Source organism: Beta vulgaris, chromosome 6, assembly GCF_026745355.1.
Source record: "Beta vulgaris subsp. vulgaris cultivar EL10 chromosome 6, EL10.2, whole genome shotgun sequence".
NCBI classification, from domain to species: domain Eukaryota; kingdom Viridiplantae; phylum Streptophyta; class Magnoliopsida; order Caryophyllales; family Amaranthaceae; genus Beta; species Beta vulgaris.
In genome coordinates this window covers 6,481,512-6,539,441 of record NC_079207.1, presented here as the reverse complement: position 1 = coordinate 6,539,441, position 57,930 = coordinate 6,481,512, and the positions used below count along the sequence as shown (strand labels likewise).

The 57,930-nt window shown below is 35.8% G+C and overlaps 3 protein-coding genes across 10 annotated transcripts; 1 reads left to right on the top strand and 2 right to left on the bottom strand.

Moving 5' to 3' along the window:
• The first annotated feature begins 1,093 nt into the window (after positions 1-1,093).
• Positions 1,094-18,444, top strand: LOC104895281 (protein ACCUMULATION AND REPLICATION OF CHLOROPLASTS 3, chloroplastic). 4 transcript variants are annotated; one of them, XM_010681745.4, is made up of 16 exons: positions 1,096-1,632; positions 1,973-2,031; positions 2,532-2,596; positions 3,258-3,392; positions 6,712-6,760; positions 11,429-11,541; positions 11,627-11,698; positions 11,952-12,062; positions 12,752-12,933; positions 14,324-14,524; positions 14,630-14,715; positions 14,815-15,215; positions 16,536-16,640; positions 16,738-16,875; positions 17,234-17,400; positions 18,088-18,444. In XM_010681745.4, the coding sequence occupies exons 1-16, from the start codon at positions 1,292-1,294 to the stop codon at positions 18,143-18,145; spliced, it is 2,283 nt and encodes a 760-aa protein (XP_010680047.3). In that variant the 5' UTR covers positions 1,096-1,291; the 3' UTR covers positions 18,146-18,444. The 4 variants fall into 4 exon arrangements, 2 of the variants coding, with proteins under 2 accessions (XP_019105666.3, XP_010680047.3); XR_790288.4 differs by lacking the exons at positions 17,234-17,400; positions 18,088-18,444 and having other exon boundaries at positions 1,094-1,632; positions 16,528-16,635; positions 16,738-16,848; XR_790287.4 differs by lacking the exons at positions 17,234-17,400; positions 18,088-18,444 and having other exon boundaries at positions 1,094-1,632; positions 16,528-16,640; positions 16,738-16,848.
• A 9,387-nt stretch (positions 18,445-27,831) lies between these two features.
• On the bottom strand, positions 27,832-35,249 carry LOC104895280 (uncharacterized protein At4g15970). 4 transcript variants are annotated; one of them, XR_790283.4, is made up of 5 exons: positions 34,793-35,249; positions 33,476-33,841; positions 29,012-29,493; positions 28,570-28,702; positions 27,832-28,427 (listed from the first exon to the last, which is right to left on the bottom strand). XR_790283.4 is itself a non-coding variant. In XM_010681744.4 (4 exons), the coding sequence occupies exons 1-4, from the start codon at positions 35,132-35,134 to the stop codon at positions 28,642-28,644; spliced, it is 1,251 nt and encodes a 416-aa protein (XP_010680046.1). In that variant the 5' UTR covers positions 35,135-35,249; the 3' UTR covers positions 27,832-28,641. The 4 variants fall into 4 exon arrangements, 1 of the variants encoding a protein (XP_010680046.1); XR_790284.4 differs by having other exon boundaries at positions 27,832-28,417; XR_007275093.2 differs by having other exon boundaries at positions 27,832-28,258.
• Positions 35,250-39,139: 3,890 nt separating this feature from the next.
• On the bottom strand, positions 39,140-56,668 carry LOC104895278 (protein indeterminate-domain 5, chloroplastic). Of its 2 annotated transcripts, none has more exons than XM_048646091.2 (4): positions 55,920-56,668; positions 54,875-55,274; positions 47,754-49,041; positions 39,140-39,551 (listed from the first exon to the last, which is right to left on the bottom strand). In XM_048646091.2, the coding sequence occupies exons 1-3, from the start codon at positions 56,158-56,160 to the stop codon at positions 47,811-47,813; spliced, it is 1,872 nt and encodes a 623-aa protein (XP_048502048.1). In that variant the 5' UTR covers positions 56,161-56,668; the 3' UTR covers positions 39,140-39,551; positions 47,754-47,810. The 2 variants fall into 2 exon arrangements, with proteins under 2 accessions (XP_048502048.1, XP_010680044.2); XM_010681742.4 differs by having other exon boundaries at positions 55,914-56,667.
• Between the last annotated feature and the right edge of the window lie 1,262 nt (positions 56,669-57,930).

Genomic DNA, 57,930 nt, shown 5'->3' with positions numbered 1-57,930 from the left:
AAAGTAGCGATCTTATAAAACGTGAATCGTGACTACGATGTGATATGTAGAACCGCCACTTGATGTAATGGTTTAAACAAAAGAATACTTGGAGTATCGGTTAGTAAACGTAAGCCTTAACTCATTCACATAAGGTGTAATCTTAGCAAAATAGTTTTTCTTTTTTTTCTTTTTGGGGTTTGTTGAGATTACTGTTTGATTTTAAAGGTAAGATTTATGGAGGAGGGCGATGAAAGAAGGAGAAAGAGAACATAATGCCGGAGAGTGGAGAGATGATGCATGGGAAAAACAACAAACTAGACAGGTAATTAGAGGTCCGTTTGGTATTATCGTAGTTTTCAGTTTTTTTTTTTTTGATTTTCAAAGTCATATGAAATGTGTCCTATAATGAATAAAAAATTAATCAGATGATTTTGAAAATTGACAACTAAAAAGTGAAAACCACTTATTTTGGTTTTCTATTTATGATTTTTTAGTTTTTAAAAAAACTTAAAACAAAATTAATAACACGGGACCTAGGTTAGCGATTATGTTTTGTGAGCCGCTATTTTAATTTAACAGTTCGTTTAAGCAACCTCGATTATAAACTTAGCAGTTTATCTAAGGTAACTGCGACTTCAGTTAGCGGTTTTGCTTAATACTAAAAAGAAGAAACAAATTCCACTTACGGTCCTACATGAACGGTACTATAGATTTTTTTTTTTGTCAAAACTATAGAAATAATTTTGATTGTAGTGGAAAGTAGGAAATAGTACCTCTGTTTTTATTTAGTTGCAACGTTTTGACTTTCACGCTTGCCAATGTACAATTTCAAATCGTTTTATCTCTAATTGTATATAAGTAAAAATTATAAAATTTTGATATTATGAAAGCTTACATCGAAACGAATCAAACAAGACCCCATATGACTATATTTTGTTTAACATATAAATCAATAAATGTGGTCAAATAAGAGAATATGAATAGTGCAATTTGTCAAACATTGCAACTAAAAAATAACGGAGGTAGTAGTAATTAGCATGTTAACATTATTTGGGGAAAAAAATCCTACATATAACGGGATTAGTTGTATTACATTATCTACGAAATCCTTCACAAAATTCCACGAAGCATAACTGCATAACTTGTCTTTCTTCTCCCCCCTAAAACGCCATGCTTTTTTCTCCCCTCTATTCTACTGCAAATTAATATCCATTCGCGAACAATCTTCACAACCACATTCTCTCGAACACTTTCATAAACCCTAATTTCCAACCCTAATTCTTCAATTTCACCTCATCTATCTACACTAATGGCGAATTTATCGACACTCTACTCTCCAACCTACAGAAAAGCTTCTTTATACTCCCTAAAACCTTCGAATTACCCCTTCAATTGCTCCTCCTTCCTCCATAATCATATTAGGTTTTTGAAATCATCAACAAGATTTAAACGGAAAACCTTCAGAATCATCTGTTCTAGCTCATCTTCATTGAAGGATTGCAGTAATACCGGCGCTAATAGTAATAGCGATATCACCGACATATGGACTGATTCTCACTTTGTCGAAGTTGTCGGCATTGGTAGTAGAGTTGATTCTATTCTTGATTTTTGCCTTAGTTCCTCTTCAACTCCGCAATCATTGAGATTTTGGTACGTCCTATCATTTTATGCGATAATTACTTGTTATTCAACAGTTTCTTAATTGATTGAATTTGCAAGTTGTCACTAATTTGTTTCTCTGAATTCTACTTATTGTTCGGCTTATCTGTCTCGGAAATTTTAAATTATAAGTTACACCTACGTATTGTTCGGTTTAATTTCAGTATCATGTTGAATTTTTTGGTCTTTGAATATGGACTATGGTTGTCATTGTTGCTACTTCATAAAGCCTGCGTGTATTTTTTCGTCTGTGTGAATGCATTCGTGTAATTCTGGTTATTAGTAATCATATAGCGCCGAGAGCTAACAATTTTGTTGTATGATTATGCAGGAATGTTATCAAGAGAGAATCGTCGCGAGGACAATTACGTCAAAGAGTTCTTGATAAAGGTTTAGACATTGTTAAGAGCTTTTGTAATCTATCGCAAGTTGTCTATTTGGCATGACTTGTTATTCTTTTTCATTTTTTGGTTGAAGCGTCTAGTTTCTGTTACCTCTTTGCGAATGATTTGGCATGGCTTGTTGTTCTTTGTATTTTTTGGAAGTGTCTAATTTCTGTTACGCCTTTGCGAATGAGTTAAATTGTTGATTGGATGTGATGCACGTGGCACTATCTTAAACTCTTCTGTTATTACTGCTTTGTGAACTTTCTTCTGGCTGTAAATAGGCTCTGATACTCTGTTATTGTGATGCTGATTACATTAGTTAATTGTGGAAAGTTTGACTTGTTTCGAAACACTTAACTTTGTTTATTGTTCTACCTTAATTCTCTTTGGTGATATTTTGAATGGTTGGTGCTCGATTTTCTTATATCGGTTTATTTGGAAGATGCCTTTTCCTCCATTTTTTCAGTACTTTGGTTTTCTTATAGTTAATAATTCTTCCTGCAGATGACTATTCAAGCATTGCGGAGGTGCCACTAAATCAGCAATTACGTTCGAAGGCTGTTGTTCTTGTTTGTACATTCTTGTCCTTTCTCCGTTCAGTTCTTTCCATTGCAATGTCTGCTAATTTAAAGAAAATCAACAGATATACAAATTTTCTGAGAACTTTAGCTGAGATTCATGCAGTTGCTTTTTGTTACAAGATTTCACTTCTGAGTATTCTGTAATGTTACTCAGAACTTTATGTTTAGAGATCCAAAATCTGTCTGGTTTAAAAGTCAGTAGGAGCCTAGGAGGTTAAAATAAATGTATGGTGATTTACTAATACTTCTTGGTACCATAGGACGGAAAAGTAGAAATGACAAAAAGAAGCAACTTTGTAAAATCAGCCTATTAGATATATAAGCTTGTTGAGCTATTTAACCTCGAAATTCTGGAGAGGAAGATGCTTTCCCACTGTCAACTCTTTTATCTTTCTCAATCTTAAAATGAAATACATGTAAGAGAGTAGTTCAGAGAGAGAATTTCCATCAGAAGTGTTGCTTTTGCTCAAGGGTATGCTGCTTATTTTATATCATGCATTGACTTCCTGTGAGTCTTTAGTCAAATGTTTTTCGTGTGCACAGTTGTAGAATAGAGATAAAACTGTTTCTTACTCATATTTTATTCTCTTTAAAAGATGTTGATGTGGATTTTCATTTGACGTAATTTACGTTTTTTTTTCTTGTACAGGTGGCAAGTGCAGGCTACGGTGATGATTATGTTACGGCTACTGATATCCTTAGGACAATTAGATCCAGTGGTGGCCTAGTTGTTGCTGTTATAGTGAAGCCTTTTAGTTTTGAAGGGCAGAGACGCCAAGACGAGGTAGATTATATTATTTGTCTTGATATAGAAGTTTCTTTTAGCTTTTGCAAGCTACAGATCTTAGACCTTACACCAAACTTAGAACTTCTTAAAACTAGTTTATTGTTTTTGAGAGTTCCATTGCAACGTGGTTCTCTTGATCTGGAAACGGATTTCGGACGCAACTTATGAGGTGTCCCTCTCACAGCGAGGTACTTGCTCACCCTCATCCTTAGAAAAGCAGAATGTAATGATAGATGCTGATGAGTTGGAAAGAACATGTAATCCTTATCTCAAGAAAGGAATTCTATTAGAAGTAGTGACCACTAATATGTAGTCTGCATTTTCTAACTTAACACAGTAGCAAAAATCAAGAAAATGTATGATGACTTTCCATCATCAAATGTAAATACTTGCCATAATGATTAATTCCGATGAGGAAAAATTTACGTAGGCTCAGATAGTTACTTAGGCATCTTCTTGGATTATCAGAATTATATTTGGCCTCCAAGAGTTTGATTGCACTGCGAAACCGTACCAATTAGTTCTACATACATGTTTTCGATTATTATCTAATAATTTTTCTTTATCAATGCAAACATGAAGGACTGTTTGCTGAGATATTTTAATCTGTTGACACTGAGATTAAGTTTAACTTCGGCTCTATTCTCCTCAGAATAAAACAACTTACTGGAAAAATAAGCTCAAATTAGCTTAAAGTTAAGTTCATGGCTTGGAAGGTTACAGAAGTTATGATTGTACAAGGTTATATAGGGCCTTCAGTTATAGAGCGAATGTGGGGATTGGTCCCAAATTTTTTGTGAAGAAGAAACCAAGGTCTTAATCAGTTTAGGTTATAAGTTCAGTTTATGTCTTTCTCTCCCTCTCTCTCATATCTTCCCCTATCTCTCTTGATTGGAGCTGTAAGTTTTGCCGATGAAGCAATTAAAAGAGAATTTAAGGATCTGCTACCACGGGACCAATGGAGAAGAATGTGAGAATCTCATGCCAAGAATTGCAAATGCTGCCATTGCTATTGTTTAAGTCTGCTCGTGCTCTCTATGGCCTTTTTACAATTTTATAGTAATTTTGTGGTGTTAAGATCAAATAATCTGAATTAAGCTAGGATTATACTTAATTTCTTAATTGAACTTTGAAAGGATCTAAATAGTCTGTGCTGAAACCTATTTCAATTGTTAGTGGCTTCAAATTTGATGCTGTCTTTTTCTCTAAGTATCATGGGAATTAATTTTCTGTGGGGTTACCATCTTCATAGTACTTTGCTAAATGAACAAAAATTTGTGCTTTTCTCTACAAATAGATGCTTCCTACCTGTGAAGTTGTGATACCTCATTTAGATTGGACTTGGAGTTAGACTTGACTCGGACTTGTCCCACTATTGACCCTCTCCATTCTAACAGGTCTAGTTACTATACACGAGGTCTATCAAAGACCCACAAGGAAAAACTTTTTTCTTAGTTTGCTTGGTCAATATTGACTCTTTAATTGCAACCTAGGAATTAGATGATATTTTTTTTGAATATAGTACACCGTCATGGCTCCTTAGGCCTCGATAATGCATGATGGTAATTGTAAAGAATTTAATATGTAATCTTGTTCGAGAAAAAGTCTCCAACCAATGCATGTGGTAATGGAACTCCATCTTCAACATCTTCTTGTCCACCTTTTGTACTGGGAAGCTTAGACTCGACCACCACTCCCGCCGCACTGGTGTTGACACGACATGAGGCGGGTGCCGACATGAAATTGGGGTCGGACCTTTGGGTGGACTCGACACCCATACTTGAGTCCAGACACCCATACCCGAGTCGAGCATCCTAGCTTTTGTACATGGGAGATGTGTTAGTATTAGTTATATTCTATGTTTTCAACTTCTTTGCTTTATGTTTCCAGCTCTAATGTATAGGATTTTCATCCATTATCATATTATTATCGTAAATAATGTGTTTAATGGGTAGAATAGCTATCTCACAGGTAAGCCTCTTTGCAGAACATCAATGGATACATATATGAAGATACATATTGGGACTGATCGAATTCAATTAATTGTGTATCTTTATTTAAGCTTACAGTACAACTACCTAACCTAAGTTCGTTGTTTTCCGTTACTTTCATTTGGTCTTGCAATTTACTTTAGGGTGCCCCTTCCCCACCAAAGTCCCAGCTTCACCACTCGATATCTGGTTGACATTTTTTTCACCAATAGGCAAGAGTTGTCCCTTTCTTTGGAGAGCATATCGCTTGTGCCTCTTGTTATTTGTGACTTGAAATCTTGTGAAAATGGCATAAGGCTGACTTTGAATGCACATATATTTCAATCTATAAGTTGTCTTGATGTGATTCAAATTGGAGGTGATAGCTTGTTCCAAAAGCTTTCCAATGACAGATCGTATGCTCAATTCTGCTGTGAAACGAGAAAGTTATGACTGTTTTACGAAGAACTGACGAAACTGGAATTTCGTCCTACACTCGACCAGGCAGCGTCGCCCGACAGAGCGACGCGTTTTTCACGGGTTTTATATTGTTTTTAACCCTAAGTTTTTAAGTCGTCATTAGAGTTATACTAGGAGATTTTTCTAGAGTTTATTAGGGTTTCCTTATGTTATGAAAGGACCCTATTGGTAATCATTGTTTGACACACAATTTTAGCTATCTAGAATTTTAGAACTTGTAATTACTCTCTTTGTTTTTCTCCATTATAGTGAAGAAGCTCTCGAATCCCCCATCAGTGGATGTTTGTCTAATTTGACCGAATTACGTAAATTCTTGTGCTCTTCTTGTTTATCTTGTTTATCGTTTTTCTCATTCTTATTATTTCATTGACTTGTTTTGCATTAATCAGACACTACACCACCCGTTTCCTAACACCTCTTGTACCTGCTACGCACACACAAGCTCCTTTCCGCACAAAGCTTGCACCCTTGCCGCCAAATAGGCAAGCGTGCACCACACCTCCGGGCGTCAAAACACTGACCCTTACGCTATCCCCTGTTGGTATCTTTATAATCTAATTCTTTATTACTTGTAAAAAAAAAACTCCAAACATGTGTTTCTCTTTATAAATTTTCATTGCCATTCAATACAATGTGTAAATGGATAATGGATGATAATATAAAATTATAAAGAAGAGGAATTTGGGATGGGCAAGCATTATGGTGAACAATGGCGTGAGACTTCTTTCACAAATTGGCTATAGATTCATTATTATTGTTACCACGTACTAGACTAGCTGGAAGTTTTTTCTCTGTATTCTTGTGTTTGAAACTTTCTACTATATGTCATATGCATCACCAAATATTAATTTTGGTTGGACTGACAGGTCAAGAATTTGGTGGATAGACTGCGGGGTTCTGTGAATTTCTGTATAGGTGAGTGTTCTGCTTATTGGTATTTTACAATTTTTTTTGTTCTTCTCTTTTTCCTTCTTTTCCTTTTCGTTGCTGTTGCTGAAATTTGCGAGGTTTGCTGAATTTACTTTTGATCTTTCCAAGATCCTTTCAGATCAAAATCTATGTTCTCTTTAGTTATCATGTGTTGGCAATTGGTCTTCTAGCTGAGAGTTGCTTATCTTATGCAGTTATGCTAGACACAAACTGTAAGATTATGCAGGTCTTCCTGCACATTGCATTTTCCTTTCCTAACAAATACTGCAATTAATTAATCTTATATTTTCGAAAGTCTTCAAATATGAGTTCTAGCTCCATTTTCCTACTTTCTTTGGGTTAAGAATAGGAGATGGTATCTGTGAGCATGGGCAGATTTAGGGGTGGCGAGGGTGCTTTGGCCTGTCCCATCAACAGAGGACTTTAAGTGCTACTTTTAGTGTTTTTATGAAGCAAAAATTGTAAAGTTATCCTAGGGCCTAGGGGAGAGTGTAGCTACTAGCTACTCAATATAGACTACTAGTTTGCATAAAGACAATTTTAAGAAGAAATAAATATCCAGTGCTCCAAGAATAAGATGGTGGAGTCTCAAAGAGGGGAATGCTAAAGTTTTCACTTTTCACCAATAGAGTGAGTGGCTCAAGAAAAATAAGTTGGCTAAAGATGAAAATATGTTTTTCTTGAGTGGACAAATATGTCCTAAGAAAATTGAAGGGAAAAATATCAAAGCACAGGGATACAACACAACAGAAAGCTACTTAGCCTTAGGAAAATGTGGGATTGAAGAAAATTTTACACATTCTAATGGGAGAGGGAGAAAAAAGTACCTTGGTAACAATTTTAAAACAAAGGAGTTCCCCAAGATTGCTCAAAGTATCAGGGGAGAAATGGATAATACTTACTGAGTCATACCATAATGTGCAAGAGAGTAATCGAGTACCGATTGAGGAAATGTACGAACATCTCAAAGAACCATATTGGGTTTATGGTGGACTATCTACTATAAAGGTTATTCATCCTAAGAGATAGATTATAGGATATTGTAGGGTGATTAAGGGAAGGACGAAGGATGTGCACATGTTATTCACCTGGAAAAGACTTATGATAAAGTTTTGAGAGACGTGTTTTAGTGGGCAATGTTGAAGAAGGGTATACCATTTAAATATATTGCTTTAATTTTTTTTTATAAGCAATTTATTGCTTTAGTTAAGTTAATGTATTGGGAAAGGAAGCCAAAGACGTGTGGAGGATTAACAATAAGACATTAAGTTATTACCTCTTTGAGACAGTGATAGGTAAAATAATACGACTTATCCATGATGAGATACCATTGTGTGTGTTATATGTAGATGATATTGAATTGATGGATGCGACTAAAGATGTGGTCAATACTAAGTTGAGGCAATGGAGGCAAACATTAGAATCTAAGGGTCTAGGCTAGAGTTAGAGCATAATGAAGTATATGGAGTGCTCGTTTCATAATAAGAGGGAGTCAATCAAGGATGTGATCACACCGGATGAAAGAGAGTTACCCATAAGTGAGTGTTTTAAGTATCTTTGGCCATTATTACTCAGGACGGGAGATATTGATCAAGACATGACTCATAGGATACAAGGTCACTATAATGGAGTGGGACACTCAAATTATCCAATCTTACTGTATATTTAAGATTAAAAGGAAAATATTATTGGAAACCTATTAGACCGGCGTTGTTACATGAGTCTGAGTGTTGCGCATGCAGGAAAGATCATAATAGGAAGACGAGGGTAGCTGAGATGCACATGTGGAAATATATTAAGAGATAGAATTGGGAAGAAGATATATGAAAAAGTGTTGAGGTTGTAGATATTGATGTCAGATAGGAGAGATCCAATCATAGTGGTGTGGGCATGTAAGACGTTGACTAAATGATGCACCAATTAGTTAGAGCAGTGAAAAGTTGGTATATTGGAGGTTTTAGAAGAAGTTGGGGTAGGCCAAATGTGACTTGGAGAAATAGCATTTGAAACGATATGAAATAATTTAATGGAGTAAGTATACCCCGTTTAGTGCTTAAACAATTGAAGCACTAAATTGGAACACCCAAAAATAGGAATTGTTGCAATTAAAAGAGAATGGAGGAAGACCGGAAGTACACTCTTACACTGTTGCACATAACGGTTAAAAATTTGAAGCCAGGTGGAACTCTTTGAGCATAGATGACTAAGATAGACATAACTAAAAGTCAAGCAAAGGAGTACTATGAAGAAGCATTAGAATGCTGGGTGGGATTCCATTGCGGTTGGAGGGAAGGCAGTCATGGTACTGGTAAATCTGCTATTGGAATCTTCCTTTCAGTACTAATAAATCCAATGTCCTCTATTTACATGTCAGCTGCATTACCTTTTGGAACAGTATGAAAGCCAATACTCTTCTTTTCTACACCAGCTTCTTCCATCGAATTAGGTTATTCAGATTTCCGTCTAGTTGTATCTCTTTCACTCATATTAATAAAGGGATTTTGCTAATATTGTGATGGCTTCCTAAGTTGTACTCTATACTCTTTTCCCTTTTTTTAGCATTTTTTTTTTGGGTGGTGGGGGTGGTGGGGGAGGGAAGTAATGAAATAATTTATCCATTTGTTGCTGAAGAAACCAGATATCACTTACTGTTAGGAACACTCAAGTATCAAAGGCATTTACATAGAAAGACCCTATTATAACATTTGTGAATTTTCCAGGGGCTTAGAGGAGCTTCCATACACTTGCCATCTTTGTCGCGACTCATGAGACAAAGAGTTCTCCCCACAGTCTATTACATCTACTGTAACATATTTATACACTTGGCCTTTTACTTGAATACACTGGTATTAGAGTCGCTTTACTTCGCTGGGAAAACTTTCTGTGCCTCCATTTTTAGAAGAGAAGTATTTTCCACCAGCCAATATTTTTCAGCTGCTAAACTTTTCTTTGTCACTGACTAGATGACAATCAATATTTGTAAACTGAGATCCAGTCATCCAGAGCAAACTTACAGCCATGGTAGTATCAATTTAGTAAGAGTACTCAGTAGTGTCCTTGAAGAGGCTTCAGGAGTTGTATCAGTTGTTGAAATCAAGGTGTAAATCACAATTTGAAAATTTTCAACTTTTTTCTGTAGCTCAGTGTGTAGAGTATCATTTCAATGTGTTGCTTCAAAGATTATCTGCCAGCACTGTGTTTAATTTTTGAAGTAGTAAAGGTTATAAGCATCTGCAAAGACTATGCATCCTATTTTTTCTTATATGAGGAATCCAATATTATTGCAAAAGTGCAATGGCTTTTATTATGGAATGTAAGGAATTTACAACTGGTAAGATTATGTAACAATTATCAACCACCAGCAAACCACATGATTTTATAAATCACTTTTATCTATTGAGTAAAAACTTTCAGAATAATATTTATAGTAAGCTGTATATTCTTGATGCTGCTTTGTAATATAAGAGCTACAGCTAGATGAGCTAAGGTTAGGGAATTTATCTACAGAGACTCCTTAAGAAAAGAAGACTTTTGGAAAGCATATCTGATTTGTCCCTCTTGAGTGCCGACAAAACCTGTCGTCCATCAAAAAATTGATACGAATTCCCCAGGGATTGCCTTGCTCGAGTCCCATAACCCCGATGAGACTCCTGTGGAACAATTTATCCTATGGCTATGGATTAGCTGGATGGTTAGAACACCCAGTTCTCCACTTGAACAAAAGGGAAAAAAATTCCTTCATGCATGCGTCTCCTCCTGGAAGCACACAGGTTTGAGGAACGGAGTGCCTTTCTTTCACTTAAATTAGGGCTGGAAAGGGGCTCGTAAGTTTTGCAAATTGAGGTCTACCCTAGAATGAAAGATGGATACGTCTAGTTACAAAGGGTCCATTTCAAGAGAACAGCTTGCCCGTGGCAGTACCTTGACCAACTCCAGGTCCAGTAGGTGCTACCTTGTTGGTGGCTTGTCATCTGAATTCCTGTTCTGATGTGTGAATTTGGTATCCTTAGTAACCATGATAAAATGTCATTATGTGACCCTTTAGATATAATAGAATGTCTACACACTTTAATGGCTGCAATTTTTTTTATGCGGATAGACCTCTACTTGCTACCTTATGGTCCAAGATTGACAGAAGTCACTTTTAGTCTTTCTAAATTCAACAAGATTCCAGTGACTCAAAGTAATGTGTTTTCTTGCATGGCTACATTTTTCTCTGTTTAGAAAGGATATACTCGTGGCCTCATAATGTAGATAGACACAAATTTTATTTGGGGTGAATAATGAATTCTCTTTCGTGTAATTAGTCGTACAAATTCTTCCTCCTCCTTGGAGGATTTCTTTTCTTCGTACCCTCCACCCCCTTTGATTATTCAGCACTTTTGCCACTTCATTATGCTTCGTGTGAGTAGACTTTTAAATTTAAGCACCTCTGCTCCGGTATCAAGTATAGCATAAGGCTGTGCTTGTATCTGTGAAAGTGAAACAAAGAGCTTGTTTTCTTTAGGAGTGATGATCTTTGAACACAAATCATTATTTTCTTTGGTACAAAGATGATTGTAAGCAAGCAGAGCATTGTTCGTGATTTCTTTAAAGTAGACGAGTTTTTTCTATAAACTTCACCTAAAGAGACCTCTTTTCTTTTCTGCTCAGATATTGACATTGACACCTTGCTGAAGATGGATTTGGTCACTCTAGATGAAGCTCTGAAGACTGCATATCAAGCTGTTCTGTCAGCTATTAGTGCGGTTTCCATTCTTGTATCTGTAAGCAGATTTTGGATCTCATAATTGTGTTAATTTTTCTTTTGTTCATCTTAATGACAGTCTAACCTTAATCTCATATTTGCAGGACACACACAAAAAGCACATGTACTCTTTGCATGATAATGTGACAGACATTACCATTGGTGAAGTTATAAAAGTGAGGTTCCTTTAGCATTGTGTTGGCCACTTGGCCTGAATAGCTTGAGTATGTCAGTTTTGTGTAATGTAATTATTGCAGTTTTGACGTTACGTTCTCTTCTTTCGCATGCTCATAATTTCTCTTGAGGTGTATATGCTTTGACCCTCCTACAATCTCTCTTTCTTTTTTTAATCCCCTGTTCCCCATGTCCCTCCAAGTGTTGTGGCTTAGAAGTTAGAACTCCTTGTGACTTTTCTCCTTCAATCTGTAGGTCTTGGAGAGCTATAGGGAAGGAAGAGTTGGATATGGTGTTGGCCATAACATCAAGGCTTCAATTGTAAAAGCTGTCTATGACTGTCCTTTCCTCTCCATCGGACTAAAGGTAACAGTCTAAATTTATATTATATTTCTTGTGCCTGCGAGAATACATCCACTTCTAATTACTCTTATTGTTTCTTGGATGCACTTTCCTGGTTTCAGTGTGCTTCATGATTCACATTTATCATTTATTGTTCTATCCAAATCTAAGATTCCCCATGGAGATTTGTATGGGTCCCAAACTATAGTCCCCCTTATATCAGCTGACTAGTTATTACCTTAATATGCTTGAAAAGTCGATTTGATCATTCCATGAGCTTTGCTCTCCAGTGAAGTTTATTACTGTTGCTCATCTCCACTGATTATAATATTTTATTGCACGTAATATCAACGTCAATACTCCACCCATGCCTCTAAAGAGACTCCCTCACTGAGCAGAGTAGAATGAAGGTCGGATGTACACACCTTTGACATTGCAATAACAGAGGCAGTTCCCAATGGACCCTTGTTCCAATGCAAAATGGCTGCCTACAACAAGACGTGAAGGCAGTAATGAGCTCTTTTATCTGAGGCCATGATAGTCCAAAAGCCAAGAGAATAATGAATCTTTGACTCCATGAGAAATCAACAATAATATTGTATCTAGTGATGAAGTTTGGTCGTTGCTTCCTGTAAATAAGAGTACTCTGCTGTCTTATACTGATGCATCTTTTCCATACTGTTGTGACGTTTTCCTTTTTTCAATGAATGCAGGAGCTTGACGGGGTCGTTGTATGCATTTTTTCAAGCTCCTCAGCCATTGGAGATACTGATGTATGTACTGTTATACGTACTTTCCGTGAAGTAACAGAGTGCACCAAAGAAGTCATACTTTCGGCTGTTCAAAATCCTGATTTGGAGCCCAACTTGATAGCGACAACTGTTATAAGGGTGGGGTAAGCAGAAGTGCTTGCTGTAAAATAAATCTTTTGCTTTGGCTGTCTTGTAATTCAGGCTGTGAGAACACTTATGTTTATCCTCTCGTTTTTTTAGTTGCAACCATGTGAGAGAGCGTCATTAGTCAGGTTTCACTGTCTGAGATTCATTTTCCATCTGTGCATGACATTCATCACGCCAAACAAGCTTAGAGTTCATAGCAATTGCTACACTTTTGAAAGTCTCACTTTATTGGCTTATGAAACTGAACTATTCCATTAAGGGTGTTGAAGGTAATGGAGTCTTTGGTAGCTATGTGTAGATCTGTACCCTTTTTGTGTTGGAAAAATGCCTTTTTGCACTACCTATGCCATCATGATTTTCAGTTATTATTTAGATAAAAAGGTAAGGACCTTTAAAGTTAAGGAAAATGACATAGTACTGGCATGCTTTGGTTGTCAGCTGTTCTATGCTTACATGGCATCAGTCTGATATCAAATGTTTATGATTCTTCTGAGAGATGGAATTGGAGCTGCACTTTGCTTCCCTATTTGTGTGTTTTTAATTGCTACATTTTCCTTAAATGGTTGTTTCTTTTTAATTGCTACGTCGTTTAAACTTTCCTTATTTGGGGTACTTGGCCCACCAAAACGTAATGTTATTATTTTTGTTTCTCTCTTTCGCCACCGAAAAGTACTACCTTTTCACTTTTCCCATTATTTTACATTGAATGATTCAAAAAGTACCATCTAAAAAACTTGAAAGTGACATTGCCTAAACTCTTGTGCATAACACAATGTAGCAATTAATAAAAAACGGAGGGAGTACTATTGATGGTAGGAGATGAATGCTAGGATTTAGGAATCAATGATTTCCTGACAATTACTAACAGTTCACAAAGATGAAGAGGTTGCAGATTAGAAGATTGAGAAGAGAGTTAACAATTTTAGCAGAAACCAAGGAAGATGTGATCAAATTAAAGTAAAGATCACCAATTAGAGGCTTACAGCCTAGCCAACTGTCGAGAGATCGAAGCTCTCCCTTGGAAAATTTTTTGCTCGACTTTTCGGAACAAATTCTAGTGACATCTTTGTCCCCCTTTTGTCACATCACATTGCCTCAAAAGTTTATTGTTACTCCACTCTCTAAATATGTCTTCTTTGTGATTATTCATCCCTATATATCTTACAGAATTTCTAACTGCGAAGTATCAATTACATGTCTGCTAAAACTGATACAAGAACTTGTGGCAAATTTCAAAATCTACAAGATACTTGAAGTACAGTAGACCTTTCTTTCTGTTTTGTTTTCTATTAATGTTTCCTGAATCCTGAGTTAAGCCTTTTTCATATTTGTTCTTCGGTAATAAATTCTTGTGCTTATCTACAATGTTTCTTGATGCATTGCTAGTGTTTCTGAAAGTAAGTCCGTCCAGAACAGCAGCATCTTTTCTCGACTGGCAGATAGTGTTCCCTTTGTTTTCAACTTTTTGCGGAGGCATAATATGCAATCAGGAAAATCTGCGGAAAACAGCCTCAGAGAGAATGTATTTCCTCCCATGCTGGCAAACTTTATGAATGAGATGCTTCTGGATGAAGATTTTAATGAAAAGTATGTTTAATGGCCATAGAATTATTGAGTTGTATGAAAATATTTGATCAAAAATCTCCAAATAAATTTGTCAATTGACGCAACTTGCTGTATTTATAACTTTAGGGAGTTTGTAGATGGTAAAGCAGACAAGGTTCAGTATCTAGATTCTGATGGTGATTCATCTAAATCTATAGAACAAGATGATGAAGGTAACATAATCTTTCCCAGCATTTTAATTTGTTGAAAACACATATATGATGTCCACAGTATCAGTATACTAAAAATGCCTTTTGCGTTTCTTTTAACAGCCCAAACTTTTGGAAGGAAGCTACTCATCAATAGGAATCTTAGGCCTGGATATAGAATAGCTCAAGATTGGCATGACGAAGAGATGAGTATCTCTGGAGCCGATCCTCTCGCTGATAACCCAAGAATTTTTCATCTTCCAGTTGGTGTTAGACTTTCTAGTGACTTACAAGACACTTGTGATAAATCAAATATTAGTTGGCCAGCAGAAGATAATAATGATGAAGATGTTCAAAAGCAAGCATCAGCTCTTTCAAGTGTCCCACCTCTAAATGGTATTTCCGATGGGGGTCTTGATGCAGTAAGTGGCCTTTGGAATAGTGCATCAGTTCTATTGAAACGAAAACAACCTATTGTTTCTAAGAAGCAAGGAGTTCTTTCTGCACGCGCGGCATCAATGCTGGTAATCTGACATCACTATCTGGTATCTGCTTCATGCTTCTTGTTTCATTTGAATTATATAAAGCTCGTCTATTTATACAGATACGCATGCTTGATGGATCAACGTAAACTTACATCCTCTACCTGCTTTTTTTTTGTTTTTACAATCACTCTTATGTTAATACTTGCTCGAATTTTTTAGTTGCAACATTTTGACTTGCATGTTTGCCAAAACACAACTCTGACCATTGATATCTTTAATTATCTATAAGTGAAAATCATTAAAATCAATCTGTTAAGAATATATATTGAGATAAATTCAACATCATAAATACTAACTTTCAGTCAAGGATAGTATATGAATTGTGCCAAAAGTCAAGTTAATACATGAAAATTCATTTGTGCATGTGATCAAATTGCTTGTTTTTCTTAAAGCATTTCCAGAAAACATGGCCCTAAGGTGAGACTTTAGTGAAATAGTGGAGAACCTTTTGGACTTGAGGGGTAATTATATTAAAACTGACATTCAATCGAGTTTAAAAAAAAGCATGGAAGATATTTGTTGGATCAAATTACACATTTTCAAAGTATACGGCTTTTGAGCATAGAAGGTAATATTGTGTATTGTATAAACCTAATAAAATACCCGTAATGTTATTGAAAAAGTGTGTTAGAGATCCACTCATATTTAAATAGTACATATCCATGACATGCATTAATTTTGCCAAGGACTTTGATTCTAGTAATTTCACATTTGAACTTGAGTTTTAGGAAGGGAGAAGAGATTTGGTATTTAACCTGTGGGTCAGTTGGGTCAGGTTCGATTAAGATGATTTAGGGTCCAAGTCATTTTGGTTCCACCTATATTGCTTAGGTTGACCCAACGACCAAGGAATCTTAAGAAGTCTATCTTTTTTCATTTTTGAGTGCCAACAATATGAAAGTTGCAAGTTCCAAGTCGTAAAACATAAATCTTTAATAGCCAAGTCCAGCCATACAAATGATTTTGTTAAAATAAAAGCAAGAACGCCGGAGAGGTGGCATGTCTATGTTGTTAAAAATAGGTATAGGCGATAGTTATGAAAGGCCACATATCTAGCTGATTATATGATGAAATTTAAAATTATAGTTCTAGGGATAGCTCGTCTTGTTTCTTGATATGGATCTGTGAAATTTAACGTTTTTCTTGTCGTACTACCAAGAGTTGGCAATTGCTTGGAATGTATGAAACTAGATCACCATATATCACGTGTGTGTATGTCCTGTATGAGTTTATAAACACCATGAGATATCTTAGCATTATCACAAATATCCTTGCTCTAACTTTTGTGTAGTGCAACAGGAATCGGAACGGGATACTAAAACGAGATGGAGCCCAGTGATGGAAATTCGGTACAGAGGAGGAGCCTACAAGGGCCGTTGTCAGGGTGGTCTTCCTGAAGGCAGGGTACTTAAATGCTGACTAACTGTGCTTCATCCAGTCACGGATGCTCATTCTGAGCCTATCTATCAGTACAATTGAAATTTAAAGTTGTATCCTGCAGGGTCGTCTTACCTTTCTGGATGGTACTGTGTATGATGGAATGTGGCGGTTTGGGAAGAGATCAGGAATGGGCAGCTTGTTCTTCAGTAATGGAGATGTTTTCCATGGATCATGGAGGGATGATGTTATGCACGGCAAGGTTCATTTCTTTTCTGCATTTACTTTTTCTTTACTTCGAATAAGAAGCTTAATGTCCATTGGCTGTTTGGTTTACTATTGCATTAGCTACGACTTATAGGCAATCATGCTTTTCTTACAGGAAGCTTACCTGTTGTGTTTCTTTTTCTTTTTCCTCAGCCTCTTTTCTATCTAGAAGATTTCTTTTTTGCAGAGGAGCTTTTTGTTAAACCTAAAATATTTTAGTTCATAAGAAATGCTTATTTATTTATGCGCAATGAATCGGTTCCCAGTATAACTCTTTGCGAACAGATATATCTCTTCTGACATCTTAAAAGTGCAATTCTCCCATCATATAAATAGGATTTTGTTTGATGTAGGGTTGGCTCTACTTCCATACTGGAGAAAGATGGTTTGCCAATTTTTGGAAGGGGAGAGCTAATGGTGAAGGGAGATTCTATTCCAAGTCCGGAGAGGTCTTATTTGGCCATTTTCGAGATGGTTGGCGACATGGCCAGTTTTTTTGTGTCAAAGTTGATGGCACAAGGTCTGTGTTTCTAATCTATATGTTTTCCGTATTGCAGAATGAGTTGATGTGTAGACAAGCTCTGTAGCATTTATTTAGGTTATGCTCAAAGATCCATAGTAGTCACTAGATCAATGAAAGATGCATTTATTTTTCGTCCTTTCATCCTTCGTGGTATTCTTTTTTGTGCTACAAATCTCCTATGTCAAAGTATAAAGGACTGCTGAACTCTCAGCTAGATTGTCTGACCATTGTGTCCAAATGCTTGTCATCTCACTGAAAATAACTTGGTCATCTACGTGAAGAACACTGACTTCTTATGTTGGAATTTGGAAAGTCTTGCATGCCCTTTGCCCATCCTATTATAGCATCGCTTACCTCTAGTATTGACCATTGTCACCAGCTGTCTACTATTTGTTGTATCAACAGTTGGGCTATACAATTCCCGTCTGTTCTCTTTATGTGTCTGTGCCTGTAAATATACGCATCAACTCATGGGATAGCTTGAAAAAGAGATATTGGGTTTGGCATTAATTAAAATATCTTCTTGGTCTGTTTGCTAGCATCTTAGCATCATCCAAAAAGCTTCACGTTCCCAGGAAATGAGATTCAAAACATTGTTTGCTTTTACACACTATATTCTTATGTATCATAAAGCTACCTTGTGGATGATCTGATGCTTTAACTATCATGCTGACATACTTCCAGGTTTGTTGAGATATGGGATGATGGCGTTCGTATGAGCTCTGAAGAGTTGGACACCTAGCATGTCCTAGAAGGCAGAAGCGAAGTTCCACTCATGCTTCACAGCGGTCTTCTTTCGTCTTGCCCATAAGTGGTTGCATTTCGGTTGAGTGGTCATAGATTGTAAGCCTAATGTCCTTGTCTATAATGTATATATTTGTCATGTTTGATTCTATTGGGTTTAGCGGCAAAAGAAAGATGTGAAGCATAGAGTACCATTTATAGGGTCATAGAAGAGCCATTATTTTATCTTCCCCCTGTAATATCGTAACCTAATGTATATAGAGCTTGCTAGTTACTTTCTGTATATGTTTTTCCAAAGAGCAGTTATGCTTCATGTGCGTTAAAAGTCTTATTCTTTTATTTGCCATGGAAATGCTTTCTTATGGTAATTAACATTAGCCAACTCCAAATCGTTCCATTGTTATTGTTAGTGTTGCCTCATGTGCGCCTATTTTTATGTACAGAGTTCTCGTGATTTGTCCGTATTGAAAATAGAAGTGTAATTTTGCATGAAAATTCACATATTCATGTTCATATCTATTTATAAGTATAACCTAGAGTGATTACCTACTTTTCAAGTAGTAACTAGTATTTGGTTGGGCTTTATTTCGGGTTGGTATTGTATTTTCGAATTTGATATGTATTTTTTTTTTCATTCTCACTAAAATATATTAAGGAAAATTCATATTTAAAAGATACAAATATAAAAATGTGGACACTTAATGCATGATAAAAAGTTGGTTGAGATGGTAATTGTGTCATATTATAATAGCAAGAGATTACGAGTTCAAATTTTTGCAAGTTAATTTTACTTTTGTCGACATAGCTTAAACAATTTGAGTAATTTCCTATATCCCTCAAGTGAGTCCTCTTCTTACCAAAAAAAAAAAAGCCTAATTTAAAATTAAAATTAGAGGGTCTCTTATAAGATCGATTCTTTCCGCACATAGGTCACAATTTTTTTGTTTCTATCTCTTTGCTTTCGTTAATTCCACAGTCTCCATCAACATCTTACTTATTTTGGAATAAATGATGTATGCTAGTATTAAATGTTAAAGCACTAAAGCGTCTATAAGACATAGAAGCTTACATATTATAGATTCGTACATGAGACGAGGTTACAATATACTTTCTTCGTTTTTTTCATATTACAATAATTAATATTTTGGGTAGTTTCACATATATTGCAACCATTCCAAATTTGGTATAAAAAACAACTTTAATTGACAATATTGCCTTTACTTTATCTTATTAAAACCATCATTTACTCTCTTTGCCTTATAAAATTGCTTTTATTTTCTAAGGATGATTTCTCTCCTACTCTAGTTAATTAAAGAGTTAATTTAATGCTAAACTACTCATTTGTTCCAAATCTTGAAAAATTATGTCCAAACACATTCTTGTAATAGAAAAAGAAAGGAGGTAGTATTTGTTCGACTAAATTTTAATCGGATTGGGTCACCTTTTGTTTTTACTACATATAAGTTATAACCTTCAATTTTGACTGATTTCGGGATATTTTTGGACTTTTCCACGTCTGGTCATATTTTCTCCCGAAACATTCCTAGAAAAGTCGACGTAACTTATGATATTGTGCTGTGCTTGGCACCATTAGTGTTGACTCGAAAAGCCTCTGTACACCCCATTTGTTCATTTCTCGTGACCCAAAATTACCTCGCAATGAACGTAAAGACATGCATATATTTGTTCCAAGCCACATGACTCCTTTCCAATATGATCTCCCATGTGGCCATGTCCCTAGGAGGCATCCCGTGGTGTTCGAAGCTCGATCCCCGATAACGTCCGAAAGCGTGTATTATAGCCTTCAATTTTGGCTGTTTTTGCGACATTTTTGGACTTCTCCGGGCGTAGTCATATTTTCTCCAGAAACATTCTTATTAGTGCCGACGTGACTTATAAGGTTGCGCGTGTGCTTGGCATCATTTGCATTGCCTCGAAAAGCCTCCGAACACCCCATTTGTTTATTTCTCGTGAAACCCAAAATTGACTCGAAATTAACGTAAATACATCCATATATTCGTTGCAAGCCACATGATTCCTTTCCAATGACCTCTCATGGCCATAAGAGGCATCCCGTAGCGTTAGGAGCTAAGGCCTCGGGAAAGTCTGAAAGCGAATATTATAACCTTCAATTTTGGCTGTTTTTGCGACATTTTTGGATTTCTCCGGGCATGGTCATATTTTCTCCCGAAACATTCCTAGGAGTGCCGACGTGACTTGTAATGTTGCGCGGTTCCTTGACAAAATTTGCATTGACTCGAAAAGCATCTAACCCCCCATTTGATTGTTTCTCATGAAACCCAAATTGCCTCGGAACGAACGTAAAGGCATCCACATATTCATTCCAAGCCACATGACTCCATTCCAATGACCTACCATATCTCTAGGAGGAATCCCGTAGTGTTCGGAGCTCAGACGCTGGGAAAGTGCAAAAGCGTGTATTATAACCTTCAATTTCCACTGTTTCTTGGAATTTTTTTGACTTCTCTGAACCTGGTCACATTTTTTCCCAAAATATGCCCAGGAAAGCTGACGTAACTTATAGTGTTGCGAGGGTGCTTGACACCATTTGTGTTGCCTGGAAAAGTCTCTAAACACCTCATATGTTCATTTCTCGTGAAACCCAAAATTGTCATGAAATGAACATGAAGGCATCCATATATTCATTCCAAGCCACATGACCCCTTTCCAATAACCAACCATGTCTCTAGGAGGTATCTTACGACGTTTGAAGCTCGATCCCTGAGAAAGTCTGAAAGCGTGTATTATAATCTTCAATTTTAGATGTTTTTGGGACATTTTTGGACTTCTCTGGCTCTGGTTATATTTTCTCCCGAAACAATCCTAGGAAAGCCGACGTGACGTGAGAAAGTCTGCACGGGTACTTGGCACCATTTGCATTGCCTCGAGAAGCCTATCAACACCGCATTTGTTCATTTCACGTGAAACCCAAAATTGCCACAAAATGAACGTAAAAGCATCCATATATTCATTCCAAGTCACTTGTCACTTTCCAATGATCTCACATGTCCCTAAGAGGTACCCCATGGCGTTCGAAACTCGGTCCCCGGGAAAGTCCGAAAACGTGTATTATAACCTTCAATTTTGGTTGTTTTTGAGACATTTTTGGAGTTCTCCGGACCTGGCCATATTTTCTCCCGAAATATTTCTTGGAATTACAAATTGACTTGTAATGTTGCGCGGGTGGTTGACACCATTAGTGTTGCTTCGAAAAGCCATTAAACACTACATTTGTTTATTTCTCGTCAAACCCGAAATTGTCTTGAAATGAACCTAAAAGCATCCACATATTCGTTTCAAGCTACATGACTCCTTTCCAATAACCTCCCATATCCCTAGGAGGCATCCCGTGGCGTTCGTAGCTCGGGCCCCAGGAAAGTTCGAAAGCGTGTATTATAACCTTCAATTTTGGCTGTTTTTGGGACATTTTTTTTGTTTCTCCAGGCTTGGCTATATTTTCTCCCGAAAATTCATAGAAGTACCGACGTAACCTGTATCGTTGTGCGGGTGCTTGCTATAATTTGCATTGCGTCGAAAAGCCACTGAACACCCCATTTGTTCATTTCTCGTTAAACCCAAAATTGTCTTGAAATGAACTTAAAAGCATCCACATATTCGTTTCAAGCCACATGACTCCTTTCCAATAACCTTCCATGTCCCTAGGAGGCACCCCGTGGCGTGTGTAGCTCGGGGCCCAGGAAAGTCCGAAAGCGTGTATTATAACCTTCAATTTTGGCTGTTTTCGGGACATTTTTTTTTCTCTGGGCTTGGTCATATTTGCTATCAGAAAAAATCTTAGGAGTACCGACGTGACCTGTATCATTGTGCGGGTGTTTGGCACAATTTGCATTGCCTCGAAAAGTCTCTGAACGCCCTTGTTCATTTCTCGTGAAATCCAAAATTTGCTCAAAATGATCGTAAAGGCGTCCACATATTCGTTCCAAGCCACATGACTCTTTTCTAATGATCTAACATGTCCCTAGAAGGCATCTCACAGCGTTCGGAGCTCAAGCCCCGAGAAAGTCCGAAAGCGTGTATTATAACCTTCAATTTTTGGTGTTTTTGCGACATTTTTGGAATTTTTCGGGTCGGCTCATTTTTTCTCCCGAAATATTTCTATGAGTACCAACGTGACTTGTAACGTTGCGTGGGTGCTTAGCATCATTTGTGTTGCCTCGAAAAGCCTCTAAACACCCCCATTCGTTCATTTCTCGTGAAATCCAAAATGGCCTCGAAATGAACGTAAAAGGTTCCACATATCGGTTACAAGTCACATGACTCCTTTCCAATGAACTCTCATGTTCCTATGAGGCATACTGTGGCGATCGGAGCTCGGACCCCGGGAAAGTCCGAAAGCGTGTATTATAACCTTCAATTTTCTCTATTTTTTAGACATTTTTGGTCATATTTTCTCCCGAAACGTTCATAGGAAAGTCGACGTGACTTATAGCATAGCGCGGGTGCTTGGCACCATTAGTGTCGAAAAGCCTCTAAACTTCCCATTTGTTCATTTCTCGTGAAATCTAAAACTGCCTCGAAATGAACTTAAACGCATCCATATATTTGTTCCAAGCCACATGACTCTTTCTCAATGACCTTCCATGCCCCTAGGAAACATCTCGTGGCGTTCGGAGCTCGAGTACCAGGAAAATCCGAAAGCGTGTATTATAACCTTCAAATTTGGCTTTTCTTGGGCCATTTTTTTTTTCCGAGCTTGGTCATATTCTTTTCCTAAATATTCCAACGAGTACTGACGTGACCTGTATCGTTGCGCGGGTGCTTGACACAATTTTGCAATGCCTTGAAAAGTCTCTGAACATCCCATTTGCTCATTTCTCTTGAAACCAAAAATTGCCTCGAAATTATCGTAAAGGCATCCACATATTCGTTCCAAGCCACATGACTCTTTTCCAATGACCTACCATGTCCCTAGAAGGCATCTCGTGGCGTTCAGAGCTCAGGCCATGAGAAAGTCTGAAAGCCTGTATTATAACCTTCAATTTTGGGTGTTTTTACGACATTTTTGGACCTTTTCGGGCCTGATAATTTTTTCTCCCGAAACATTCCTATGAGTACCTACGTGACTTGTAATGTTGCAAGGGTGTTTGTGGCCATTTGCACTGCCTCGAAAAGCTAGAACACCCCATTTTTTCATTTCTCATGAAAACCAAAATTGCCTTGAAATGAACGTAAAAGGATCCACATATCGGTTACAAGCCACATGACTCCTATCCAATAATCTGTCAGGTCCCTAGGATGCATCCTGTGGCATTCGGAGCTTGGGCCCCGGAAAATTCCTAAAGTGTGTATTATAACCTTCAATTTTGGCTGTTTTTGGGATTTTTTTTTACTTCTCGAAGCTTGGCCATATTTTTTGCTGAAATGTTCCTAGGAACATTCACATAACTTGTAACGTTGCGCAGGTGCTTGGCACCATTTGGATTGCATCGAAAAGGCTATGAACACCGCATTTGTTCATTTCTCGTGAAACGCAAAATTGCCTCAAAATGAATGTAAAAGCATTCATACATTCATTCCAAGCCACTTGACTCCTTTCCAATGACCTGCCATGTCCCTAGGAGGCACCCCGTGGCGTTCGAAACTCGAACCCTCGGAAAGTCCGAAGCGTGTATTATAACCTACAATTTTGGTTGTTTTTGGGACATTTTTGATTTTTTTCGGGCCTGGCCTTATTTCCCCCTGAAACGTTCCTTGGAAAGCCTAAGTAACTTGTAACAATACGCGCGTGCTTGGCAGCATTAGTGTTGCTTCAAAAAGCCTTTAACTTTAAATACCCCATTTGTTCATTTCTCGTGAAACCTAAAACTGTCTCGAAATGAACGTAAAGGCATCCACATATTCGTTCGAAGCCACATGACTTCTTCCCAATGACCTCCTACACCCCTAGGAGGCATCTCATGGTGTTTGGTGCTCGGACCCCGGAAAAGTCCGAAAGCGTGTATTTATAACCTTAAATTTTGGTTGTTTTTGGGACATTTTTGTAGTTACCCGGACCTGGTCATATTTTCTCCCGAAATATTCCTATTAGTACCGATGGTACTTGTAACCTTTCACGGGTTCCTGGCACCATTTGCATTGTCTTGAAAATATTCCGAACACCCCATTTGTTCATTTCTCGTGAAACCCAAATACTCCTCAAAATGAACGTAAAGGCATCCACATATTTGTTCCAAGCGACATGACTAATTTTCAATGACCTCTCATGTCCCTAGGAGGCATCCCGTGGCGTCCGTAGCTCGAGCCCTGGGAACGTCCAAAAGTGTATTATAATCTTCAATTATGACTGTTTTAGAGACATTTTTTGATTTATTCGGGCTTGGTCATATTTTCTCCCGAAAATTATTAGGAGTACCGACGTGACCTGTATCGTTGTGCGGGTGCTTGACATAATTTGCAATTCCTGGAAAAGTCTCTGAACACCCTATTTGTTCATTTCTCGTGAAATCCAAAATTGGCCCGAAATTATCATAAAGGCATCCACATGTTCGTTACAAGCCACATGACTCTTTCCAATGACCTCACATGTCCTTGGAGTCATCTCGTGGCGTTCGGAGCTCGGACCCCGGAAAAGTCCAAAACCGTGTATTATAACCTTCAATTTTCTCTTTTTTTAGACATTTTTGGACTTCTCCGGGCCTGGTCATATTTTATCCCAAACTGTCCCTAGGAAAGTCGACGTTACTTGTAAAATTGCACGGGTGCTTGGCACCATTTTTGTCGAAAAGCCTCGAAACACCTTATTTGTTCATTTCTCGTGAAATCTAAAACTGCGTCGAAATGAACTTAAATGCATCCATATATTCGTTCGACGACACATGACTCCTTTTCAATGACCTCCCACTCCCCTAGGAAGCATTCCGTGGCGTTCGGAGCTCGGGTCCCAGGAAAATCCGAAAGCGTGTATTATAACCTTCAAATTTGGCTATTTTTGGGACATTTTTTTACTTTTACGGGCTTGGTACAATTCCAATAACCTCTCATGTCCCTAGGAGGCATCCCGTGACATCTATAGCTCGGGAATTGGGAAATTCCGAAAGTGGTGTTATAAGATCCAATTTTGGCTGTTTTTGGGACATTTTTTTACTTCTCTGGAACTGGTCATATTTTCTCCCGAAACATTTCTAGGAAAGCCGATGTGACTAGTAATGTTGCGCAGGTGTTGGCACCATTTGTATTGCCTCGAAAAGCCTCTAAACACCCCATTTGTTCATTTCTCGTGAAACCTAAAAACGTCTCAAAATGAACATAAATGCAGCATATATTCGTTCCAATCCCCATGACTGTTTTCCAAGGACCTCCGATGCCCCTAGGAGGTATTCCGTGGTGTTCAGAGCTCAGACCCCGGAAAAGTCCGAAAGCGTGTATTACAACCTTCAATTTTCGCTGTTTTTGGGATATTTTTGGACTTCTACGGGCTTGATCATATTTTCTCCCGAAACGTTCCTAGGAAGGCCGACGTGAGTTGTAACGTTGCGAGGGTGCTTGACACTATTTGTGTTTCCTCGAAAAGCCTCTAAACACCTCATTTGTTAATTTCTCGTGAAATTTAAAACTGCCTCGAAATGAACTTAAGGCATCCACATATTCGTTCCAAGCAACATGACTCTTTTCCAATGACCTCCTATGTCCCTATGAGGCACCCGTGTCGTTCGGATCTCGGGTCACGAGAAAGTACAAAAGCGTGTATTATAACCTTCAATTTTGTCTGTTTTGAGACATTTTTGGATTTCTCCGGGCTTGGCCATATTTTTTCCGAAACATTCCTAGGATAACCGATGTGACTTGTAACATTGCGCGGGTGCTTGGAACATATGTGTTGCCTCGTAAAAAAGTCTTTGAACACCTCATTTGTCCATAGAAATCTGTTATAGTTTTGTTTATTACAGACAAAAGATGTATATAATAAGGCATAGACTATAGAGTTAGCTAAGAGATTTTTAGTTGGGAAAATACAATTTTGTGACTGAAGATCATTGAGGCAGGAAACTCGCTAGTCTTTCAAAGAAATTTTGTCCTCTCGAGTTTCGAAAATGGAAAACATGATCTTCATGAGAGTTTCCATACCAAATAGATTAGAATTTTTGAATGTTTATTGATTTACACGTCCTTACTTCCACTTCTGTAGTTCTGTAAGTGAGGTTTTCTTTTTTCATAATGCAAAGCGATAGCCTCCAGATTCATTTTTACCAAGAGGGTTGATCCTTTGGTGGCTTCTTATTTTATTATGTCTTTTCTTAGATGATAATTTAAATTTTTATTGTGGACGCTTAAAGCATGATTAAAAGTTAATTGAGATGGTAATTATGTCATATTATAATAGCAAGAGGTCACGTGTTGAAATCTTGTTGCAGGCTCTTTTTATTTTTCTTAGTCGACATAACTTATGTACACATTAGACAATCCTAGTGGAGTAGTAGAGATGACACGTGACGTATATACATTGTCACACACGCCTTTTAGGGGGCGTTTGGTTCACTAAGGGGAAAGGGAAAGGGTTTAAGAAAGGGAAATAAGGTGAATGGAAAGCCAAACCCTTAGATTTAGTTGGTTGTTTGTTTCAAAATGTCTAAGGGAAACCCTAACATTTAACCACCACAAATCTTCCTTCAACCACCACTGTATATCACCCTTAACACCGCCACCCTTCCCCTCTTTTCCGGTCGTCGTCCCCCTCCCTTCTTTTCCGGTCGTCGTCCCCCTCCCCACTTTTCCGGTCGTCGTCCCCCTCCCCTCTTTTCCGATCGTCGTCCCCCTCCCCTCTTTCCTGGTGGTACTCTTCTCCTTCGTGGTTGGTGGTTCTTTTGGTGGTGATGGTTGGTTTTTTCGGGCTCCCTTCCTCAGATCTGGGTGGGTTTCGGGGGTGGTGGTATGGGTTTCGGGGGTGGTGGGTAATTTTCGGCGGGTGAATTAGGGTGGTGCTAGGAATCACGATGGAGGGGTGTTGATGGTCGTATTAGGGTTCCGGTGTTAGGTTAGGGTTGCCGGCGGGTGGTGGTCAAGGAAGCAGTTCTGGTGGCGGTTGGGTGGTGGTTGGATGAATAGGTGGAGGAGTCTAGTGGTGGTAATGATTGGGTTAGGTTGTGATGGTTTGATGGTGGTGGTTGGATGGTGAAGGAGGTGGTCAATGATGAGTCAAAGAAAGGGAATGTGAAACCTTGGGGGGTGTGGGTAATCAGATTAGAGGGATTTGGGGGTAAGGAGGGGAAAGGGGAGGAAAATAAACCCCCAAAACAAACAACATAAAAAGGAATCAGAGGTTCTATTCCCTTTCCCTTTCCAGTTTACCCCAAACCAAACGCCCCCTTAATATATATTTGAATAGATGGATAGTAATGAAATTCTATTAACAAAAAAGTAATGTTTTAATGAAGTAGCAATACCATGGTCCGACATTTATCCATTTTTATGTGTTTCGTTTTTAGTTTTCACAAATCTATAGCTCTCTTACACTAAAACTTGTTAAAGTCTGCATATTGATTTTACAATTTTACTCCTATTAACTTTCAGCATATTTCTTTCAAAAAACACACTGTCAGCATACTACATTAAAATACCATCAATTTTATCAATGCAAGTCATTAGCAAATATCCCGAAAAAATATTTACGATTTATTTATCAACGTAAAAGACAGTAAAAAAGAATGAAATAAGAGCAGGATATTGGATATCGCGGTGCTCACCTTATCTTGCCTTCACATCATCTATGGGGAAAAAAAACTCAAGTTTCATACACTCAATATTATCTAATGTAGCAAGAGGATTTACTAATATTACAAACACTAAACATAAACCAATGTGTATTATTATAAATTTCCCAACTTAATGTCACTTTGGGAAAGATATTCACTCTTATAAATAAGCTACGACTAATATATAAAACAGAGGTAATCCCATTTCCTTACCGTTACAAATTTCGCCAATATTGGGATTGTTCTGTCGTCTTGGTATGTTGAAACATTGCCTCATCTCCTCAGAAACAGAATAAGATGGCTAACCAACTCCAAATGAAACCTAGGACTTGGTTCTTGAGGTAGAAGAGTACCAGTAAAACTGGCTAAATTCCAGAATCCTTCAGCACACATGAACAAGGACTTATCCAGAGTTTGGCATCTGATACTTCGTGACTGACCAGAAAAACTGGTAAATAGTGAGCAACTTGTGCAATCAGAGATAACAATGCATCATTGAGACTTGAGAGAGTAGTCAAGGCACAAAATAGGCAGTCCAACTGTTCAATCCTGCATCGACTTTAGTATTCAACATTGCAATGACCTTAAACTGTACAATTTTCCTATATCAGAGTTTGGTGATCTAGCTATACCACCCACATAGGCATATGCCTATGAGGATACATACAGTTTATTGATTGACAGAAATTACCTTGGAACCACAGGCCAATTTTGCCAACCATAAATAGTCAATTTTGAGTAAAACCCAAATGTTGATTACAGATCAACTTTCATCTTCTTCATCACTCTCCACTGGAGTTTGGGCAGGGTGATATGCACTTAGGCTGCAAAGAAGTATCACAAAGTCTAGTTATGAATGATCGTAACTAAAAGATACAGTAAAAGAAAAAGATGTCCTCTTTATGTTCAAAATTGCAACATGGGAGGAGGCACGGGGGTGTAGGAGACCCATGTGATAAGGCGAGAGATAGAGAGAAATGTATGTGATAAGGGGAAAAAAGAAACAGTGAAAAGATGTATGTTGCAACTACTTCGAAACATCCAAGAAAATGAAATGTTGCAACTGAAATAAAGGCAGTATCAATTAATCAATATATAGTATGGTCTTAAGATGAGGATATATGGCATGTTACCTGCAGTTGTTGGGAACCCTCCAGGAATACCCTTGCGAGTGCTTCAAACTCGGAGGCAAAGACATAAATCTTCTCCAGTCTTGAAGCAAAATTTTAAGGTCATGTAGCTTGCTATTAATACCATAACAACAATTGGCATGCATGGTACAAACAAGATTCAAATCTTTGCTAGGTTCACAGAATCCGCCGAAGTAAGCAGTATCTAAAAATCTCATCTCCAGCCCGATCTCCGAGATAAATGAATTATTTTTAATACGGTTTAAGACATCCTGATCATGGTATCCAGGATATTGTTCTTGTGATGAGTACCAAAACTTGTAGAACTCAATTGACCGGTTGTTTGATTTGACATAATTAAAACCTCCATTAGGCCTATTGTGTACAGTAAATGAGTCACCTGAGAAATGGTCACATGCAATCTGAAAATCAGCATCAGGAAAGAAGCGTGGAAATGGATCTCTGAACCACATGATATCAGCGTCCTGGAGAATAAGATGAAATAACTTATTGAGTATAAGAAATATCAAGGGAAGATGTGATTCCAGAAAAAAGGAGCAGACACAGAAGCACACGCAGACAGCTGGAGATCATATATAAGAGGCATTCTCTGGTAAGTGGCATGAGCAACAAAAACTACATAGACTTATGGAGAAAGGATATTGCATCTGTTCAAGATTGAGCATTTGATTTTTTTTTTTTTTTTTTTTTTTTTTTTTTTGACAATGGGTAAATGCAAGAAAAGACTGGAGGAAGATACTTAGCTTTTCCTAGCTAATGTAGCTAGTTTATGTGCTAAAATGACTTCCTCCTTGTATATACATTTTTAAGGTCTTGCTCTCAAATGGTCAGAACTGAGTCACAGTAGATCTGCAACCTTAAATAATGTGTTCATGCTAAGAGCGATGCTAAGTCATAGATAACCATAATATCTGAAAGAAGAAATGGAAGAGTTTCAAAAGTCTAGATAATATTGGAATCTTCCGGTGAATTTGAGTTGTCAATTACCTCAAACGCAATGTTTTACGTAAACAGAGAGGTTCTCTTCTATAGCAAGGGTAAGCATACCAGCTATGCATCATCAACAAATGGGACACGCAGAGAGACAATGGAAGATTTAAGTGAGGTTAACATATTTTTTTTACTGTTCCAGAGGATATTTAATTGAAATTAATGAAGAAAAATCTAAAGCAAGGAAGCTCTAGATGAAAGAAGCAAGCCTCCTCAGTCCTCACAATTTGGTGAGCAAGCATATCTACATAACACAGACTGCATTTAACAACCAAAACTTATAGGAAAGAACAGGAATTGTGAAACCATTTTCTACTGGCAGAGTAATCATGTAAAATCAAGCAAAGATGTTAAGGGCTTCATCAGACAAACAACAGCAACAAAACCTTAGTCACAAAATGATTTTGTTTAGTGAAGCTAATAGAGGAAATTGACACCTAAAGTGTCATCAAAGCTGGGAGCCAACTACCTACGCAGTTCGGGGAACTCTGTTACAGCACTGCAGAAGGGAAGATGATATGCGGCTACCTATATACAAGGTAGAATATTTGAAGTCTCATAAACCCAATAGCATGTGAGTTAGTTCAAACTTCAAAGCCTACTATCATATAGAAGCACAAGCAGGACCAACAACCATTGCAATTGCTTCATTCTGTGGCTAACTGGCTACATAAAATTTGAGTGATTATGGAAAAGGAGATATGTTACTTAATAAAGTCAATTACCTATGAATTTGGCTGACTCAGTTGCAACAAAAGAATTATACATATACAACGGATATGGAGAGGCATGAATCTTCAGAAAAATTGTAAAGAGTATCAAAACTTAGAGTCTTCACTTCTTCAGAAGTTGACGAATTCCATTGTCAATTGGGTTGATAGATTGAAGAGGATTGTGTAATAGTTATGAATAAAACACTAAATCTTCATGTGATTCCAAGAAAATCTTGGTCAGTTTCTATTTAGCTGAGATATATGGTTAGACAATGGTCTCCTCCAATTCCATATGGACCAAACACATTGCAGATCTAGAAGAATTCCGGAATGGGAGTACGGTACAAGATCAAATATACTATTTTGATATAACACTATTTAGAGGCTCATGCGATGGTTCAGACTATCATGTATCTTACAATTGGGTACCGTTGGATAATTTTGTGTCTAGTAGCTAATTTGGCAAAATAGAACTTTGAATTATTAACTTGATAGCTCTACAAGACTACAACCTCTTCTGGAATAGGAAGATTTTTGTAGTCGTGTTAACCTGATATTTCTAGTAAGTTGATGGTTTATGTTTTTCCATGTATATCACTAAACATCTCTAAGAAAATAAATGCATGAACGTACCTGACCTGTTTAGGAATTCTTCATTTTTTATGAGTTGGTAACTCTTAAATTAGACATATAACAGTTAGGTGAATAATTTACTTAAAAACAAGCAGAACTTTATAGGGAAGAAGCAGATATATGTCATATATTTATACAAGTAACATAGTGAAGAGGAAAAGAACTTAAGTTAATATTATAATAATGCCTCTTCAAATAATAAATAATTGTTTCGTGAATTAGCATATTCCTTACAAGAAGTACACGGTAGAAACAGAAAAAGAGTTTGTTGCCAAATTCCAAAAGCAAAGGAAGAACGAAAAAAGAAAAACGAGAAGATGTAGAAGAGTAAAAATAATACTATCAAAGACTCAAACTTCATACACTATCAAAGACTTGAACCGCAAACCTCCCTTCTTAATCAAAGGGTGACTTACCTCTGCTTATTAGAGTGTGTTTGGTTGGGAAGTAAGACCTTTTCCTGATTAAGTGGTTTTCTCAATTTCCTTTGTTTGGTTTGTAAAGCATGGAAAACAGTTTTCCAATTGGTTGAACATAGTATTCCCAATATTTTTCTCTCAAAGGAAGGGAAACCCCATTTTCCTCCCCAATCTTCACGTTCCTCCTACCTTCCTCCCAAATTTCATTACATTCTTCCTTTTCCCCCTCATTGTTCAATTAAAAATGTTTTCTGTCCAAAACCAAACAGAGCCTTAGAACAACAAGCCAACAATCAACATAGAAGTTAACAAGTACAACCTGTAGACTCCCTCTACATCTCAGTTTTTCTTCTCTATAAAAAATGAGGGTACAACACTACCCCAATGTAACCCCCCTAGGTGCACCCTGTCCAAACACAATAGACGCATGGACTATTTCCAGGTTGTTTTTGGATAAAAAGTGAATGGACAAGACAAGATAACCGAGAATAATTATAATGTGGATAAACTAGCTACTACTTCTTCCGTTCTAATACTATTGCAACACTACCGCTTGATACAATTGTTAAGAAAATCATGTGGAGAGGATTGAGATCGAGATAGGTAGAAAATAGAACCCATGTGATAGAAGAGAGATAGAGAGAAGATATGACCAAATAACAGAAAGAATGCAAATAATGTGAAACTCTCAAATCATGGAATGTTGCAATTAATGTAGAAGGGAGGAAGTATAATTTAGATAGAACGATAGAATATGGTGATCTCCATTACTTACAAGTTTGTTCTCAGACTTGTGATGACAGCCTTTGAGGGTGCATTAGAAGAGTAACAGGGGGTCAACAATTGTTGATAGGGGAAAAAAAGGCTATAATATTAAGCAGGTGCCGGTAAATATTAGAATGTCATCAAGACAGGCAGTTTTTCATAAGAGGTGAAAAAAAATTCACTAGTACTCCGCTGAATAAAACATATTCCAACTAGAGTGCACTTAGAGGCTGTCAGATAATGAAAATTGTTGAATAGATTAACAAGTCCATCATATAAGTTTAGCCCTAGGAGAGAAAGGGGATCCGTTAGTAGGCTGTTTCTATTTCCGATCCTTAATTTCTTCAAAGTACCGGTAAATCTGTAATTCTGAAGAACCTTCTGACGCTCACTCTTTTAGAAGGAGTGGTTTCAGGTTTGAGCATTGTGACAAATGTAAATTAATTACGTAATGTATTTTCTTTTAGACGGTGAAATTAGTTACATAACATAGCAGCTGAAATAGCTTATAGATAATTAGCAGTATTTTGCATCCCAAAAAAAAAAAACTCCAAGATTTACAGTATAATCAACTTAAAGCTGATTCTTGACAACTGAGAAACAAATAATAGCGTGGCTCACCAAGCTACAAGCGAAACGATGATACATAATATATGACAGTCTTAGTGAGTCAAAATTAAATTACTTGAACAACTTGAATATAATGATATTACAAAAAATAATATAAAATAGGAGATCTCTTTATGTACTAAGATGAACTTGTAAAGCTGACAGTAACAATATAAATGCAGCAACTCAATGAATCATGTAGTCGACTCTTTACTGCAAATATAGCTGGAGAGTTACTCAAGAAGAATTACCTCAATCAATATGTTAAAAAATGAAAACGTGGAGATTTAGGAAAGTGAAACAGAGGAGAAGCTTACAGTGAATATAAAATTGTATCCCATCTCAAGGACACTTCGCAAGAAATCGATCCTTTTCCACATCATTTTCAGGTAATCAGGTGTCATAAAGTATGCCTCTTTAGAAAAATCGATGCCTTCAGTCGAAAGAGCATAGCAATGGCGATGTAAACTTAAGCATCGTCTAAATGCTTTGTCATCCAATGCAACAATCACTAGGTTGTTCAAAAGTCTTCGTGTATGATGCCCAATCCTAAAGCTCTCGAGGAAGAGATCAATAATAGAATTAGGCATTGCCCAGGCTTCATTCAGAGTTGTTATAATAACAGTTTTATCTTCAGTGGCAGCATTATTCAAGACTTTTTCAAGCCTGTACTCCTCACTATCCTATGGTTTACATAGAGCTCAGATTAGTTAATGAATACAAGTAACTATGTAGTACAAACATTATTCAATGACAAGTTGACATCTCAGAATCATAGACGAATCCCGTGACGGTTATTTTGCATGGAGTTGAATGTAATCAAAAACACTAGCAGTACACATATAGAGAAAGTTACGGATCAGAAAGTAATATTACAGCTCGGCACTTCAACGGCATGAACAAGGACAGAGAAGAATAGGCAAAGTGGCTAACTAATACCTGTGTTAACAAAAAAGGAATTTCGAAAGTAAAACCAAGAGGTTCCAACAACTACAGCAATAACTACTACTAAATTCAGTAAAATAACGACAGGATCCTGGATTCAGAGTTTCAGATCTCACAATTTAGCAAATTAACATCACCATAATCTGACCAAACTGCAATCTCATCATCACAAAAATACGATAAAATTCTATAACACTTCCACTAATTGCAATGTACTTCTAATAATTAATAACTACTTATACAAAAGATCAATTACTTCAGAAAAAAAGTGCCAAATAAACAACCTAAATACAAATTCAGGAGAATTGAAATTATTCATCAATTAGTAACTACTTATACTATACTAAGAGTAACTAGTTACATTTCTATCGTTTAAATTCATATCAACTAAGTACACTCAAATCCAGCACTAATTTTACTTAAATTCAAAAGAATTCTACTTCAATTGCAATAATAAAGAAAAACCTGAATTCAGATCACACACAAATTCAACTACATTAATGCCAATCAGCAAAGTAAGTGCCACAAAAACACATATACACTTCAATTTCCACTAAATATCAAGCAAGTTAACAATAAAATCACTAAAACGCGTCAAAATTACGCTATAGTTACAAGTTCACGGAAAATCAGAAAACTCAATCGAATTATCAACTTCAAAAAGTTAAAAAGCTAAAAAAAAAATTAACCTGAGAGGAAACATCGTCTGTAAAACCGAGAAAACTGACGGACGAAGGAGTAGCGGAAGAAACGAAAGAGCTGTCGGCGAGGAAACGCAAGGAGTAAGCGCAGTTATATACGAAGAAAATGGCGGCGAAGAAGAAAAAAACGGCGAGAGTTCGCCGGACAAATACGAAATTTTCCGACGGCATATCGTCGGAAGTTGAAGAATCGAGGAAGCCGTTACCGGCGGAAGGAAAAAGAGAGCGAAGCATGTGTTCGCAGTAGGAGCGAGAAAATTGTCGGCGGCGAAAAGTGGAGTAGCGGAGGTCTGATTGTTTTGGAGGAGAGAGAGAAAGAGTGAGAGTCATCAATGGCGATGGTGAGGGAGGAGAGAGAGTGAGTGATGTTCATTGTTGAGAGAGAATGCGCGTTAGTGGCAGCCGACGGTGTGAGAGTTTAAGGTTAACTTAATCGTTTTGAGTTTTGACGAGCAAATTATGTGTTTTTTGGCCTTAGTTTTGGGGTTAGGATTAATCTCACTTGTGTGGACCCGGTTCACGTTAATATTAATGTGCACCAAGCAAAACAACTTATCATTACTGAACAATCCACTCTATCATGCGAAAACCCACTATATTATGGAGAAATCCACTATATCATTCAGACTCACACTAGATCATGCAGAAACTCACTATATTATTCAGACACACTTACTATATATCATTCAAAGACACACGCACTATATCATACTGAAACTCATTATATCATTCAGACACACACTATCTCATACAGAAACTCACTATATCATTCAGAAACACAATATATCATGCAAAAACTCACTATATCATTCAAACACACACTATATCAAGCTGATCTCACTATATCATTCAGACACTCATTATATCATGGAAAAACTACATCATTCCATATGTTAGAACACGTGTTATGATATATACTACGCAACTTAGATCTTCCTGTATGTTAAAACATTTTAATTAATTCCTATATTATATTGCATATAATTTCACGTTATGTTTTTCGTTAATAAAATATACTATATTGTATATAAGTTCACTATATCTCTGTAGAATTCACTATATGAAGTTAATCTTACCAACCAGGTGTACACTAAGTCAGTGTGAACCGGGTCCATTTGAGTTTTTTAGTTAGGAATTACTGTTAATGAATGATTACTAGCTACCAAAATTACACCATATATAATCAATATATCTCGGAGGGATTGGGTTCATAATGGTAATTAGTTGTGCATATAAACTGATTTTATTATACAAAAATGACTATATTAGAAAAAAACAGATTATATCACACAAAAATTGACTATATTAGAAAAATTGACTATATCATATAAAAACTGAATATATAAAAGGTGATTATATCATACAAAAACTGACTATATCAAATGAAAACTGACTATATCAAATGAAAACTGTTATATAATATGATTTCAGGATACACAATAAGTTATTGTGAATCAGGTCCATTTAATTTTTTGAAATGTATATATAATTAAGCAAGTGGAGTATCTCACCCTATTCAAATTTATTTTTTTTCATCCCTTTTTCCATCTTAATTTCTTACTATACACATTGTGTATCCATTTATTTCAGATGATAATACTTTCTTCCAAAATAGTTAGACTATCTCGTTAGTCGTTCTATTTGTTGAAATGTATTTTTTCAGATGATAATATTTTTTGAAATGTATATATAATATTTTGTACCTTATCCACCCAGAAATTATGGTGTCTTCTCCTCACCTTTAATTTGCAAAACTTTTTTTATCATAACTAACATATTTGTTTTTTTTTTCAAAAGGTTAAGAGAACATATTTTTCTACTGAATTATACTTTGTGAACCCAACTTTACCATGATGACTTGACCAAAATGCTATAATGGGCCAAATTGTCCAAAACAATTCCCTAAGGCCCAAATCAAACTTTTTTCGAGAAGGCCCAAATCATTTTTTCTTGCAAAACTTATAAGAGTAATCTACGGATTCATTCTAATTAATGTTCATCTCAAGTTTATTTTCCCTAATACAAGATAAAATGAGGTATCGTTTGGTCTATTAACCCAACTTGGCAAAATTTTAAATCAATCAGCAACTTAGATTGATCTAATCTCTCACGATTATCAGTACAATATTCCAAGAATTTTTAAGCAATTTCATGCCATGCAAGAACTTATTCACAATTCTCGTACATAAATCACATCTCAGCACGCATTCACAATATCACTAAGTATAAAACGCATGTAACATGCCATATTCGAACTTATGCGTTACATTCGATCCATGGATCAAACAAGCATGGATTAATACACTATGATGCACAAACATTCATTTTTACACAAGAAATATGCTTGTGAAAACATCCACATTATAATAGACAAGCTGAAACACTTTTCATGAGTTACTTAACATATTTATATTGGGCGATTTATATACATATCCCCCACCTCTTAAACATGTATCAACTTTAAAATCAACGATTCATCAAAGTTAAAAGATCCCTTATTTCTTAAAAATGTAACGCAACACACGTACATGCACACAAATATCGAACTTGTTACAATTTCAGTAATTATAACTATTTGGTACATCATATATCTAAGTAAATCACATTACATTTCAGTAAACTTTTAGTTCGAAATCTATTTTATAATATGACTTATTTTTGTGGTATTTATATACTCTTTTTTTTATATAGTTAGATTAGATTATATATTATATGCATCACACTATTTTGAAAGCTAATAACTTGTAATAACAAAGGCAGAATAATCCTTGTCGTAAAAAAAAAAAAAACGCGAAATAATTTTATTTGCTTCTACATATATATAGTGTTATGGACACTTGTCTTTACAATTAAAAAAAGTTAACTATTCTCCCACTATTGTTTAAGATTTAGAAAGAATATGGAGTGGCCCAAAAAAATTCTTTCTACTATATTTGAGGTCCCTTTTGCCCTTCGAGGTGAGTGAGGGGAACATAGAAGCAATAAACCCCTCTCAATCTTCACTTCACCCTCTATTATCATTATTCGTTAGTATAACTTTTCATAAGATTAATTCAAGAACAAGCACCAGGTTAATTTTTTTTACATGCATCTTAATTCATGATTTGGCTACCACTTCAAACACCTATAGAGATCTTCTAGTAAGCAAGTGTAAAATGTAGTGTTCCACTTATAACAACTTTCATAAAGAGGTCAAAGTTTTAACTAGTTAGATAGTCTTTTCTAGTCTTCTAGATATGAATTTAGAAAGTTGGTTAAGAAGTTTGGTTGTTGATAAATTAAATTGAATCCTGTTTTTTTTACAAGGAGAAACTTAACTGAATTGCGAGAAACTGAATTAAACTGAATTCTGAATAATATGAGAGAATTTTTGAACTAAACTAAATTGCAAGAAACTAAACTGACGCAACTTGAACTGAATTGAACGACTGAACTAAATATAAGTCTAAAAAAAACAGGGTCATCTATAGTTGATTTGAGCTTGTCTCAAATATATCAATTCCAAAAAAAAACATTATAACAGGCTCACATAAGCTCCCAATAATTGAGATAAGATTGCATCATGTGATTCAGGACCTTATTTCAATTTTTTTGGGAATCATTAGTGTAATTCTTAGCAAGGAAATATCTGATGGTTAAAAGTTACAGAAATAGTAAGATTTAACTTATAATGATTTGAGGTGTGTATGCATGTCACATATACATTGGGCGGCCCCATGTAGTATTGTGGATAGCATGCGCAGCAGCCTCCATGACTAGTCAGGAACTCAGTCATGAGTCATGTCTAGTCATCATGAAGAAATTATTTAATGATCATCTTTAGTCCTGTATGTAAGATTTTAAAACATGCATGAATAACACATCAACAGAAATAGGTACTGATTAGTCTGCCTTCATTTGACATAGGAAATAGACTGCATGTATGTACTTGAGTAACTTGACTATGAGCTCCATTTTTTGCTGATTTGCCTACGGGCTACTGTTGAACCCCGTGTATAGATCTATACTCTATCACGCCTTCTAATGCAAGAGACCTTTGTACTTGAGATGTGGATACAACACATGCATCCCTCATACCTGACGCTAAATAATCTACTGAGAAAGGATGGGTGAATGAGATTCGAACCCGTGACCTTTTTCTATAAATTTATGGTTGGAGTCCCAAGAATAGTTTTATAATCTATTAGCTACTTTGGTTAGATTTGAAAAGAAAGTGTGACCTATCACCTGAATATGAGTATATGACACAACCAATCCGAAATCAAATGTTTTAACTTTTAAGTCTCACCTAAAATTCCATTTATGTCTCATACTAACTAAAATGAGCCAAACATATTAACAAAATGAAACTATATATACCAAACTAATCACATCAAACTATACTCCAAAGACTTCATTTCAAAGCAAAATTCTCTCTTGAACTAGAAGAAATTGTACTCTTCTACTTTATACTAAACATTTGAGATTTTTCATTCACATTTACCATAAACATGAGGTAGCTAAGTAACACAAAGTCTATAATGCTAATCAAAACCAAAAATCTATCAACTACTTGATTCGAAAATTGATTAATCAGCCTCTCTTATAGCATCATCAAACAGCCTCAGCATCAACTTCGGTAGCCTATCTACTGATGAAATTGTGAATTTCTGGTGGTCAGCAAACAAAACCAATCTGAACTCAGAGCTACGACCTAGCCTTTAGTTCTTTAAGATAGGAGGCAAATATGTCATACAAAACCTAAAACCTGCAATACATGCAATTGTAAAGAGTGAAAAGGTGCTAATAAAAAGAAGGGCACAAATTACATACAATTTCCATTGAAATAACTAATTAATTATATTTTCTTGAACATAGGCTTAATTAGAATATCATGGAAAATAAATCAATGGAGGGTTGTTCAACTTATTTTGTTTTATCTTATTTTTCTTTCTAAATGCAGTGAAGATAAGTTAACAGAATATCTTATCTTATCTTATATAAGTTAAAATAAGTTGAACAGAACGGACCCTTAATGATGATATAAGTTAGCATAATTAACTAACAAGGCAAAGTGAAATCCTACATCCAATCCCTGTCATCTTGGAAAAATAAAATTAAGTTTGTTTAGACTTATTGCTTTTAACTAGTTACTTCAAAATTTTGGAACACTCTAACCCCAAGAAGGGGTGATCAAGTTACAAGGCAATATTGTGAATTGAAAGTTTCGTCCCACATATGATATAACTAATATACGTCATGGCGGATTCAAAATTTTACTATATAAGTAATAGAATCGCTAATTTAGAGTTGCAAAATCGACAATCTAACTCAATATTTGCAATTAGTGTCACAATACAAGAATGTGAAATTGCTTTAAAGAATATTTCGGCGTCTATTGCCTACAGTGTATGTGTTAGGATTTTAGAGATTATTTAGGAGATCTTGTTATATATAGTTACCTAAAATCTCTCCTTAAATCTTGTACTTGCTCTCCATATACTTGTATATATTTCGGCAGCATCTTAATGAGAAAGGCAACCAATATTTTCTGGCTATTATTGTTTATTATGGTATCAGATTGCTTAGGTTAAAATTTTTTTTCCTTCCCATGGCCGGTGATACGCCGCCTCCACCACCACCAAAAATCGAGCCTACCTCTCCTTACTTCCTTGGTCCGCAAGACAGACCAGGCGACTTCATCACCCCTATTCGTTTGAATGGTGAAAACTATGCGGAATGGGCGGATGCGATCCAAACTGCCCTAGAGGCTCGCCGGAAGTTTGTTTTTCTTGACGGCACTATTACCAAGCCCTTGCCGCCTTGTACCACTGCCGATTGGACTACCCTCAACGCCATGCTTATTTCATGGCTTATGAACACTATCGAACCCGAGGTAAAACGTTCCCTTTCTAAGTTTAAAGATGTTCAACGTTTGTGGGACACTTTACAAACTCGTTTTGCCATTGTTAATGGCCCTCGTATTCATCAGTTAAAGTCATCTATCGCTCGATGTGAACAAACCAAAACAATGTCCGTTCAATCGTATTTTGCTCAATTATGTGTGTTGTGGGAGGAACTTCATCATCATGAGCCCTTAATTGAGTGTACTTGTTCTGCTAGTCATAAATATGTTGAACGTAGAGAAACCAATAAACTGCATGATTTCCTCATGGGACTTGATTCCGATTTCTACGCTCAAACCCGATCAAATATCTTGGCTCAAGATCCTCTCCCCTCTCTTGATCGTGCATTCCAGTTGGTTATTCAGGATGAGCGTGTCCGTCTTGCCTCTTCTTCTGTGCCGTCACTACCACCTGCCGTGGGCTTTGCTCTTCAAGCCTCGGTTCCTCGTGGTCGTGGGAGAACTGACAAACCCGACAAGTCACATCTCTCGTGTACTCACTGTCACAAAACCGGACATGAGCTCTCTCACTGCTTTGAACTCCATGGTTACCCTGCTTGGTATGAAGAGCGTCTTCAACAGCGTGCTGCCAACTCTTCTCGCGGTGGTCGTAGCGGACGTGGTCGCGGCAGTCCCTCTACCTCGACTGCTCGTGCCCATGCTGCTGCTGCTCCCGTCGCTTCTTCTGCCGTGGGTGGTACCTCTTCCTCTCCTGCTTCTTTGTTTAGTGCTGACCAATGGAAAGCTTTGGCAGGTTTGATTGGTAATAATACCAACATTCCCGATGATCGATTAACGGGTAAGTTTGATGATTTTTCATGGATTCTTGACACTGGCGCATCTCGTCATATCAGTGGTAATCTCAGTTGGTTTTATGATCTTGTGCTCTTGTCTTCTCCTTGTCCGGTTGGATTACCTAACGGTGCTACGGTTATTGCCACCCAAGAGGGTTCCGTTCGCCTTTCTCCTACCATTGTTCTTACTCATGTTTTATATGTTCCATCATTGCACTGCAATTTGGTTTCTATTTCTCAACTAACCGATTCATTGCCTTGTATTGTTCACTTTGACTTACATATGTGTGTTATTCAGGACCTGTCGAAGAAGCAGATTGGAACGGGGCTTAGACGAGATGGTCTTTACTACTTCGGAACGGATGCAATTAATCATGTGACAGTTTCCCATGTCTCCTCTTCTCTCACTCTTTGGCACCAACGTATGGGACATCCTTCCGAAAAAGTCGTAAAACTTCTTGCTCCTGTTTTAGGTTTAAAGGGTACTCTGAATAAAGCGTGCGAAATTTGTTTTCGTGCTAAACACTCTAGATCTAAGTTTTCTTTAAGTGATAATCGTGCTTCTCGGATTTTTGAGAAAGTACATTGTGATTTATGGGGACCTTATAAACACTCTTCTTCTTGTGGTGCTCGTTATTTTTTGACTATTGTGGATGACTTTTCTCGTGCTGTATGGCTTTATTTATTAGTGGATAAAACGGAAGTATTTCGCATGTTTATGTCCTTTGTTGCTATGATTGATCGTCAATACTCTCAAACCATAAAAATCGTCCAAAGTGATAATGGCACGGAATTTAATTGTTTACATGATTATTTTTCGGCCATGGGCATTCTTTTCTATACTTCTTGTACTCATACACCACAACAAAATGGGAGGGTTGAGCGTAAACACAAACATATCTTGAATGTTGGGCGTGCTTTGAGGTTTCAAGCCAATTTACCAATTTATTTTTGGGGGGAAAGTGTGCTTGCAGCTGCTCATTTAATTAATCGTACTCCTAGCCCCTTACTTGGTAACAAAACCCCTTATGAACTCTTGACTGGTGCTTGTCCTTCTTATGATACAATTCGAACTTTTGGATGCCTCTGTTTTGCTCATAATTTGAAAGCCAAGAATGATAAATTTGCTAGCAAAAGTCGGAAGTGTCTTTTTATGGGTTACCCTTTTGGTAAGAAAGGATGGAAAGTTTTTGATCTTGATGCTCGAGAATTTTTTATTTCTCGTGACGTTACATTCTTTGAGGATATCTTTCCCTTTATTCATCCCGACAAAGCCAACATTTCACCTACTTCCATTGTTCCCATTTGTTTGGATGTTCATGATGATTTTGCACCCTTCACTGATTTTGAGCCTCTCTCCTCTAACTCCACAAATTCTTCTTCTACACACTCAGAGCCTCCTCTCTCCCCTTCTTCTATACCGCAGCCCAATACCTCCTCTACCGAGCCCATCACATCTCCAGCGCCCCTTTCCTCTACTGGGCCTCCTACTGGGCCTCTCTCTCCTGACCCGCTCTCTCACTCTCCTTCTTCACCAGCGCATATTCCTGCTGGACCCTCGGCCTCTTCCGATTCTCTTGGGCCTGACTCTATTTCAGCGCCTCTTTCTCCTCCTCTAAACACTACTCCCTTACACACTACACCCTCAACCACTCCTCCGTCTTCTCCTTCCGACTTAGGTCGTGGCATGCGCACAAAAATTCCCTCGGTACTGTTACGTGATTATGTGACCAACTCTGTCGTCGTTAAAGATCCGTCTTGCTCTGCTCCGCCTTCTTCATCTGCTTCAGGTACTTCCTATCCTATAGCGCACTATGTTAATTGTGATAATTTCTCTGTGCAATATCGGTCTTTTATTGCAGCTGTTACTTCAGGAACGGAACCTAAATCCTTTAAAGAAGCCATGCGAAGCAGTGCTTGGCAAAGTTCTATGTCTGCGGAAATACAGGCTCTCGAGGCCAATAACACTTGGTCTCTTGTTCATCTCCCTCCTGGTAAGCATGCTCTTGGGTGTCAGTGGGTATATCGGGTCAAGTATAACTCTGATGGCTCGGTTGAACGTCTTAAGTCTCGTTTGGTTGCTCTTGGTAATCATCAGGAAGAAGGTATTGACTATACTGAAACATTTGCCCCCGTTGCCAAAATGGTTACTGTTCGTGCTTTCTTAGCTATTGCTGCTTCTAAGAATTGGGAACTTCATCAAATGGATGTTCACAACGCCTTCTTACATGGTGATCTTGATGAGGAAGTTTACATGAAACTTCCTCCTGGCTTTGCTACTTCTGATTCTTCTTTGGTCTGTCGCCTCAGGAAGTCTCTCTATGGTCTTAAACAGGCTCCTCGTTGTTGGTTTGCCAAGTTAGTCTCTGCTCTACGGGATTATGGTTTCTTACAGTCATATTCTGATTATTCTCTGTTCACCTACACTCATGGTTCTATTCAGATGAATGTCCTGGTTTATGTTGATGATTTAATCATCTCTGGTAATGATACATCCTCTTTGAAGGCTTTCAAGGCCTATCTCAGTGATTGCTTTCATATGAAAGATCTTGGTTCGTTGAAATACTTTCTTGGGATTGAGGTTGCTCGGAGTTCCACGGGCCTCTTCTTGTGTCAAAGAAAGTATACTCTTGATATCCTTTCTGAGGTTGGTTTATTGGGTTCCAAGCCTGTTGATTTTCCCATTGAGCAGAATCATAAGCTCGGTCTAGCTGCTGGTGCTCTCTACTCTGATCCTGCTGCCTATCGTCGTCTTATTGGTCGTCTTATTTACCTGGCTGTCACTCGGCCCGATCTTGCCTATTCAGTTCACATTCTTTCCCAGTTCATGCAGGCCCCTCGTGTTGAGCATTGGGACGCTGCTCTTCGGGTTGTTCGTTATTTAAAGGGTACTCCTGGGCAGGGTATTCTTCTTCGAGCTGATAGTGATCTTACCCTTCACGGGTGGTGTGATTCTGACTGGGCCGCTTGCCCGGTTACTCGACGATCTCTTACTGGTTGGCTTGTTTTCCTAGGTCACTCTCCTATTTCCTGGAAGACTAAGAAGCAACCTACTGTTTCTCGCTCCTCTGCCGAAGCCGAATATCGCTCTATGGCTGCTGTCACCTGTGAACTCAAGTGGTTGAAGGGTTTGCTACTCAGTCTTGGTGTTCATCATCCCAAGGCTATTCGTCTCTTCTGTGACAGTCAGTCGGCCTTGCACATTGCTAAAAACCCGGTTTTTCATGAACGCACAAAGCACATCGAGGTTGATTGTCATTTTGTGCGTGATGCTATTAAAGATGGTCTCATTTCTCCATCTTATGTGCCGACTACTTCTCAATTGGCCGATATCTTTACCAAAGCCCTTGGCAAACGTCAGTTTGAGTTTCTTCTTGCCAAGTTGGGCATTCTCAATCCCCATGCTCCAACTTGAGGGGGGGTGTTAGGATTTTAGAGATTATTTAGGAGATCTTGTTATATATAGTTACCTAAAATCTCTCCTTAAATCTTGTACTTGCTCTCCATATACTTGTATATATTTCGGCAGCATCTTAATGAGAAAGGCAACCAATATTTTCTGGCTATTATTGTTTATTAGTATGTCCAAAATTTAGTTACAGAATGAATTTGATAAAAAGAACTTTTCTAAAAGGAGGTAAAAACTGTATGCTCATAATTGATCATATAATTTCTATGAGGACAAAAACACTAGTAAACAATAATATGGATATATATCTCATGCCTCCCTATAATGCATTATGTAAAAGTGATGTTCAAATCCTATTCAGTGGGACCTTAGAGATGTTACATGTTCCCTTGAGATAAAAGAACAAAGCATCTCTTTGGTCATTCGTGTAGTTTATACTAGGGATAATTCTTGTTAGTCTTTCACCAACATAACACCTAAATTTCTTTTTGAAGCATTGCATGTAGAAAGGATCAGTTAGTTTAACTGTACTGTTATATAAGAAGCTATTTCATTATTTATCTAATTAATACTATATGTTAATTAATCCATCTTCTAAGATATTATCCAAGAATATAATAAACATTTGAGTAATTACTAGTGAAATAACAAGGTTTTTAGAAGATTTCTGAAAAAAAAAAAGTAAACAAGGTGACACTAAACTAATCTAAATGTTCTCCCAAATTAAGCTTGACTTTCTGGAAATATATTCCCAAAACTAACCTAAAAATGTCAAAACTTATCCCAAAGTGACCCAATTTTCTTAAAAATTATAGTTTTGTCGTGTATTGGAGAAGAATAAGAAACATCATAGATGGAGAACATTCATGACAAATCTCATTAACTTTAAACAATACTTACTAATCAAATTATTTGACACAAATAAGGTATTTTTGGACATTTTGATGTACACTTCAAGGTTATTTGGGAATTTTGTATAATTTAGAATTATTGAGGAAACACGCTAAGTTTAGGGTCCGTTCTGTTCAACTTATTTTAAAAGATCTTATAAGATCAGATAAGATAAGATGTTCTGTTAACTTATTCTCACTCATTTAAGAAAAAAGTAAGATAAATTAAGATCAGATAAGATTTTATAATTATAATATAAGATAAGATAAAATAAGTTGAACAAAATATACCCTTAGAATACATTTACTTGTATAATATGCCAAAAAAGTTGAATGCAAGCACTGAACCAACTTTAATTTCTTAATATATGGAACCCTAGAAGCTCATATGCAAAGTTGTATTTAAGGAATGTATTAATCCAGCTAGAGGCCTTCTCTTTTTCTCTTTAGGTTTCAGGTAAACTAGTAGAATTTGATCTTCTAATATATTTAGTTTAATTACGAGGACAAAAATTAAATCTGAAAGAGAAGGCCTGAATTTATCAAATATCCACTATGTTTTCATCTGATATATGCTATACATTTTTTAGTTTAGGTCGTCACATAAAATATATTATATATGTCACATTCTAAGTTAATTTAATAAGTTGAATTTTGAATTTTCTCATATTACCCTTAATAATAAGTTGGACAAAAAATTGAAAACTAAGTAATAGATGTAAATCTTTAGATAACAAAGAATATATATGGTATTCTCACTCAATACACTTATAAATAACCCTATAATTTACTGTGACCAATCAATTACAAAATCTAAGGCATTATTTCATATGGAAAAACAATTAAAAAGTAAATGTAAAATCGTTAAGAATACTTGTTGTTTTTCACTCGGTTAGTTAATAATAATCAAAAAATTAAATGTGATCTATTAATTAAAGACATGTGATTATTTTGTACTATTAATTTAGAAAAAAAAGGATATAATTTATACATATGAACAATTTATTCATTTTAATTAGAAAATATAATACTCCTTTTTTCAGTGAATGTATTTTGTACCTTTAATATATTTATATTCGTAAGATATAATCAAGTTTTTTTTTTCTAATATAGTCATTTTTTATGTACAATAAATTAAATGTGACCTGTCTTGCCGAACTAATTGTTCATAGATATTTTTCATAAAAAAGGACGGAAATGCGATTAATGGTACAAAATACATTCACATGTGTAGCACCCCACCAAGAAAAAAATGAAAGAAAATTAAAAAAAAGCAACATAAAAATCTTTGTTTGATGATCAATATTCCATCACCCGTGACTCTACCCCAAATACTCACACCAGAAAATTTTAGAAATAAAAAACAAAGAGAATAAATATAAAGGAAATCAAACAAACCAACAAAACCAAGAGACAAAAAACAAGAGAAAAAACAAAGAAATCTATAGCCCACACCTCTCCCTCTTTCCCCCCAAAAAAGGTAGTGACCACCCCTTGGACAGTCATGATCAGATCATTATTATTGATCGTTAAAACTCAAAAGGACCGTATATACTTCATTTCGCAATACTCGTTATATTTCTCAATTCACGACACTTAGATAATTTTTAGAGAAGAGAGAGATAGATAGAAAGAAAACAAAAAGATCCCATGTGAACATGTGTGATATTAGAGAAATAAGAAAAGTTATCACTCAAAATAAAGGTGTAACATCTAATTTGAAACTTCCTAAAATAAAAAGTGTAACATGTAAAAAAAAAAACGGAGGAAGTATATTTTTTTTAACCCCCAAAATCAACAAGAAGATGAATAAAATTCACAATTTTTTTTTGGTACGTACGCATGTAATTAAATGATTTTTTTTTTTATGTAAAGTTGATTCACATCATCACATGCAAACTTCTTTAACTAATTAAGCACAGACATATCAGATAAAAGTTACTAAAAACTACAAAAGGATAATTTTACGTACCTGTACTTGATTTCTGCTGTAAAAAACTTGTTTTTTACCCTTGATTTACCAAAGTCGCTAAAAATTATTTCCGCCACCAAAAGCTTGGCTACTTGAAGAAGGTGCAGAATTATTCAAAGTACTGTTATTATTTGCTGCTGTTGTACTATTATTTCTTTGATGATCAGCAACATTATCTAATGATGCCATGTTTTGTGAATTTGCAGTAAACCCTCCACCACTCATGCTTCTAACAATCTCTCCTACACCAAGAAAATCCCTTGTCAATCTATCCGATGATCCGACTCCGAGCCCGGATTTATTAGGGTTAAACCCTCCATAATTACTATTGTGATCTCCTGTAGCACCAGTTTGATGATCTTGTCCAAAGAAAGGGTTATTCATTAGGTTATCCCTCATGAGTAATTCATGAAGGTTATTTTGGTCATTTTCTCCAAATAACCCTGCATACCCGCCCCCACCACTTGTTGGGGGCGGGTTTGAAATTGATTGTTGTTGTGTTATTGGCTTAGTGTCTAGCCCTTTTAATAGGGCGGTGGCACTAGCGTTGTTGGTAGAGGTTGTGGATCCCATCTGAGCCGCCTTCTGGAGGAGGGCGGTGGCGGACATGTGAGGGCTAGCTTGGAGGGCGGGTCCGGTGGTGTAAAGGGATGATAGGCCACCACCAGAAGGTTGTCCACCAAAAAGACTACCACTACCTGTAGGGGAAAAAAGACCACTGTGGTCCCCACTTCCATTGGTGTTATTGCTGGTGTTGATTGTGTTTGTATTTTCATTGTTATTATTATTATTGGAGAAAAACCCTAGGTCATGGACGGGCAGCTGCCCGGGGAATAGCTTGTTGGAGAAGATTCCACCACCAGCATTTTGGGACTGATTTTCTTGATCATTATTAGTAGTACTAGTATTAGCATAGTGGTTAGGCCCACCACTTTGGTCAGACAAGTAAAAGTTGGCCTGAGATTGCTGCATGTTGGGTTGTTGCCGGAACGAATTCGGGCCGAGGAGGTGGTCGAACTGCCCGGTCCCCATGCCTCGGCCTCCACCGCCGAGGCGGAGGATGTCGGACGTCATTTGATCGGAAAGGGAAGTTGGAAGATGGTGGTTGGCCATTTGATGAGACAGTCCAACTCCTAAACCCATGTTATTGTTACTATTATTACCACCAATAGTAGCACCAGAAGATCCAAATAAGTGGCTTCCTAAGGTGGCTAAGCTAGTTGGATGTCTTGCACTCTCTTGTGCTAGTGCATCACAAAATGCTCTGTGAGTTATAAAGCTATCCCTCCTGCAATAATGTTCAAAAATTAATTACTAGGAAGATAATTAACCAAATTCAGTGGTATACATGACAATTACTCTCACACATCACAATAAAATATAGGAGGAAATTAAAACTTGTAATTCCTTCATTTCATATTATTCGCTACACTTTTCAATTCACGGACTCTTAGGCAATTTTTGGAGAAAAGAGAGGTAGAGAGTAAAAAGATAAGGGACCCATGTAAGAGGAGAGAGATAGAGAGAGTTTATTGCTCAAAAAGAAAGTGTAGCAAGTAATGTGAAACTTCCCACAATGAAAAGTGTAGCGAGTATTATGAAACGGAGGAACTACATAATAAAGAAGAAATTAAACAATTAATTCAATGTTGTTGCTATAGTAAACAATTTGGCAATTACACTAGCTCATAAATATTTAGCTAGTTCATGTTACCATGCTCTAAAACATAAAGTTAGCTAGGGAGAATAAGTTTTTTTTTCTTAATGCAAATAAATTATTTGTGAAATTAAGCAAACATATATTTTTGAAATGTTTCAAAACTAACTTCATATGATATAAGTTTTAGTTAGTTTTATGTATCTATCTTTGGTCAAATCAGGATCAACATTACACTTTCTTCTACCGACATTTTCTCTCTTTCTAATCGCTAATCATTGCTCTTACTTAACATTGACTCGATTACGAAATAAAAGAAATAATCTAGTAGAGTGCATTGCTCTAGCTTCAGTTTAAGTGAAAATTTGATAGGTAACTATCAAATTTAGGAGTACAAGTTAGTAGTACAATAGCTAATTTTGTGGAGCATTACTTATCAACACATGTGACATACATAGTACATGCATGTGTGTCATATATGAATGTGTCATCGTATTAATGTGAGTACCTAGGTTCTCTATAGATTTGACTTAGTTGTGACCGCTAGCTTATTTTCAGATTCCAAATCTTAGCTTTTAGGAAGAGACACCAAGGGTAACAGAATTGAGCTATAGTCAAGTTGAATATCCCAAAAAAAAAAAACTTAGCATAGAATGATTCTCATTTTCTTCTTCTTTTTGACCGGCTTTTTTATATATATGAAATGACATAACAAGATACATAATGTAAGTGTGAGTTGGATATTTCACAAAGACAATAATATTTAAGGATAACAGTTAGCTCAAGGGGTTCGATCTTTTCTCCCAGCATTATGCTGGGTATTTCCTTTGCATGCTATGCATGCCTTACCAGCCAATGTACTGACTAGCCTGCAGAAGTTAGCCATTGGGCTGACTTAATTTCCTAATAAAAAAACAAAAAAAACAAAGACAAGAATATTTAACATGCCATCCTATCTAGATTTAAAAAGAAATTACCCTACTATTAGAGTATATTAGTTGCTTGAATTATAATACTATTATTATGAAGATAATTATTATTGAAAGAAAAAGCATATCTTATTGGTTAGTTTGTAGGAAATGTTTGTCTATATATGACATTGGCTAAACTAGTGAAGAACAAATTAAAACAAGTTATTACATAATATTGATGTTATTACAACAGAAACACTATTAGTGTATAATTTTATTATGTTCACCTTTTAAAAGATAGGTTTGGAGAAAAAATAGTTTAGACAAGTTATAATAAGCTCTAATAAATTTAAATTAGTTTTAATAAAATTTGATAAGTTCAAAAATGTCAGGTGAAAAGAATACATCCTATCAATGTTTACAAATATATATGTCTGAATAATGGAGTATGCTACAAAGCCTACAATAGTATATGTTAATGTTATTAATTATAACCACAATACTAATCTACAATAGTATATGTTAATGTTATTAATTACAACCACAATACTAATGCTAATTAAAGGAATTTTATTATTTATATATAACTTTTTTTTTTCTAAATAACAAATTATAGGTCAGCACTACTATTATTAATTTGATCCATTTGCAATATAATCATGCAACAAAGGCTATCTGGACTATCATTATATTTTATGATTTTTATGAACTAAAACCTTTTAAAATTAACATGTTTTGGGTGATAAACTAACATATTTTATGTAGTAACCAACTTTTAACTAAGCCATACGAAAGACAATAAATGGTTTGAATAAGGACAGCTAATTAACCTAGTATTTAAATGTATTCTCATTTTTAAAATCTTAATGATGAAACAAAGCTACAATTCTATTATTCATTTCTACAATTTATGTGATGATTATCAATAGGAAAAACTTTTGAAAACTATATAAATAGCTTGAAAATCCAAATTAAAAATTAAAATAATTACTAGTAGTGTGAATGGTTAAAAAACATCGAGATTCTTAACATAATATATTATTAGAAAAAATAGAGAAATTAATTAAAAAAAGTCTAGCATCTTCTTGTAATTAATTCTTTGTCAACTTAAAAAGGAAGGAAATTTGCTTAGTATTAGTAATTAATAAGGGTCATGCTTAAAGAATGACAACTAATTAAAGATGATCACAAGTAAAGCTCAACGCCTCAACCAAGCTAATTATTTACTGTTAAGAAAGATTTGACTGGAATCATACAAGGAGGAGTTTGTCTTGTAAAAGACCGTCTACTTTTAAATTAAAATTAGACAATGATAAGTCCAATATTAAAAAGAGAATTAGCCCAACAATGACTAGGTTAATTTCTTTCGGTGACTAGTTTAATTTATTTAGTGACTAGATCTACTTTTATATTAAAATTAGACCGTCTTTTTTAATAATTTTTGTACAGGAAACAAGAATATACAAATACAATTAAAATTTCTTTATTAGCCAAAAAAGAATGTCAACTTCAATTTCACAATGAGACACTCTGAAAAAAATAAAAATAAAAATGAATAAAATTTTGTTTACCAAAAAAACATCAAGTACACAATGGAGGACATGCCATGACCTCACAACACAGATTGCTTCAGAGTACTTCAGATCAAGGAGAGAAGGTAAGATTCAGTGCAATAAATTCAAGTAAGAAGAACTAGCAACAGTGCTTATAATCAATCAACAAAAGATTACCAAATTATGGACTGTCTCTTCAATAAATGCAAGTAGAGAATATTTTCAATATGGTGAAAAGAAATCAATCAAAGTCCCAAAATATTGTTTTCAGCAGTCCACCTTAATTCCTCAAAGTGTAATACTACTCTAGCTTGTAAGTAAGACCTAACATAAAAATTAAATAAATACTTATAACTAGTGAAATTGAGTTACATTATTATTGAATCCTATATTACACGTGAATGGATGTCACTATGTTAGATATACAAGTAAACACAAAGCCAACTCAAAATAGTGATCTAATAGGAACTGGACCGATACTTTGTACAAGTCACGACTCTCTCAAGAGATGCGAGTAGAGTTTGAGTTATGACGAACAACATATCCTACGACTCGGCTATGATATATAGATTGAATATTGATTCAACTATTTTTTTTTATTAGAAAATTAAGTCAGCCCAAAGGCTAACCCCTACAAGCTACTCGCATATAGGAAACATCAATACATTGACTGGACCTTAAGGGCCAAGGGGGAGCGCTCTACCCACTTGAGCTAACTCCTATTCTATATATATATATGTACATGCATAGATCATCAAAGAAACTCGTGAACTTTCTATGCTACAACAATAAGCGTCATTCTTACTCTTTAAAGACTAGCCAATACACAGTGACTCAAAATTTACCCAAATTGAAGTACCCTTAAATTTATATGTATCTCTTAGTATAATCGTAGCAACAATTTGAGGAGAGAGAAGATGAGAAGTGGGAAGATGCTAACGTTATCATAAAAAAGGGTACCTGCAAAACACCCAGCACTGATCACATCTAGCCAACCCATAACGCAACAAACTCAGTAACCACCCTTTTTTCTTTCTCTCTCTCCTACATGACTTTGCAACACGTGAATAGGGAGCAAAATTTTAAACCCGAAGGACTAGGGCAGTGGCGTAGTTTTCTAGGCGGCGTCAGTATGAAGTATATAGTATATACTCTTTTCTATCTTAAATTATGTATGGTTTTTAACCTTTTGCCTACAGATTATCAAAAGTTTTCTAAAAAATACTCAAATCATTATCTGTTTTTACTTGCTGTGGTAGTTTGTCATATTCATATTAGTTTAAATATATATATATATTTATAATGTGGATACGTAAATAAAATATATACTTTCTCGATTTCTAAAAAATGGTATAATTAATAAAAGAGACGGGTTACTTTTAATATAAAAATAGACATAGTCACTAAATGGATTAAATTAGTCATCGAAATAAATTAACCTAATTACTATTAGGCTAATTCTTTTTTTAATATTGGACATACTACTGCCTAATTTTAATTTAAAAGTAGGTGCCTCTTACAAGACACACTCATAAGAGTAAACATTCACTTTTTTTTATGTAAACAAATGTGTTTATTTGATCATTAATATAATTAATTAGGTACAACTGAATAATGAGTTTATATTTAAAAAGTATATATAGAGACAAATTTAACAAGATCGTATTTAATTATGTTTTCTTTATATATAATAACGAGAAAATGACAAAATTAGTTGATCAATAGCGCTATCAATTTACTCAACGTAACACTTATTTAGAAATGGAAGATGTACATTGTAAAAGGTTGATTTTTGAGACCGTAAAAAGAGAAGAAATAGAGAAAGTACTTAGTTAAACTCAACAACGACCGTTACAATTTTTCTTTTCAAATAAAAGAAATTTTCTCTAAAGGATACTTATTTAAGAGATGCGAGATGAAAGCTTCAAAATGTTTGTTTATACAAATATTATTAGAAAAAAACAGTCTAAGTTTAATATAAAAGTAAATCTAATCATTAAATGAATTAAACTAATCACTGAAAGAAATTAACCTAATTATTATTGGACTAAATTCTTTTTAATATAAATTTATCATTATCTAATTTTAATTTAAAAGTAAATTGTTTCTTACAAGACAAACTCTTGTTTATATGATAAAAACTCGTATAAACCTAATTTATTACCAAAGAATTTTGTAACCGTAATTTGTTGACATGATCAGCTGAGATTCATTCCTATTTTGTTTTAGTATAACTATTTTAATAAGACTAACAAATAAAATAATAAAAAGGAATAAAAGTTAGCCATGATGACTATCTTATATGCCATGGCAGTTTCAGAAAAATGACTCGTGTATGGATTCACGTGGTGGCGTTTTCTTGTTTCTTAGCTTCTTCTTCCTCTTTTTCGTTTCTGTTTTAATTCTAGCTGTTAGTACTACTAGTAAATTAACTTTCAAACAGCCTGACCCAGAATTTCAGTGCGAAAAAAGAGGAGAGAGAAAGTGAGTTAAAAAGAAAGAAAGAAAAAAACAGCATGAACTAAACTACTACATCATCATCAGCAGCCATTTTTTATTTTCTCAAGAAAACTACAACAAACTCATATATTGTCAAAGGAGTACCTGCATTTTCTTTCTTTCATTCACTTAATTCTTAGGACTTCTAATTTTAACACACCAACAAACAAGCTAAGCACAGAATTCCACAGCTTATATATACACAACAACGCACTCAAATACAAAAAAGAAAAAAAAAAAGCACAACAAACAATCAAAATTGTAAATCATATCATAACATACTGACATATGTATAGCCTAAAACATCAATCCAAAATGTGTATCAATTAGCAATATATATATATAAGCCACATTTCACTTCCGAAGTCAAACCTAGTCAACTTTGATAATAGAGAGGTCAAAGATAAATAATCAACCTGACAGACCGATGCATAGTTATGATCATCAAAGTCAAATGTGAACTATTATTTCAACGATGAAGAAGTAGTAAAAAATGCTTACCGCGAAAAAAGGGTGCCACAATCACATCTATACTCGCGAGTACCACAGGTTTTAGAATGAGCCTTCCAATCAGACTGAACAGCATAACGCTTGCTACATTTTTCACACTTGAATTTCTTCTCTCCATGCTTGCGAGAGTAGTGTTTCTTGATGCCAGTAAGGTCTCCAAGGGCTCGAGCTGGGTCATGGTGTACACAAGTTGGTTCAGGGCATAAGTACACTTTCTTCTTCACTATTTCATTCTTTGTCTTTTGTCGCAACTTCCAAGGCAAGTTGTGCCCTCTTCTATGAAGCTGAAGATTTTGCTCTCTTTGAAATCCTTTGTTACAAACTTCGCATATGAAGCGATTTGTTGCCATTAATGTCTTGGGTGATAATGCTATCACCTCCGCGTCTGGATCTGATGATCATGATCATGATGAATGTCGTCAATTAATAATAATAATAACAATAACAATAACAATAACGATAACAATATTAATTTAATGAACAAGAAATAAAAAAATTTATTAAACACTTAAGGAATTAATGAGATACTAGTATAGAACATTTCTTTTTTTTGGTGTTGTAATGAACCCAGATAAGAGAGGAGATAACATCCAAAATTATATACACATCATCTATTTCAATGAGTGTTCAATCCATTGTCAACCTATATAGTAAGTACAACAAGATATATTGTATGTATATATGTATATGTATGTTTGTGTATAGTCACACATAAAGACTTTGCAGAAATGAACAAAAGAGAGAAGAAAAATCCATGTTCAATTTTTTTTTTTTTTTTACTATCATCTTCTTTGTCATGAAGCTTCCACAAATTAGGGTTTTCTTTCCGAAAAAATTCTTTTTATTCATAAAATAATAAAAAAAGGAATAGACAAAAAACCACTTGAAGACATATATGTAAAAGAGAGAGACAAATAGATAGAGGAAAAAGAATTTAAAGGGTGTGTGAAAGAAGAGAGAAGCAATAACAATAACAATAACAATAACAAAAAATTCGCTTAATTGATTTTTGGGGGTTTTAGGAGCTAACACTTGCTTGGAGTTCCAGGAAGGCTTCTCTTCTTCTTTTGTTGAGGATTTGTTGGCGGTGCTGATGAAGAAGGTGGCGGCACCGCCAAAGAATGCTGTTGTTGTAGCTGTAGCTGTGGCTGTTGTGGTTGTAGTTGTGGTGGTTGTTGCGGTGGTGGTTGTTGTTGTTGATGCTGATGATGCGTAAGCTTCATCGCATCGCCTTCTCTACCTCCAAAGAAGGCTGAGGAAGATGAAGATGCCGCCATTTTTAATATATATGAAGCTTTTTTTTTTTTTTTTTTTGAAGAAAATAAGAGAAGAAGCTGATTTTTTTTAGATTTTATTATTGGATTAGTTTGGTTATTATTTATTCTCTCTTAGCTTTGTTTGTGTTTTTGTGCTATGGACTTGCTCTTATGTAGGTACTTCTTCAAGAGAATCTAATATATAATCTTGGTGGGTGAAAGACTGAAGATGTGATGAGAAGGTGAATTAAATCTATCAACCCCACATGCAAAATTCACCCTTTTTAGATATCTAACAATCCAAACAACCCCTAAAATGCGCGATTTGAGCTTTAATGGAGCTTGATTAATGAGGAACCCTAGAAAAGGAAATGGGGGAAGAAGATATATGTGGGTGTGTATGAATAGAGAGAGAAAGATAGAGAGAGATTTTTAGTGACAAAGGAGGAAGAGAGAGAGAGATAAGTGTGTTTGAAATTTTTATGAAAAAAAAGGAGGTAGAATAAGATGCAGAAAGAAAGAGATAGAATCAACTCATGAAACTTTTTTAATATAATTTTTATTATTTTTCAAAAAATAAAATCATTTTTATTATATGTATATGTATTTGATTGATTTGCTTTTTCCTCACTTAGCTATGTTTTTCCACTTGCTTTAAAATGCTGGAAATTTCCTGTCATGAATTAAAATGCTGGAAATTTGGTTTATGGGTTGGGAAATAATTAAATGTCACTGTTAGGAGGAGTACTATATCTTCTTTAAATTGATAAGAATTTGTAATATAAAGTTTGTGAGCTAGTCATAATTTTTTTGATGAATTTCTTTTACTGAAATTTAGGCTCTGTTTGACAATATATTTATAATTTACTTTAAATGAGTATATGCTAATAAAAGTTTAAGTCACTTAAAATAAAAGATCGAGTTTAGGGTAAGAGTGTAAATAAAATTTAAGCTCAAAAATTGATTGAAATTGTGTTAATATCAAATATAGCATCTCAAGTTAAGGTGCTGAAATTTTCAGCTATCTTATTAGTTCACCTCCTTTCAGCTACCTAATCAGTTTAAGTTCTATTTCAGCTTATATTCTCGAAAATAACCTTAATGGAGATCCGAAATTCAGAATCAGAAAACTATTATGAGATCCAGTATGCCAATTTATTAGCAAAAATGAACTTGATTATATACCTTATTCATCCTTCATTTATACTGTGGGCCGGTTCTGTTCACATACTACACTTATATAATGATAAACGTAATTTTATATTGTTTAACTTTATTATATACTATCTTCTATTTGAAAATAGTCTCATATGATCTATGTCAACCAACCTATCCTAATTATGAATATGTGATTTCCCACTATTAATTAATAAAATAAAACTTAATCAAATAATTTGCTCTCAAATGAGCCACTCAACTTACAGTTTCATTATTTGCATAGTCCTTTACTTTAAGTAACGCATATTATATGATAGAATATAAATGAGATTGTATATTTTAGACAGAGGAAGTACTTTTTGTTGTTGTTAAGGTAAGCTGAAGTTCCTTATAAGTAGAGGGAAATTTGAGGATCTCGTTTGTATTAAGGAATTAGACTCGATCCTAGAGGTCTTACTACTGCTCTAATAGCTACCTATGTAAACATATACATACTTATACAAAATGGTTATTTCCTTTTAATATCAAAACTAGTTTGTAGGCTTGGATTATGTCTCAAGTACTTACACTTTTCATTACTCATATTTAAGGATATAAACTTGATCGAAGTTCTAGGATAAAATCCTATAAAAT

Coding starts and splice junctions, on each gene's coding strand:
- LOC104895278 (XM_010681742.4), bottom strand. CDS start 56,160: ATGGCGGCATCTTCATCTTCCTCAGCCTTCTTTGGAGGTAGAGAAGGC. Junction 55,275..55,913: donor TCCTGGAACTCCAAGCAAGT/GTTAGCTCCTAA, acceptor CATGATCATCAG/ATCCAGACGCGGAGGTGATA. Junction 49,042..54,874: donor TGTGGCACCCTTTTTTCGCG/GTAAGCATTTTT, acceptor ACATTATTGCAG/GAGGGATAGCTTTATAACTC.
- LOC104895281 (XM_010681745.4), top strand. CDS start 1,292: ATGGCGAATTTATCGACACTCTACTCTCCAACCTACAGAAAAGCTTCT. Junction 12,063..12,751: donor TCCTCTCCATCGGACTAAAG/GTAACAGTCTAA, acceptor CAATGAATGCAG/GAGCTTGACGGGGTCGTTGT. Junction 14,716..14,814: donor TATAGAACAAGATGATGAAG/GTAACATAATCT, acceptor TTCTTTTAACAG/CCCAAACTTTTGGAAGGAAG.
- LOC104895280 (XM_010681744.4), bottom strand. CDS start 35,134: ATGACTCTCACTCTTTCTCTCTCTCCTCCAAAACAATCAGACCTCCGC. Junction 29,494..33,475: donor GATACAATTTTATATTCACT/GTAAGCTTCTCC, acceptor CTTATTCTCCAG/GACGCTGATATCATGTGGTT. Junction 28,703..29,011: donor AGGGTTCCCAACAACTGCAG/GTAACATGCCAT, acceptor ACTTCTTTGCAG/CCTAAGTGCATATCACCCTG.